The sequence below is a fragment of the Suncus etruscus genome, chromosome 6 (genome assembly GCF_024139225.1).
Source record: "Suncus etruscus isolate mSunEtr1 chromosome 6, mSunEtr1.pri.cur, whole genome shotgun sequence".
NCBI lineage: Eukaryota > Metazoa > Chordata > Mammalia > Eulipotyphla > Soricidae > Suncus > Suncus etruscus.
The window spans coordinates 29,771,744-29,843,222 of NC_064853.1; the positions used below are offsets into that span (position 1 = coordinate 29,771,744).

The 71,479-nt window shown below is 46.7% G+C and overlaps 1 protein-coding gene and 1 non-coding gene across 2 annotated transcripts; one reads left to right on the forward strand and one right to left on the reverse strand.

Moving 5' to 3' along the window:
- The first annotated feature begins 21,317 nt into the window (after window positions 1-21,317).
- Window positions 21,318-25,997, forward strand: TRABD2B (TraB domain containing 2B). The gene is made up of 6 exons (XM_049775485.1): window positions 21,318-21,348; window positions 21,449-21,651; window positions 21,765-21,926; window positions 23,814-24,374; window positions 25,754-25,822; window positions 25,935-25,997. The coding sequence occupies exons 1-6, from the start codon at window positions 21,318-21,320 to the stop codon at window positions 25,995-25,997; spliced, it is 1,089 nt and encodes a 362-aa protein (XP_049631442.1).
- Window positions 25,998-67,947: 41,950 nt separating this feature from the next.
- Window positions 67,948-68,054, reverse strand: LOC126013136 (U6 spliceosomal RNA). Its single transcript, XR_007497466.1, has one exon. It is a non-coding gene; the product is annotated as a U6 spliceosomal RNA (small nuclear RNA).
- Between the last annotated feature and the right edge of the window lie 3,425 nt (window positions 68,055-71,479).

A 71,479-nucleotide genomic window follows, 5' to 3' on the forward strand; every position in this document is an offset into this window, starting at 1 on the left:
GAGTGTGAGTGTTTTTCTCAACAGAGATTTTCTTTTTTCTTTACTTTTATTTCTTCCAAAACTTTTGGGTGTAATGATACAACTGATCCCTTTTGATTTTGTATTTTATTCTGTTTATTTAACTTTATTTAATTATTTTTAAGCAAACAACCTCCCCATCATCTATTAATGTCCTGGGACAAGCAGGGAGGAGGGGTTTTTGAAGAATGCTAGAGGATGGCTGGGGAGCTCAATAAATCTGTAGCTCTTCATCCCCACTTGGAGGAGGACAGAACCAGGCCCTTGCCAAGCCCTGTGAACTTGAGAGCCTGCAACTCCCAGAAAATAAACATGCTTTAGTGTGAGAGGAGCCAAAGAAAGACTAAAGCTCAGAGGGACTGGAGAGATTCTGAATCTTTGGGCAGAGTATTGATTCATTTGGAAGAGATTATGAGCTTCTAGAGTATAATCTTTTCTGGAGAAATAAAAAGCTGCTCATGACATGCCTGACTTTCTGATCCTCAATTTGCCACCACCCTCTGCTAACCTCCTTCCTTCCTTCCCAGGAACTAGAAGCCAGATCTTTGCATTGAGTCCAAGTCAACCATCCTGTCGCCTGACTACAGTTTCAAGCTTGCAGCAAGTGTTTGTCTATGCACCTCCATACTCACTGATCCAGGAACCAAATAGATCCTTTAAATCTGTGCTCGCTCAGACAGCCTATGCTTCATAGGTGGCAGGTGTCCTCTTTGGCTAAATTCATATAAACTGTCATCACAGGATTCCAGGAAGGATGATCACTCAGGCATGAGTCATCATAGCCAGAAAGCCACTGGGTATGGCCTTTGATAAATTAGTGCATAGTGGAGAAATTGAACATTTTGATCCAGGACATGGAAACTCTCTGATCCAATCAACTTAGAAACAAGTGCTTGTCTGTTTATGAATCAGCAGATGGTGTTCTTCTCATCTCCCAACTGCTGGGCGTGGGGAACCCAGAGGAGCTGTGCCAGTAGGGAAATAAAGAGTAGGACAGAATGAACATCAGTTTACAAGGAATTAGTCACTGATGGGGAGAAGAATAAAGGGCAAATATAGAAAGCAAAGTTAACTCTTGATGTCATAAAGAATGATTACCACAATGTCTCTTAATTCTATCAACATTTTTTTCTTAGAATTGAAGTTCACCTTTATCATGGTTTCATCAAATAAATTCCATTATGCCCACTTTAAAATGAAGATATAAAAACAAATAGTAATAAGATAATTTGCTTCATTCCCTTGTTTTAAAAATATCTTTTAAAAGTCAGGAAGAAAGGCCGGAGTGATAGCACAATGACAGGGCGTTTGCCTTGCACACGGCTGACCCAGGATGGACCTGGGTTCAATCACTGACATCCCATATGGCACCCCGGGCCAGGAACTATTTCTGAGCACATAGCCAGAAGTAACCCCTGAGCATCACTTGGTATGGCCCAAAAACCAAAAAAAATAAAATAAAGTCAGGGGAACAGTACAACAAGTAGGGTTATTACCTTAAACATGGCAGACCCAGGTTTAATTTTTTGTATCATATATGGTCCCCTGAACCCTTACAAAGGTGATACCTGAGCACTGCCAGGTGTGCCTCCCAGTGTAACTTTTACTTTTTTGGTTTTTGGGTCACACCTGGCAGCACTCAGGGGCTACTCTTGGCTCTCTGCTCAGAAATGGCCCCTGTCAGGCTTGGGGGACCATATGAGATAACAGGATTCGAACCACCATCCTTCTGCATGCAAGGCAAATGCTCTACCACTGTGCTATCTCTCCGGGCCCTTGTAACTTTTTAAAATAATAATCAGTTTATTAAAAAACAAGAAGGATGTTAAACAGATTCTCAAATTAGAGTTTGAGTAACTAAATAAGCTTCCTTTCAAACCTTCAGAGGAATGAAAATCTTTTGCTTTATAAAGCAAAACCAAGGGTGGGGCTGGTGAGGTGGCCCTAGAGGTAGGGTGTCTGCCTTGCTATCACTAGCCAAGGAAGGACCGAGGTTAGATCCCCGCCCCCTGGCGTCCCATATGGTCCCCCCAAGCCAGGGGCAATTTCTGAGCGCTTAGCCAGGAGTAACCCCTGAGCATCAAATGGGTCTGGTCCAAGAAAAAAAAAAAAAAAAAAAGCAAAACCAAGGGTAACTTTTTTCCTAAAAAAAAAAAAACAAAAAACAACAACAAAAAAAAAAAAACATTTCCTCTAAGTTTGCTTTAGAAATCCCAATCTCTGGGATCTGAGCTTAGTCTTTTCTCATTTTGTAGACTCTAAGTGGTCTTACAATTTTAGTTTCCATCTCTATTCACTAAAGAGCCACATTTGCATGCTATACTGACCTTTGGTCTAGTGTACTCATGGCACTTAAAATGTGGCAGTTACTTTTCCTAGGTATGCAAGAAAAAGAAGAAAAAGAAGGAAGGAAGCAAGGAAGGAAGGAAGGAGGAAGGAAGGAAGGAATGTGGAAGGAAGGAAGAAAAGAAGGAAAGAAGGAAGGAGAAAAAGGAAGGAAAGAAAGAGAAAGAAGAAAACAAGAAATGAAAGCAAGAAGAAAGCAAGAAATGAAAGCAAGAAGAAAGAAAGAAAGAAAGAAAGAAAGAAAGAAAGAAAGAAAGAAAGAAAGAAAGAAAGAAAGAAAGAAAGAAAGAAAGAAAAGAAAGAGAGAAAGAGAGAGAAAGAAGGAAGGAAGGAAGGAAGAAAGAAAGAAAAAGGAAGAAAGAAGAAAGAAGAAAGGAAAGAAAGAGAAGAAAGAAAGAAGAAAGAAAGAAAGAAAGAAAGAAAGAAAGAAAGAAAGAAAGAAAGAAAGAAAGAAAGAAAGAAAGAAAGAAAGAAAGAAAGAAAGAAAGAAAAAAAAAGCAGGGAGGAAGGGAAGGAGTTAAAGAGGGAGGGAAGGGGGGCAGGAGAGATAGCATGGAGGTAAGGCATTTGCCTTGCATGCAGAAGGACAGTGGTTCGAATCCTGGCATCCCATATGATCCCCCAAGCCTGCCAGGGGCGATTTCTGAGCATAGAGCCAGGAGTGGCCCCTGAGTGCTGCTGGTGAGACCCCAAAACCAAAAAAAAAAAAAAAGAGGGAGGGAAGGTAGGGGAGGGAAGAAGGGAGGGAAAGAAATAGGGAAGAAGGAAGTAGGACATTCTGGAGACCATGTCATGTTACTAATGTAGTCCTAGTTTACAATACAGTTTGTCCATAAAAGGCACTCTAAATACAATTATACCAAAGCAGCAGCAACACAGAAATATTTAAATCATATAACACTAATGAATTCTTTCAAACTTTTCAAGAGGAACTACTACGAATCCTGGCAAGACTCTTTCATGAAATTGAACAAACGGAAACACTTCCAAATAGCCCTCATGAAGCCAACATCACCTTGATACCTAATGCTATGAAAAAAGAAAATTACAGACCAATATCGCTGATGAATGCAGATGCAAAGATCCTCAACAAAATTCTGGCAAATAGGATTCAATGCCTCATTAAGAAGATTATCCACTACAATCAAGTAGGTTTTATCCCAGGAATGCAAGATGGTTTAACATCCGTAAATCTATCAACATAATACAAAACATCAACAACAAGAAAAGTAAAAATCACATGATCATATCAATAGATGCAGAGAAAGCATTTGATAAGGTCCAACACCCATTCTTGATCAAAACTCTCAGCAAGATGGGAATGGAAGGAATCTTTCTCAATATAGTTAAAGCCATCTACCACAAGCCAGTGGCAAATATTATCCTCAATGGAGAAAAACTAAAAGCCTTGCCTCTAAATTCTGGCACAAGACAAGGCTGTCCTCTCTCACCACTCCTATTCAACATAGCACTGGAAGTACTTGCTATAGCAATTAGGCAAGAAAAAGATATCAAGGGAATCCAGATAGGAAAGGAAGAAGTCAAGCTCTCACTGTTTGCAGATGACATGATACTCTACTTAGAAAACCCTAAAGATTCTACCAAAAAGCTTCTAGAAACAATAGACTCATATAGCAAAGTGGCAGGCTACAAAATTAACACACAAAAATCAATGACCTTTCTATACACCAATAGTAATAAGGAAGAAATGGACATTAAGAAAACAACCCCATTCACAATAGTGCCACACAAACTCAAATATCTTGGAATCAACTTGACTAAAAATGTGAAGGACCTATACAAAGAAAATTATAAAACTCTGCTCCAAGAAATAAGAGAGGACACGCGGAAATGGAAACATATACCCTGCTCATGGATTGGCAGGATTAACATAATCAAAATGGCAATACTCCCCAAGGCATTATACAGATTTAATGCCATCCCTCTAAAGATACCCATGACATTCTTCAAAGAAGTGGATCAGGCACTCTTGAAATTCGTTTGGAACAATAAACACCCTAGAATAGCTAAAGCAATCATTGGGAAAAAGAATATGGGAGGAATTACTTTCCCCAACTTTAAACTTTACTACAAAGCAATAGTTATCAAAACAGCATGATATTGGAATAAGGACAGGCCCTCAGATCAGTGGAATAGGCTTGAATACTCAGAAAATGTTCCCCAGACATATAATCACCTAATTTTTGATAAAGGAACAAGAAATCCTAAATGGAGCAAAGAAAGCCTCTTCAACAAGCGGTGTTGGCACAACTGGCTAGCCACTAGCAAAAAATTGAACTTAGACCCCCAGCTAACATCATGTACAAAGGTAAAATCCAAATGGATTAAGGACCTCGATATCAGACCCAAAACCATAAGATATATAGAACAACACATAGGCAAAACACTCCAGGACATTGAGACTACAGGCATATTCAAGGAAGAAACTGCACTCTTCAAGCAAGTGAAAGCAGAGATTAACAGATGGGAATATATTAAACTGAGAAGCTTCTGCACCTCAAAGGAAATAGCGCCCAGGATACAAGAGCCACCCAAGGAGTGGGAGAAACTATTCACCCAATACCCATCAGATAAGAGGCTAATCTCCAAAATATACAAGGCACTAATAGAAATTTACAAGAAAAAAACATCTAATCCCATCAAAAAATGGGAAGAAGAAATGGACAGACACTTTGACAAAGAAGCAATACAAATGGCCAAAAGACACATGAAAAAATGCTCCACATCACTAATCATCAGGGAGATGCAAAACAAAACAACTATGAGGTACCACCTCACACCACAGAGAATGGCACACATCACAAAGAATGAGAATAAACAGTATTGGCAGGGATGTGGAGAGAAAGGAACTCTTATCCACTGCTGGTGGAAATGCCTTTATGGAAAGCAATATGGAGATTCCTCCAAAAACTGGAAATCGAGCTCCCATACGATCCAGCTATGCCACTCCTAGGAATATACCCTAGGAACACAAAAATACAATACAAAAACCCCTTCCTTACACCTATATTCATTGCAGCACTATTTACCATAGTAAGACTCTGGAAACAACCAAGATGCCCTTCAACAGATGAATGGCTAAAGAAACTGTGGTACATATACACAATGGAATATTATGCAGCTGTCAGGAGAGAAGTCATGAAATTTTCCTATACATGGATGTACATGGAATCTATTATGCTGATTGAAATAAGTCAGAGAGAGAAAAATGCAGAATGGTCTCACTCATCTATGGGTTTTAAGAAAAATGAAAGACATTCTTGCAATAATAATTTTCAGATACAAAAGAGAAAAGAGCTGGAAGTTCCAGTTCACCTCAGGAAGCTCACCACAAAGAGTGATGAGTTTAGTTAGAGAAATGACTAGATTTTGAACTGTCCTAATAATGAGAATGTATGAGGGAAATGGAGAGCCTGTCTAGAGTACAGGCGGGAGTCGTGTGGGGAGGAGGGAGATTTGGGACATTGGTGATGGGAACATTGCACTGGTGATGGGTGGAGTTCTTTACATGACTGAAACCCAAACACAATCATGTATGTAATCAAGGTGTTTAAATAAAATATAAAAAAAAAACAAGAAATGAGGAAAAAATAAAGTGTAAAAAAAAAGAAGTGAGAAAAAAAAAGAAGTGAGTAAAAACAAATGTATAAACCAGTGTAACAATGGCATAGGACATAGAAGAGGAGTTAAATAAATAGGAAGCCCTCCCTATTCACAGACAAGCTGACTTAATAAAGAAAAATTCATCTTCTCTGTAATCAATATAAATATTTAGCACATGACCAGTAAAATTTCAGTTTGTTTTTTAAGAACTCAATACACAAACTCTATAATGTAAACTCTATAATATATACAAATTCATTTAACCTCAAAACTTTAAACCTTATAAAAATAAAAACAAAAGAGAGAACTCACCTTTTCAGATATTGATAAGCACTAAGTACACTGAAGTATTGATACAAGAAATAAATGACTGATATGCCAGCGACCAGTCACGGGGCACATTCATTGTCATATTCTTTCACACTTACACACTGGCTATGCTGTCCATGCAGTTTGTCCTTCTAGAGCATGTCTTTACCCTGCTCTACTCTTGCTCCAAAGGTGGCCTCTCTGCATTAAACATACTTCCTCATCCTGCAATTTGCAGATGACTTTCGACGTTGATAACTGGAGAACAGCTATAGAGAAAAGAACACAGCGAGAAGACAGTTTTGCCCTAGGTTTTTCTCAGTCAGGCTGTAGGTAAGTCCAGACTGCACCTTCTTCCAAAGACCAGAACTTGAGTTGACAGTTTTCTTGGATTTGACATTTCACTCTTTCTTTGTACCTTCATATCTGGATGCAAAGATTGAGACTGAGGGTCAGAGCTTCTCTACTGTTGTGACCTTCTTGCCTTTCCTATTCTTCTTGGGTTTCTTAATCTGGTTGTCCTTCTTTAAGTTCTCCTCAGGTATGCCATTTAGGCTTGCATTTCATTTTCTCATAGAATATGAGATGTATAGAAAAAATACCTAGATGGATGACAGATAATAGATGATAGACAATAGATAAAATGATAGAAGTACTTAATATGCAATGAAAGCTACACACAATCAGATAAATATAGACAGAAGGTTATGTAAGTTATGTTGAGCAAAAAGTAACTCATTTCATGAAAAATACAAAATTGGACTCCTACTAAAACCAATATTCAAAGATGGCATTAGGACCACTGAAATGGCAAATGTGAAAGAGAAAAATATGAGGTTATTAGCATAATAATGAGGCTAGCTCTAGGATAAAAATTATATAATGTTAAAAGAATTTGTGGAATAGTATCTTTATAATATAGACCAAGAAAGAATTTATCATATAAAACATTAAAAAAATCAGAAAACAATAAGGAAAAAGGAAAAATTCTATTCCTTTATGGGGGAAACAATATCTGTTTAATGAAGGGTACTATCTATAAAGAAATTAATAAATAAGCAACAGGATGGCAGATATTTATAATGTCTCAAGTACACAAAGGATCCCCATTTAGTTAATAGAAGAAATTCCTAAAAAAAAAAAAACTACATAAAAAAGAGAAAACATGGGCCTAGAGCGGTAGGGCATTTGCTTGAAGCAGCTGACCTAGGACGGACCGAAGTGTCACCCGGCGTCCCATATGGTCCACCAAGCCAGGAGTAATTTCTGAGCGCATAGCCAAGAATAACCCCTGCGCATCACCGGGTGTGCCCCTGACGAGAGAGAGAGAGAGAGAGAGAGAGAGAGAGAGAGAGAGAGAGAGAGAGAGAGAGAGAGAGAACAGAAGAGAAACATGAGAAAATAAAAAAAAACATGATACGCATAGGCAATATTTAGATAAGGCTATCTTTCAGACACAAAAAGGATAGAATAGAGCCCAAAATCATGAGTAATCACAATGAGATATCACCTTACATATTTTATACCAAGAACTAGTTGAAAGCTGCGGGATGGCAGGGATGCAGGATATTCTATACTCCTTCAGATTATGAAGAGGTGGGGCTGTCTTCAAAGAACATTCCTCAGTGTTCAGCCAAATGATGTATATGCACATTTCAGACTTTAACTATATGTTGAAATGCATCCCAGATTCAGAGAAGAAAATGTACAAGAACGTTCCTTACAGCACTTTTGTGGGGCCAGGTTGTTGAAAGCTACCTGGAAGATCATCATTCAAGTAGATGGCAAAATCAATGGGTTATTGCATTCAAGCAGCATTCAGAAAAATTAAAATGTATCATAAGAGCAAAAAGTAAAAACAGTAGAATTTATCTAAATAAAAATGCCAACAGAAACAGAGATTTGTAAGACATACAGAAACGAAAACCACACATAAAAATTTGTAATTATTGGGGCCAGAGTGATGGTATAAGCAGTAGGGCATTTGCCTTGCATGCGCTAACCTAGGATGGACCGTGGTTCGATCTCCCAGCGTCCCATATGGTCCCCCAAGCAAGGAACAATTTCTGAGCACATAGCCAGGAGTAACCCCTGAGCATCACTGGGTGTGGCCCAAAAAGAAGAAAAATGTGATTATTGTCTATGGTATGGGAAGGAGAAAAATAAGTAAATATTATAAAGAGAAGGTAGATCAGAAAGGAATATATATAAATATATTAAAATATTGTAAAATCACAACATGCCAAAATTTGTGAGATTCGGCTAAAACAAAAATAGGGAGTATTAAGTACATACACAGAATGGGAGATTAAAATTAATGACTTAAACTTTAGCAATAAGAACAAGAAAGTAGAAAAGTGAGAGAATTGTGAAAATAAGAACAGAAAAAAGCCACTATGGAGAAAATCATTAAGACTTAAAGTTGATTCTTGGAGAAGATCAATAAAATTGACAAAACTTTAGACTTATCAGGGAAAACTAGAAAAATCTTCTTGTTTGCACTCAGCCTACTCCTGGTAGGCTGGGCGTATCATATGAAATGCTGAGGATCAGACTTAGATAGACCAGGTGCAAGGCAAATGCCCTACCTGCTGTGTTATGACTTGGGCCCCTTTGTTTTGTTTTTGTTTTAGGCCAGACCTGGTAGTGCCCAGGGTTTTGTACTCAGGAACCACTGTTGGCAGTGCTCAGGGACCATATGTGGTGCTGAGAATCAAACCTAAGTTGGCTGCATACAAGGCAAGTGTTCTGTCCACTTGTATTACTCCAGCCCCGTGAACAGAAAAAACTTAAAAAGACTAAAATTACTATAACAGGAATGAGCCAGGGGATGCCATTATAGACCCACATAAACATCTTAATTGATTCAGAAAAATACTAAGTTGTGGAAAAATAAGAATAGTATACAAAGTTCAACTGTATTTGATGTTCTTGAAAGTATGATAAATTTGAAAAATTGATATGCTTGATTGAAATTTATTAAAGCATCAAGATGATAAAATTCTTTTTTGAATATGCAATTACACACACACTCAAAATATGGTTCAAAAATAAAACCTAAAAAGAGATAATCACGTTTATGAATTTGAAGCTAATATTGTTAACATGTAAATTCTGCCCAATTGATCTAAAGGTTTGTTGCAATCTCAGAAGTCTTTGTACAGATATGCCAGATGATTATAGAATATGTATGAAAAGGCAAATAACTTAAATATTTCAAACAAATTTAAAAGAAAGAACAAGTTTGGAAGGTTGTCTCTGACTAGTTTCGTAACTAATTCTAAATGTATAATGATAAAGCTAGGTGTGCTATCATTAAAATTACAAATAGTTTATTTTGTTTGTTTTGTTTTGTGACCACACCTGGTTGCACTCAGGGGTGACTGGTTCTTCGCTCAGAAATCACTCATGGCAGGCTCAGAGGACTATATGGGATGACAGGGATCCAACCTGGCAAACGCCGACCCACTGTGCTATCACTCTGGTCCCTGAAAATACAGATAAGTTTTATCAATGGAACTGGATGGACAGTCTGGAAACAGGTTCACAATAATTGTTTATATAAGTGCTAAGGCAGTTCAATAGAGAAAAGATAAACTTTTCAATTAAGGATGCTAAGACAAAAGGTTTCTGGAAACCTGAAGAAGATGGGGAGGAGGACCCAGAAGGAGGGAGGAGAAATGGAAAGAGAAAGTGGAAGAGGATACTTCAAGGCAGTAGGTATCCTGCAAACTAAACTCAACTGTGGAGAATACTGCTCTAGGTGATCCATCCCACAATCTGGGGCTTTCCCCATCTTCCTTTCCCTTCCTTTGTTTTTCCCTAAAAAAGTCTCCTACTGAAAACAAAAACAAAAAAAAAAAGTAAAATAAAAACAGCTATGAATAGATCACTACAAATTTAAGTGATCTTAATAGAGCACCACAAACTTAAGTGAATAGATTACCACAAACCTTTTGAGGGAGCCATATCTGATGGTCCTCAGGGGTTACTCCTCACTCTGCACTCAGAAACCATTTCTGGCAGGTTCAGGGCACCATATGATGCCAAAGATTGAAATCAGGATAGCTGCGTGCAAGATAAGCACCCTACCTGTTCTGCTATCTATTGCTCGAGCCCCAATCACCACAAACTTAAGTCTTAAAACTGTAAAACTTCAGGAAGAGACCTAGAGAAAAACTTTAGTGATCTTGATTAGATCAAGGTTTCTTAACTAAGATACAAAGATAGAGTATGAATGATTATACAAAAATGATCAATTATATTTATTCAGAATTAAAACTTTTTCTTCAAAAGACACTGTTGAAAACGCAGATGCAAGCAATGAACTGAGAGAAAATATTTTCAAAACTGGTGTTTGGCAAAGGACTTATAAGTAGAATATTTAAAGAACTATTACCATTTAACTATAAAAAAGCAAACTGATCCAGTCCAAATGAGAAAAAAGGGAAAAATAAATAGGAATATTCTAAAACAAACAAAAAACAAAAAGCAAACAAACAAACAAAAAACAAAACAAAAAAACAACCCCAAACCCTAAATGGTGGCAATTAAGTACAGAAAATATGTCCAACATTAGAGACAAGCAAGTTAAAATTCTGGTGAGATACCACTTCAACCTCAAGGGTGGATATAATAACCACAACACAAGGCCAAGTGTTGGCGAACAGAAGGAATCATGGGAACTGTTATGGCTCTCATCTTGTGAAATGCCTGACTAGCAGGAAGTACTCTAGCATATTCTTGATGAGTGGTGGCAGCTAGTAATAGCTGCTTTTTATGAGCGGAGCTAGACACAGTTAATGAACGACTAGCATGCTCTCTTACTTCACACAGCTTCTGTCTGATCATTCCCGTCTCCAATACTCCTCATTCACTTTCAGAGGGACTCTTGTTTTTCTAGTTCTGAGCTAATGTTTTACACCATCTTTACAGAGTTTGATTGCTCTAGCTGTAGGATTTCTGCAACATTTGAGGAATCAAGGATGTAATTTGTAAGGAATTGGTTGTTATCGAATGGGTTAGACTGAGTGAAAGGTGCTGATATTAGAGGAAAAGAAGATATGGGGCCATCAAATAATGCACAGGTGAAGAAAATATGCAGAGGCCAAAAATCCTTCTAAGTTAGGAGCTTGTGCAACTTTAGGATCTGACTGGATTCCAAGACCTTTGTGTAGAGGTCAACATGGCATTGTGGAAGAACACCAGTTAGAGGCAGAGAAATCTTGGAAAAAAATCTCTCAACTTCCAAACACCAGGCACATAGATAGTGGATTAATGATAGAAAAATCACTAAATGGAAATCTGTAGAAGGACGGTACAATTTCCAGACACAAGGACTTATGGGGGAGAAAAAGGTTAGGCCACACCTGGTCGTGATTAAGGTCTATTCCCAGCTCAGTTTTTGGGGATTGCTTCCATTGGTGCTAAGAGAACCATGAGGTGATGAGGATCAAATGAGGGCCAGACCAAATACCTTCATCCCTGTAGTATCTCTTTGGCTCTAGACCCAAGGATTTTTTAAAAGAACGATCCAGAGAGTGAAAAGAAGCCAAATATTTAATAAAGGGAATCAAAGAAAGAACAGAAATATCCCTGGAGAGCTTTCATGAAGGAACTGGAGATTGTATTCCTAAGGTCCTAATGGTTGGAACCAGAAACTTGTAGGTAGTCAGAGAAAGGATCAGTTTAAAGACATGTTCAGGTTTGCCTAAAGTGGAGTCAGCTATCTCCAAAAGTAGAGAAATTCCTATCACTAAATTTCATAGGCAGGATTCAGATAAGATGGGTTGGAAGAGGTTTCAAACATAAAATGTGAAAAGTAGGGGCCGGAGAGATAGCATGGAGGTAAGACGTTTGCCTTTCATGCAGAGGGACTGTGGTTTGAATCCCGATATCCCATATAGACCCCTGTGCCTGCCAGAGGTGATTTCTGAGCATAGAGCCAGGAGTAACCCCTGAGCACTGCCGGGTATGACCCATAAACAAACAAACAAAAAACAAAACCAAAAAAATGCGAAAAGTAGAGCATCTGCTTAAATTCTGAACAGAGGAAAATTGGTGTGGATGTGACTGGTCATTTACACGGAGATAAACTGGTGGTTCAGATCAGAAAGTCAGTAGAAAAGAGCCGAATGGAAACCAAATTCCCTGGATTGACTTAACAAACAGAAGCTCACTATATAAGGAAGAATGCTGGGCATGAGAGACAGTCCTCAGATCTCCTGCTAGCCTTGTGAAATTAGAGACACAGGCCTTGTGGGGGGTATAGGGCCTGAAAACTGGAGTGCTGGCTAGGTTTCTCTACTTACCTCCACAGCATCAGTGTAGAGAAGCACAATTGTCCCATGATTTTTAAAATCCTCATGTGCTAGTCCCACTATATTTATGCTCTGCATTAAACATTGAGAATAAAAGAACTACACCAACTGGTTGTTTGCATTTCCTCTCTGTTCCCAGCTCATTATATCTGAGCTTCTATTTTCAACCAACCACTAACACAGCTTTTGTCACATTCCCTCTGGTCAAGTCTGTTGGTCACATCTCTGCTTTACTATATTGAATATCTTGTTTCCTATCTGGCTGCTTCTGCTTCTGTCTCATTTGATGAATGCTACTCTCTCAAACTTGAGATGGTTTAGTCTCCTGGACTTACCCTAAGCCTCCTTCACATTTCTCTGCTCTCTCTCTCTCTCTCTTTGTCTGTCTCTATCTCTGTCTCTGTCTCTGTCTCTCTCTCTCTGTCTCTGTCTCTCTCTCTGTCTCTCTCTCTCTCTCTCTCTCTCTTTTTCAGATATGTCCTTGGCTTTAAATATTCTCTATGGAATAGAGTCTAAATGAACCTATTCAGCCCTGACTGCTCCCCAAGCTCATTTGTAAGGGATTTCCTTAACGCCTCCCTATGGACCCTAGTAGGCAGCTCGTACTGAACATGACAAAATATGAGAGAGTATGTGTGTGTGTGTGTGTGTGTGTGTGTGTAGGGTTTAAGGCGCATGCCAGATTCCTGAACTACAAGAGCCCCTGCAGCCCCTGAGCACCACTGGGATGACTTAGGTAATCCCTGGCACTGTAGTGCCCAAGTACTGCCACATCCTTGGGTACCAGTATTGAGTTGCCCAGCCAGTTGAAACAGAATCACTGGGTGGGAACTTCTGTGGCCCCTGCAAACTGCTTTGTAGACTCTCCAAAAGGAAAAACCTCCAGGTCATCCTTCATCCTGCTCTGTCCTGAGCCCTATTATATCTGCCATAAAAGCACCCCCTACTGGATCTAACTCTGTGGGAGAAAAACGTGCGCCCCTCCCTTCAGTTCTGTCAGACTGGTTCTCATTTCCCAACCACATACCCTGTCACATTCATTATCTCCATCTACAGGTTCATTTTTTATTATAATTTTCTTCATGAAGTAATACACATGTGGCAGGGATCCTACCTATCTTGTTCACCAATTCCTTAGCACCCAGCATTGTTTAGAGACTACAGAGATGTACATGCAGCATCACGAGTGAATCAATGGGTCTTCTCACCCACTTTACCAAAGTTACAACCAAGCCCATCAGCACCATGGGGCAGGAACTTGCAAAGCATGAGCATAGGACAGGCTCTGGACTCGTCACCTTGGAACATCAGCCCAGGCTCCACCATTGACGTGGGGCCACTGTTTGGACCTCAATATCCTTATCTATAAAGTGAGGAGAAGAATAGTTCCTCACTCATCACTTTACAGTGAACTCATTTCACTGAAGAGATGGCGTGGTGCCCGGCACATAGCAAATACTCAGGAGAAGTTAGGAACGACCACATCCTTGAAGCAGCAAGTCCTCTGTTAGATTCCTCTCGGTATTCTGAAGTAGGGTAATTTTTGGTGGTGGAATTCTGCCCTGTGCGTAGTAGAACAAAGGATAGCATCCTGGTTTCTACCCTTTAGATTCCAGGGACACTTTCCTTAACCTGAAAACCAAAAGTGCCCTGAAGTAAAATCAAAATTGTAAGGACTGGAGAAATGAAAACCATTGGCTCGAAGGTATATATCTACCTTGACCTCCACAGACAGATATGAAATTAGAAGCTCACAGAGTTTAAAATCACTTGCCCAAGATCCGGTTGTGCTGACATGGCCCCATGGGTTGGAGAGTAGGAGCAAGGACTCCAAAGCTTGCCTCCCAGCCCCACAGCACACAGTCCTCTCCGCACTCCCTGTGCCCCAGGCTCGAGCCCCCCTCTCTGGCTCTGGTCGGCTCGCACACTCACAGATCCGTGCTAATTACACAGCAATGTAAAACCTTATATGTGGTTTGTTATTCTATACCCAGGAACATGGTCCACAGCCTTCATTACATAAAGCAGCTGTGTGTATACTTGGGGCCCAAGTGCTATTTAGTGGTCAGCTCATTGGGATATTTTGTTTCAAGCATTCCGTTTCTTTTCTGCCTTTCCATACCTCCACTGAATCCTAAAGAGAACATAGCCACACGCAGGTCGGACTAAAGTGGAAGGCAAAGGTCTCCTAAATGACAAGTGTCCCACACTTCTAACTAGAATGCGAGAGGCAGCTCCGAATGTGCCGCATGTGGTGTGAAAATGTGCCATTCTGATTTTGTTTGTGCATGTGTGTTCACAGATCATATCTAGTTGATCTGTGATCTGTCCTACCTTTCCAAGTATGTCTTAAAGCAAAAAAGTTTGTAGAAAGAACCAGTCTTTTTTGTTTGTTTGTTTTTTAGGTCATACCTGGTGGCACTCAGGGGTTATTCCTGGCTATGCACTCAGAAATTGCTCCTGGCAGGCATGGAGGACCATATGGGATGCCGGGATTCAAACCACTGTCTGTCCTGGGTCGGCTGCATGCAAGGCAAATTGTCCTACCACTGTGCTATCTCTCTGGCTCCAGGAACCAGACAGTCTTTCTAATGATCAGCTGTGTAGCTTGACTATATAATGTCAAGCTAAGACTCAGTGAGACTCCCCGAGAGACTCAGTGTCCCCATCTTTAAAATGGAGAGTGTGTTACCTGTCTTGCAGTGTTTTCTGTGATCCTTTGAGGAAGAGCACAGAATTACTCTACCACTGATCCGCTCCTTTTCCTCTTTCACTTGCTTTCACCCCAGCTCACTCTCAATATCCCTCCTCTTTTCTAGCCAGAAGGGCCCTTGCCCACCACCCCTTGCCTTCCATTTACCCAGATGCAGCAAAGGCACTTTCCCTCTATTTTAATCCTGCTCTTTCTTTGTGGCCCACTGCAGTCCCAGGCTTCTGGGATGCTGTCCTTGACAAGAAAATGCTCCCCAACTCCTCTTAGGCTTTTGTAATGCCAAAGATCCCCATTACATTGAAAATGTCCTCGGAATTTTTATTTTCTGTCTTAATCAAAAGTTGCAAGCAGCCTGAGATCAGACTAATCCTTCGTGCTGACCGAGAGCAGTCCACGTGGGATGCCCAAATGTCCATGTGAAGTCATACATCACACAGGTCCATCACTGCAGCTACTCACACTGAACTGGAGAGAAGCTGCTGAAGCAGATTGTTAGCTGCTCTCTACCTACACTCCTAATTGACCCAAAGCAAGCCAAGTTCTCTGAATGACTTTCCAAGGCCACTCATGGTCTTCCTCCCCGTGGCCCTTCCTGCTTTTATTCCTGTGTCCCAGCTCTCCCCAACATCAATAGTGTTCCTCCCAATATGCTAAACACTCTCACTCACATGCTCGTGCCCCCACTGTTCCCTACTCTAAAATGACCCAAAGCAAGCCAAGTTCTCTGAATGACTTTCCAAGGCCACTCATGGTCTTCCTCCCCGTGGCCCTTCCTGCTTTTATTCCTGTGTCCCAGCTCTCCCCAACATCAATAGTGTTCCTCCCAATATGCTAAACACTCTCACTCACATGCTCGTGCCCCCACTGTTCCCTACTCTAAAATGACCTTTCTTTCTTCCTCCTTTCCCTGGACAAATCCCTCTCATTCTCAAAGGTCAGCACGATTATTAGCTTCAAGGAAAGACTTAAACTGGCTCTTCTCCCAAATCTGGCTTTTTCTCTCTTTGAGCACATGTCTCACTCTCACCCTTTTTACCTCTTTGCTTTGCAAAAACTGACTTTTCTTTTCTAAAAGCATGTCTCACCCTCACTCTTCACCCCTTTGCTTTGCAAAACATCCTACTTGTCATATCACAGTGTCTCTCACTGGACTGCAACTTTCTGAGACAGCCCCCACCCCTGCACTGGCTGCCACTTGGGTGTCCCATCTTTGCTAGTAGCTTTCTCCTTTCTTAGCTCCTGCACTTGGTGAGAAGCCCCTTCTCAGCCATCAGCTACTCTTTCCAGAATTGCTCTCTTCTGATTACCTGTGTGTCTCTCTCTTTTCTGGTTTTTATCATGGTTCAACTGTGGGAAACACTGCTGAAATCTGCGAATCTACATGGCTCCAGAATCACCTTCCCTTCTCCCTATCCCCAAGGCTTTCTTCAGTCATCCAGGACTAATTCCCAGCCACAGAAGGGGAAATCAGGTGAAGAGCACAGAGTCCTGGGCAGTGCAAGCTAGGCACATTGCATGGTGATTGGATCTGGAAGTCATGTCAGGTCAGTTCAGCTGAAATCACCAGAGTGGTCAAGGGTCCAACCAGGCTCTGGCCAGAAGCAAGAGCAGTCGTGGGTCACAGGGGAGTTCTTCCTTGGGGGTCAGCAAAGCAGGAGGTCTCCTATTCGCTGTTCCTGAGAGATGTCCTAGGCAGTGCTGAGGCGCCTGGATCTGCTCAAGTGGCCAACATTGTTGGTTTAGTTCCGCTACATGGCTTCTGTTCCTGCCCCGTCATTACAGACTACAGCTTCCCCGTACCCATCTGATTGAACAACTCAATTAAAAGGCAATAAAAGGAAAGTGGGCCGGCTGTGCCCGAGGACCAGAGGCAAGTTTCTGAGCTTCCACTGCTTTCCATCCTGCCCAAAGGCCTAGGCAGGAGGTGTGTGTATATGTGGGGCTGTGTGGGTGGAGGTTGGTACCTGGATCCCAGTGTCTGAAACAGAACATCCTTCACAATGAAGAAACTATGGTTAGAAAAGCCTTGGGAGATCTTTAAATGTGCTTGGTGGGAGGTCAGTAAAGTGGGACAGAACCCCAGAAATAAGGCTGCCCATCCTGACTTCTAGGCACGCAGGGGTGGAGGCAGTGAAGAAAATGGGAAGAGCTTGTCTTCACTCTATCTTGGGGTTCCAAACATTCTCTCTCTCCCTCTCTCTCTCTCCTCTCTCTCCTTTTCCCCTCTCTCTCACAGTTTGATAAACATTAAATTCCCATTCCATGAAGATGACTCATTTAAGCTGTACAGTGAAAGACTCTTCAGTGATTGTCCCAGTTGACCAATCCATCAATTTCAGCGTACTTACATCCCTTCCAGAAATCCAGTGTCAAAGAGTCATGGTCCCCAACAGCCCAGTCCCTCCTAATTCTGAGTAAGTCAGTGATACTCAACTTGGTTTCAACTAGAGGCCTCTAGAAGGGCATGGAAACTCTTATGCTAGGGACCAAACTCAGGTTCTTTTTTTTTTTTTTTTTTTTTTACTTTTGGGTCATACCCGGCAGCGCTCAGGGATGTGACCTAGCTCTATGCTCAGAAATCACTCCTGGCAGGCTTGGGGAACCCTATGGGGTGCTGGGATTTGAACCACCATCCTTCTGCATGCAATGCAAACACCCTACCTCCATGCTCCAGCCCCCAAACTCAGGTTCTTATACATGCAAGGCATGAAGCTCTGATCCCCTAGTGATAACCTCCAGTTCCAGAATAATAAACTTGAAACTGACCCCTATTGAACCAGTACCCTATTATTTTTTATGACTAAATAGTATTCCAACACGTGACAATATCATTTTGTATTTGTATTCATACATTTGTTAATGGATACTGGGCAATTTCCTCCTTTTAGATATTTTTTTCTTTTTTCTTTTTTTTGCATGGGGGCTCCTACACAGTGTTTAGGGGCCATAAGGACCATTCCTACTGATACTCAGCGAACTAGGCCAGGTAAATCAATGTGAAGATGTGAAAATGTGATGCCATTCATGCCCTGTGACTCCAGCGACCACCACAGCCACACCTTGAGAGCCATGTAGTGCTGAGAATCAAACCAGGTCAGGCAGGTGCAAAGCATGAGTCCTGGACTTGTGTGCTTTCTTCTTAATCCATTTAACTTCCTTGGAAGGCTGCTATGCTCACCACTAAACCACTAAGACACCTTTTAGCTCCCTTAGATAATGCTACTGTCAATATTTGTGCATAAGATTTTGTATAGACATATGTTTTCATTCTCCTGGGCAGGTACCTCGAAGTGGAAAACCTGTCTATTCTTGCGGCTCATTAACAACCTCAGTGACAAAAGCATTATTGCACACCCGGATTCAGAAAAAGAATGCAGGCAGGGAGCAGAGTGGAGAGAGATAAGAGAAGGTTGCTGTTCCAGCTCTGTCACACACGCATAGAACAGGGTCAGGAAGCAGATAGGCAGTTGGGACTAATGACCATCAAAATCTTTCCTGGTTTAGAAAAAATGCACAGGTCAGTTTAAAAACTACATGCACTATAGGAAGAAAAGGCAAATAAAAAGAAAAGGTTTTATGCTAAAAAGGGGGGGGGGAGACTGGAGGAATAGTATAGTAGATAGGAGGTTTGTCTTGCACTTGGGTTCCTGGGTTTGATCTCCGTCATCCCATAGGGTTCCCTAAAGCACTGCCAGGAGTGATTCCTGAGTGTAGAGCCAGGAGTAACTCACAAGTGCTGTTGAGGTTGGCCCCCCCAAAACAAAACAAAACAAAATAATTACACACACCTTTTCATATGTACCATCCCTTTATTGCTTAGATCCGTTTTTTTAATTTGCTCAGTGTTTCTCTTAGCTACCCTCTGCCTGCAGCTTCCAGTTCTCCACCACACACGAAGTTCTTCCTTTCTCACTCTTCTCCTCCCTCTTTCCCACTCTTTCTCCTCACTCAGGGAACCTCAGATCTTCAGCGGTTAAAAGTCCTTGAAAGGAGGGTTCTTATCACAGCTACACTCTCGGAGATCTGGGCATGAAACACACTTGGCACTCTTATCTGTCGCCAGTTCAGGCACTCTGGAATGCTGTATCTCTGTCCCTAGATGTACAGGAGGAGACAGAGCTTGCTCTGAGAAATCACCACCATTCACTGATTTTGTCCCATAGAGATGGCAATTTCTTTTTTTTTTTTTTTTTGGTTTTTGGGTCACACCTGGCAGTGCTCAGGGGTTATTCCTGGCTCCAGGCTCAGAAATTGCTCCTGGCAGGCACAGGGGACCATATGGGGCGCCGGGATTCAAACCGATGACCTCCTGCATGAAAGGCAAACGCCTTACCTCCATGCTATCTCTCCGGCCCAGAGATGGCAATTTCATGTGGCTCAGCCTGCCAGCCTCTGGGGTTCCAACTGTCTGTCCATTCATCCCAAAGGTTCAGATCTATGGCTTCCAGCCAGAGGGTCTTCCTCACCCCAATGAAAAGAAATGGGACACCCCCCCAGCTGGTCACTGTGGTGCTTGAGGACAGGAGCTTAATATGGGCAAGGAGTCAGGAAACCTCTCCACTTGCTGCCCAGCTCTTGGATCCTGGGTGTCCCTGCTCCAGTCCAGGCCTCCCAAATGGCCTGACCCTACTCCGATCACTCTTTACCCTGTTTCAATGAAAGCAGGAATGGAGGCTCTTAGTAAGACCCTCCAGCCAAGAGGGAGGGACAGAGCTCCTGCTCTAGCTAAGTCTAAGGGCTTATGGTCCCCCATAGGCACCTCGGTTTCTGCCTGGAGACTCTGCAGCCTCTTCACTCAGGTCCTGCAGTTTGCTCTCCTAGTCTGCTTCTGGCCCTCTCCCGCAGCCGTCTCTGGCTACCTACCTTCTCTGGTTTCCCTTTACCCTAACATTTACTGTCCATTTCAGTCCCCACTTTGCACATCTTCCCTCTCTTCCTTTCTAGGTTCCTGATGATTTCTACCTTCCTCACGTCACACCTCGGGCTGTTTTAAAGGACCAAGAGAAGTGAACTCCCATGAATAGAGAACCAAGTGACTCAGTTTCCCCCTTGTGTTGGAAATGGTTCCAAAGCTTGTCCTTTGCCCTTACTCTAGGCTTAGTTGGATTCTCAATAAAGGGGGAATAGGAAATCTTCCTGTGCCAAGGGGTCGGGATATAAATTCTCACTCTTCCAAAGTTACTTAAGAGGAAACGCTTTGAAGCTCTAAAGGACTGCTTCCATGGGAGATTCGAGCAGTCTCGAGGAAGAATAATGTCGATCGGTTCTGCCGTCTTTCATTCCATCGAGTTCATTTGCTGAACTCTCCTTTAAACTTAAGCCTGCCAGTCTCAGGAGACTGGCTAGCTAGAAACGTCAAGTGCCAGCATCCCAGGATTGCCTTTCCTGGTGCAATTTCGGAGCTTCTGTCGTTCTGTCCGTCCGCTCACTCCCGTGAACAAGCTCCGGGACCTGCCCATGGGGTCCCTGTTCCCCCGCTGGCCAGCCAGTCTGCAGTGACAGCCAGCAAGCATCCCTGGGGGGGACCTTCCGCGGGGACCGCTAGAGCGCAGTCCGTCCGTCCGTCCGTGCTCCGGGGCCTCGGCACGGGCGCCCTCTGGCGGTCGCGCGTGGGGGGACGCGGGCGCGGGCGGAGGCGGGCCGGGAGCGGCGGAGGAGGCGCGGGCAAGGGGGAAGGCAAAAAGTCGCGCTGGGAAGTTTGCACAAAGTTGGGCAGCGGCTGCCGCGGGGCTCTGCCTTCCTCCGCGCGTGGAGGAGCGCGCGCAGCCTGCCATGCCCATCGGACCCCCGCCTGGCCGCGCCCGGGCGTTGCAGATCGCCCCGATTCCCCGCGGCCCGGCCCCCCGCCCCCGAGCCGGGTCCTCCCCTCCCCCCGCCCCGGCGGCCCCAGCCCCCCGCCCGGCCCGGCTCCGCGCCGCTCTCTCTCCCGCCCGCCCTCCTCTCCCTCTCTCTCTCTCCCTCCTTCCCTCCCGAGCAGCAGCGGCAGCATGGCGGAGCCCGGGCAGCGGCCGCGCGGCCGCCCGCCGCCCCTCTGAACCCCGCTCCGGGGCAGCCGGGCACCCCCAGCCCGCGCCCTGCCCCGCGCCCGCCGCACTTGTCCCCCTTGCGCGCCCTCCAGCCCCTGGAGCCCCGCGCGCAACGCCCGGATCCCCGGCAGAACCGCTCCGGGGTCCCTCCGGGCGCGCGCGCTCCGAGCCCTCCGCACTGCGCCCCAAGACCCCCGACGCGCCCCGCACTCAGCCTCCCGGGGCTCGGCTAAGCCCCGGTGAAGGGGCGCCCCCTCTCCCGACAGTCGGAGCCCCGCCCCCGAGGGGACCCCAAGTCCGGCAGGGACAGCCAGCCACGCCCCAAAGGGCTCCCGGCATCCCGCGGCTGGAGCCCCGCGCTCCGCAAGAGCCTCCGTGCCCAGCTGGGGGGTGTCCCCGCCCGCCCAGAGGGGGTCCCCCCGCTCCCCGAGCGCGCACCCCGCGGGGCCCCCCAGCAGGATGCACGCCGCCCTGGCCGCCGCCGCCGGGCCGCTGCTCGCCGCCCTCCTGGCCATCGCCCGCGCTCGCCCGCAGCCGCCCGACGGAGGACAGTGCCGGCCGCCCCGATCGGTGAGCGAGCGCCTGCCCGAGAGAGACACTCTCTCTCTCCTCCCGGACCGGCCCCGGCCCACCTTGGCCCGACCCGCTCCGCCTCTGTCCGAGCCCCCCAGTGGGGCGCTCCTCGCCTGGCCGCACCCGCCGGACCTTGCGCCCTGCGGGACGGGACGGGACGGGACGGGGCAGGAAGGTCGCTCTCCGCGCCCCCCTGGACTCGCATCTTGCCCGCTCCGCTCTGGCATGGGTTCCCCACGCCTCGCACTCTTGCTCCCCACTTCGCTGCCCAGCGATTCTTTCCCGCAGTAGCCCCTTCCTTCTTCTCGTCTCTCTGTCCCCCAAGGCCAGCCCCCTCGCTCCATCCTAAGATCGACTTGCTTCCAACCCGCTTCTCCCTAACTTATCCAGCCCAGGTAACCCCGCACCGCTCTCCCAGGCGCCCCCATTTCCACCCACATGTAGGAGAGGAGAGGAAGGAAGTGCCAGCATGCTGGCCTGATCTTTACTGGAGGGTTTTAGTAATTACAGGTTCTCCTAATTTTTCCTTCCAAACCCAAGGAATCCCTTGATTATTTTTTTTTTTTGCATCGCCCCCCCACCCCCCACTCCACTTCTATGGTTGGAAAATACAATTGAGTTGGAAGCAGGCATCCCAGATGGGGGTTGGACCCTCCCTTCCCTCCTGCCCTGTTCCAGGCAGTTAGGTGACCTTGGGCAAGGTGCGCCTGCAGGCCTGCCCAGTGTACAGCGGTGCTGGCCAGCCCCAGAGAGCTAGTCTGGCTTGCAGGAGGCTGGGGTTCACAGAGGGTGGTTAGTAAGTTGAGGCACCATCCCCTCCAACCACTAGAACATCATACTCATATCAGACGGGAAAATCATGTCAGTTGACCTAAAGCTTAGGTTACAGGTGGGCAGGAGGAGGCTTGGGGACTTTTCTGGATAGAAATTGGCTGTCAGTGAGAGTTATGGAAGTCCTTTTCCCATGCAACCCTAAACTGGGTAAACTGACTCTAGAAAAAGAAGCCCCTCTGCTTCTCTACTCTCCTCTTTCCCCATCTGTAACACACACACACACACACACACACACACACACACACACACACACAGAAAGAAGCTCCTCTGCCTCTCTACTCTCCTCTTTCCCCATCTGTAACACACACACACACACACACACACACACACACACACACCCTAGTCTGGAGTTTAGTCACAGAAGATGACAGAAAATTAGGGTTAGAGACCAAGCACATCTTTTTCAAGGAGGATTCTGGAAAACACCCAAAATATGTGCATTTGGGGGACTAATTCTGTGGAATCTTCCCCTCCCAAACCAGGGCCTTGAGACTTCCCTTTAGCCTGCAGGTTTTAAAGCACTTTCTCATCTGTAATTTTGCCTAATAGTAGAGAGTCGCTGGTCCCTACCAATCTGCCCTCCCTTATGAAAACTGCCCTCAGTGAACAGAAGTGGGTATTTGAGTTGGTGCTGTGGGACTCCTGTTTCTCACAGGGAGTTTGAACATATATGGATTCCTTACTTTTTACCTGAGGAAGATCTGGTACCCTCCCCTACTCTACCTGAAGTCCCACCAAGGAAGGGTCAGCCACGCATGAATATTGGCAAACTTATCCTCAGGAGCTGTCCTGCCTGGCTCCATGGTTCCTGAGCACCACATTTCGCTCCTGCCAACAATATTTTTTCACAGTTTCCCCCTTTCATCCAATTTTGTTGAGTCTCAAGTCTGTAAAACAAGGACCTCAGGATCCTATAACTAAGGCATGTCAGGGTTTGAGTGCAGGTCTTGGGGCTTCCCCAGCCCTTACTTTTTGCCTACTCTGCTAACCCTGGCTGATTCTGTCTGGGCCTCATCTGTCCCTTGTACCTTCTCCCCCCATTCCCCACAGCAGAGGGACCTCAACTCGTTCCTGTGGACGATCCGACGTGACCCCCCAGCCTACCTGTTTGGCACCATCCACGTGCCCTACACCCGCGTCTGGGACTTCATCCCCGACAACTCCAAGGCAGCCTTCCAGGCCAGTGCCCGTGTCTACTTTGAGCTGGACCTCACTGACCCTTACACCATCTCAGCACTGGCCAGCTGCCAGCTGCTACCCCACGGTGAGAACCTGCAGGACGTGCTGCCCCGGGAGCTCTACTGGCGGCTGAAGCGCCACCTGGACTACGTGAAGCTGATGATGCCCTCATGGATGACACCGGCCCAGCGTGGCAAGGGGCTTTATGCCGACTACTTATTCAACGCTATTGCGGGCAACTGGGAACGCAAGAGGCCCGTATGGGTGATGCTCATGGTCAACTCACTCACCGAGACTGACGTGCGTTCCCGAGGGGTGCCCGTGCTGGACCTCTACCTGGCCCAGCAGGCCGAGAAGATGAGGAAAAGCACCGGCGCTGTGGAGCGAGTAGAGGAACAGTGCCATCCACTCAATGGACTCAACTTCTCACAGGTAGGCCTGTCCCCTTGCGCCTCTCTCTCTACCTTTCTCTGTTAGACTGCCTCTTCAGGGCAGCTAGTGCCTGCATCTGGCTCCCAAGGAAGAGAGTCTTGGGGCCCCTGAAAGGAGGGGGACAGTACAGCTGCTTTTATGGTGGTACCAGGACACTGTGTGTGAGATAGGGGCAAAGAGTTAGGGGGATTGTTTCCTGTGGAGGAGATACACCCCCACCTGCTGTGCTTGCCTGAGCAGAAAGAATTTGCCTGGGAGCATCCAGGGATGCAAAAGAGAAAGAAGGAGTTGCAAATTTGCCGACTGGCTCTCCCAAGGAGCTGTGACTCTGAGCAGGAGGCCACTTTTAAGCTGCCCGGCCCAAGGTTGCACCCCACAGTCCTGTGTGCCTGGAGGAAGCACAGAGAGCGGGGGTAGTGTGGTCTGGGACCAGGGGGCACGTGACGTGTGTCCTGCACCCAGCTTGCTGTTTGAGCACAGCTGGTTTTCTTAGGCCTCTGCAAAGTCCTAGGCAACTGAGGCCGGGAGAAAGTCAGCAAGGACAGCCAGGGGGGTTAATAATTTCAAAGAAATGTGTTCGCTTAAAGGTTGACAGTTGTGATTTCTGAACCTCAGCACTGGGGGCAGGGAGAAGGGAGGCGCTTAGGGGGTTTAAAGTCTCTGGCTGCCAGAGGCCCAATCCAGCCAAATGTCATTAAAAGCCCGTCTCCATGGGCAGAGGTCACTCGCAACTCACTGGCCCCAAACTCCACTCTGAGGCTCTGGGAACAATGAGTTCACATCTGTGCCTGGAGACCAGGCTGTCAGTTCTGGAATGGGGGGGGGACTCTGAGTCAGGGCTGGGGGCTCCTGCAAGGAGGCCCCAGGATGGGACTTGGCCCGGTGCCCCCCAAGGGAGGCGTGATTTTACACACACACACCCCTCATGATGTACTTCTCCATTAAAGAGGCAGCAACAGGAATTGACAGGGCTGGAAACTCTACCTCGGGGACCAGACCTGTTTGCGGCTGGGGCTAGGGATGTTGCAAGCAAGCGCTTCACCAGGGAAACCGCGGCAGAAACTGATCCCTCTCCTGAGATCTCTGGCCTTTGTTTTTCCAGGGGAAATGCAATCTTGTCCCTGGGGAGGTAAGAAGCCAGATTGATTTGCCAGCCAAAAGAAAGGCTGGTTTGTCGGTCCTCCTGCTGGCTCTCCTGTAATTGCGGAGCCCTTACCCAGAGGGCCCTGGTGGCAGGAATACTGGGGCGGTTAGTCACGCCCCGCGGGGTTCTGACTACGCCTGACTCCTTCTCCACGGGAGGAAAATCCTGTGCATTCTCTGGCTCAGCGCTCGCTCCTCTGAACTAGCCGGCCCCGAAGAGCCTTTTCTCTTGCCAGCCTCTGAAGCTCATATTATCGGTGTTTGCGCCCTGTGGCTCGCTGCCACCCAGCTCATGTTGGAGGCAGGTCTGTGGGAGTCCTCTCTGTTCAGAGGCTGGGTCTGGCCCCGATAGCTTTTTTGCTTAGGGGAGGTGGGGTTCTGCCATCACTCTCAACACCCTCTTTGTACCGACCACAGAGGAATCTGACGAGGCACTACGGCAGCATGCAGGCCCTCTGGTTAAACAGCCCCTGCCTTTAATCTGTTGCTCTTAAAACAACAAAACTATCTTTCTGCGAGGTCTGGAAACACTGCTGTTGAGGCGGATGACGGCTTTGGTAGGCTGCAAACATTTGCTAGGAAGTGTGTGGAATCGACTATGTTTTAGGAAAAGTCTCTGAGAGCTGTGCCTTGGCCAACCTGGAGCCCGCTGACAGTCTCCAAAGCCCATGTTTGAAGATCAAACAAACGCAAATCTCTGGTTTCAGAAAGGCGCCTGCCTGGTCCCCGGCCTGGGCTCACCCTGAACCCTGTCCTGGGCCCAGCTCCCCTAGAGGGCAGCAGGAAGTAAGTCCAGGACCAGAGGAAACAGGGCTCGGCTTGGTCCCCTAATCTGCACAGCCTTCACCACCTGCCAGTGCCGCCAAGCCCGCCAATTTGTCCTCTTATCGTGCTGGAGCGAGGTGATGAAATCTCTCCTCCTTTCCAGGGGCTTGCTTTGAAGGGTGGGATTGCGAAGCCTGGGTGGAGGAGTGGTTGGGGATCCCCACCCCAAATTCAGAAATGCAACAGCCTTCTCGATGAAACTGTATGCAGGCGTGCACAGTTTGATATGAACATCTGTGATGCATTATTGTACCGAAATATCTGTTAAGTGCATCAGATTTTTATTTTTTCTTTCCTCTCAGCATTACTGTTATTGCAAAATATTTTGGGGCGGGGGTGGGGGGGTTCAGGAGAGCCACGAGAGAGGAAGGCGGGAAAAAGAAGCTTTAAAAGAGGGCCTTTTTGTTCAGACCTGGGATTTTCGTTTTTCATTTTAGTATTTCTCAGATTTCTGTATTTTTTTTCTCCTGGGCAGAAACACCACATTTTTTCTTGTTAAGTGGAGAAAGAAAGCTTACATTTGGGGACGCCAGGGACTGAGGGGAGCTGCTGAACAAGCTTCTCCCACCGTCCTTAGCTTATAAGTTGGGTTCCTGAGCCTGGGCTCTGAAGTCAAGCTGAGATGTGGCCACCAGTTCCGGCACCACCTCGAATGTATTAGGTGACCTTGGGCAAGTCCCTGCCCCTTTTGGGGCCGCGTTTTGCTTGTCTATGAGATGAGAGACTAGCATGAGGTCATCTTTCGAGCCCTTTCCAGCCCTGACATTCCCCGGATGTATCTAATCAATTCCACGCGCCAGGCCCCCTGCAGAAGGCTTCAGGCACTTTTCTATTTTGTTGGCTTCTTGCAACCTGGGGTTCCTAGGTGGCACTCAGGAAGGTTGGAGGACTTAGGTACATGACTAAGGAAGGACAATCTGATGTTTCATATGGTGCCTCTTTCTGCCCCCCCACCCAAAAAAAAAAAACCTCTTTGGCTATACTGTATCACAGTATATCACATTTCTGGTCCTTCCTGCAGACCTTTCTTCTTTTGCTGTCTCTTGGGGGTTGGAGAGCTTAATTTTTTTTGGTTTTGGTTTTTGGGTCACACCTGGCAGCGCTCAGGGGCCACTACTGGCTCTATGCTCAGAAATCGCCGCTGGAAAGCACAGGGGACCATATGGGATGCCGGGATTCGAACCACCGACCTTTTGCATGAAAGGCAAATGCCTTACCTCTGGCCCCAGCTTAATGTTTTAATTTGGGGGGGAGATTATACTTGGAGAGGAATGCACACCTTGCTCCAGAGAAGTTGAGGGAGCTAAAGAGTGCCCTGGTATGATGCATTCAGGAGGCTTATCACAGTAGCAGAGAGATGGTCATTGCTCCTTGTTCCAAGTGTCAACTCCCTTTGTCAGTGGGGTGGTGGTAGCCACCAGCTTTTCATAACTGAGCTGCCTCTATGGAGGACATGACAAGACATTGCTTGTGGGAGGCTGTGAAAAAGGAGGCTCTGGATAGAGAAAGGGTCTGGACTTGCTCCAAGAGGAAAAGAGGAGGCCTGGGAACTGCAGCCTTGCTCCAAGGGCACCCTTCCCAGCAGCCACGTCCACTAAGCAAAGCTGGACTCATAGGGGAGGTAGAGGCCCCTGCCCATAGCAGCCTGAGGGTGCCTAAGTCTTGAGTCCAGATCTTGTGACAACCTTGGGTGGCACCTACAGATTTCAATCAGCAGGGACCGGTACTGACCGCCACTAGCCGGCTGGGCTGCTTAGGAGTCCTACTGCTCCCACCAGGCAGCCTTGGTCCTCTTGCACCAGGGACAGGAAGGATCTTAGAAGAAAGATATTTGAGTTCTGTGGTTCTCCCAGATCTAATGTGAAAAGGAACCTCTTGTCTACTCTCTCTGAAATTGTTTTAGTAATTACACTACCATTCCACCACAGTCCAGTGTGTGTTACACTCAGACACATGGACAGAGCTGCCTAGATGCTTGTTGACTGCTACAGCCCTCTCTCCCTGGCATAATGCACCCACCTAGTCATCTTCTGATGAGCTCACTCTGGACAGGGCACTGTCCAGAACCTCTTATGCATCCTAGAGTGGATAAGGCCGAGCATCTCCACAGAGGCTTAAAGGGTTTAGGGGCTGGAGATATAGCATAATGGTAAGGCATTTGCCTTGCATGCGGCTCACCTGGGATGGACCCAGTTCGATTCCTGGCATCCCATATAGTCCCCCGAGTTTGCCAGGAGCAAAATTTCTGAGCACAGTGCCAGGAGTAACCCCTGAGTATCGCCGAGTGTGGCCCCCAAACCAATAAATAAATAAACAAACTGCAAAAAGAAAAAATAGGGGGGCTAGGTGTTCGGCTGTGATCTAATGACAAAGCTGAGCAGATCAGGATTCCAGCTCAGGTATACCCAGAGCTGTGCCCAGGCCCCTCAGATAGTTGGGAGATGAACTGATTTCTGTTTTTAGTAGTCAGATAGCATTGTCGACTGACTCGTGTCATCATTTCTTGCTGAAGAAAAAAAAAAACCCTAAATAGGAAACCCTAAATTGGAAAATGCTGACATGGATTTTTCTCCGTGGCCTATAAATTGGATCTCAAGGTGAGGCTAAAATAGCATCTCATAAAGACTTTCTGTACACCGGAGGCCTTCTTGGGCTCTGTCCCCTGCGTTTTACAGGGCCACTATACAGTGAGCTCCCTAATGCAGGCTTAGCAGGTTCTGTGGGATAAAATAGGGTCTCCTTGGTTAGTAGCTACACAGGAGTATCTGTGAACTCAGTATCCTATCTGTATTCCAAGGGGCTAGCATGATAGCTACAGGTTCTCCATAGTATTTGGGAAGGAATGAGTAAATGAGTATGTTCAGCAACCATGACATATAACCATCCTGCTTTCCTTCCTCCCCTGGATAGATGATGGATGGATGGATGGATGAATGGATGGGTGGATGGATGGAGATGGAGAGCCAGAATTTCCTACACTCACATCTTCCAGCAAGGGCACAGTGCATGCACACCACACCACCAACTGGGTTGTTCAGAGGCAAAGCAAACTCTCACCCTGACTCCATGGCGAGCTTTCTATTACTGAGCTGGTGCTTTCCCCACTCCTGGCCATGGCTGTCTCCTCTGGTCCTCAAGATGGCCCCATTCTCCCTTCCATGCAGCCCTCTTCTTGGAGTCACGGGCCCACCCACCTGAGCCCGAGTGATCCGTGCAGGGAGGGGCTGGCAGGCTTGCCTCTGGCGGTTTCGGCTGCTGCCTACTTGTCCGGGAGCCTGTTGGTTCGGGCGGGTGATCCTGCTGCTTCGCTGCCAGTGCACAGAGCAGAGAGAATCTGCCTGTCAAAGCACAGTCCGCTGGAGCCCTGCCCAGCCGCTGCTTCCTCTCATGGCACTCCTCTTCCTCACTCTTTCCACACATCCACCCAGGCACTTTGCAGGCTAGGAGCAAGCAGTGCTGTGCTAGCAGCAGAGCCCAACAGGGTCCTTGTTTGCCTCTATCTGACTGGGGAATGGACAAAAAAGAAGGAAACCAGGGCAGATGCTCACTGGGCTCCTGCCTCTCCAAATTTTGCACAGACCGTTCTTCCTACCTTTTCTTCTGCCACCTCTTTTATTTGGGAACCTGCCTCTCACCTTTCTTCTTCCAGAATGGTTCTTCCTGACACCCTGCCCTCTACTTCCTACCCCCAGCCCCCCATAAGGCAGTTCCAGCAGCCTTCAGTCCTGTCAAGTGACCTCTGTCAGGTGACATTGGCCTCTGTAAAGGTCCAGGTATCAAGATGAAGATGTCAGACACTTTAACCAGGGCAGCTAGGCACCCCCAGACTCTCCCTCCATGCCAAGCCCGCTTCTCCTCAGAAGTCCCCCATCCCCAACCAACAGTGAAGGATCTTCCACTAGCATTGGCTCAAGAACTCAGGCTGGTCTAGACCATGTGAGGGGCTACCAATGCGTTTCCTCTGCCTTCCCCACTTTCTGCTCTGGTGCCACTCCCCACACCCCAGGTGTATATCACCCTCCAGGAGCCCTGAGGCTGGAGCTATTTAGCAAACATCAGTCTCATGACCTGGCAGCTCCCAAGACACCCTCTCTTCACTAGGCATGTGGATGTTTGGATTCTTGCTCTGCGGAGAGTTGTTTGCAAAGATGCCTGTGGGCAGTGCCCACTGCATGGCTTGTCGTCCCTGTTTAACTCAGACTTAACATGAAGCAAGGTCCCAGCTAGAGGATGGAGGTGAGACATGCACAGAAGTGCCTGGATGTTTTACACAGTGATAGTGAAAGATTGAAGCCAGAAAGCTAGAGGGGACCAGGAAGTCCTGAAAATTTCTTTCTCCCAATCAGAAGCTTGCCTCATGAAAGCTTTCAGACTTCTATATCTCTGCATCATACGCTCTGCTCTTCCAGAGGGTCTAAGAATGGTGAAATTTTGGAACGTTAGGCTCAGAGGCATTTTTAGACTCGAAGAATCTTCAGGTCGTGAAATCCTAGCCTTTCAGCTTTGAAGAAGTTTAAGCTCACAGACACAGACTTCTCAAATGTGAGAGTTGGAAGGGACCAATTCACAAGAATTCCAAGAAGCATCATCTGCAAACACATTGATCTCTTTCCCGTAGGCCCCCCCACTTCCCTAGCCAATCCCAGGACAGGGGGAGAAGAGCTGGCCGAGGGAGAAGCAATTTGTGATGGGATAAAAATGGGAGTGTGCCTTGGTTAATAGTTCCCATTTGGATATCTCTCAAAGCCAGGACGAGGTCGCCTGGTAATGCAGTGTTCTGAGGGAGGAAACTGAAGAATTCAACGAGCGCCTGCCAGCCGGGCTGCCGACGTTCTTTTCCCCTTGAGTTTGCTTCTAAATATTATCCACTTCACTCCCTTTTATCTCCCATCACTGGCTCTCTGTCCGCCCACTTAATCCACAGACAGCCGGTGGCCCAGCCTTCAGCTCTGCTCCGTGGCTGCCAAGCTGTCTCGCCGAGCTGCTCCTCCAGGATCCGCAGGCTTTTAAATCTGCGCAGTATATCCGCTGGAACACAAAGCTTGGAAATGCTCTTGCTTGTGCTGAGCCCCCTCCCACTCCAGGAATTTCCTCCTTTCCAACTTCTGAATCTTGTGAGATGTCTAGGATACAGCTCAAAGTTAGGCCTCCTCTAGGAAGTCTTCTCAGTTGCTCCTAAATAAACCTAAGATGTTCATAGAGACTTGGTCCTGAATCGTCTTCTTTCCTTTGATGGCCCAGCCACATCTATTCATTCCCTCTGTGGAATGACCTTGATGGCATTTTTGTGATAGTCTTCTAGCATCCATTTATTCTTTTTTTCTTATTTTGGTTTTTGGGTCACACCCGGCAGCACTCAGGGGTTACTCCTGGTTCCAAGCTCAGAAATCACTCCTGGCAGGCTTGGGGGACGTTATGGGATGCCGGGATTCAAAGCAATGACCTTCTGCATGCAAGGTAAACACTTGACCTCCATGCTATCTCTCCGGCCCTTCATCCATCTAATTTTACTTTCATAGTTGTTACGGGACTGTCCTTTCTTTTGTAAGAGACCTGGATTCAAAACTTAGTTCCCATTATGCTAATGTATGGTTTCAAAATTAAACAAATGGGTCCAAGTTCTGAAGTTGAGGTCCTGTGGTAAGCTCTGAGTTTGGGGTCCGGGCAAGATCTGGATGCCACAAGGGTTCACATGCTGGCCAGATCCAAGCTGCACACTACCATCTGCTGTGACTGTCCATCTGGAGCATCCCTAACTCTCTTTCTGCTGTCCGTCTATCTGTCCTAGAACATTTTTATCCTTTTCTCTTCCTCATAGACTTCTTGCAAACAAGGGCCTCCTTTTTTTCCTGCTCTCCTCTACCCAGACCGCTTGGTCTCATGAGGCATTCACCCTTCTCCCACACAGAAGCTTTAAAATTTCATTTTAAAATGTTCCATTTTTCTCCTGACTTGCTACTTGGGTTTTGGGCTCCTGATCGCTGCTAGTCTAATCCCCCATCTCTCCCTCCCACATCGCTGTCCTTGCTCATGCTTTCCTCCTTGCTTTCTATCAGACACTATTCGGAAGCTCTGCGGGCTCCTGAGAGTGGTCCAAAGCCATCTGTAATGCCTGGGCCCTTCTAGCCATGCTCCGTGGGCGTCAGAGTCACCAGGTGGTCTGTGCTGTGCTGTGGCAGATCCTGACGGGCTTTTCTTGTTTGTCTCTATCTGACCTGAGGAATGAACAAAACAGGAGGAATGCACAAAAAGCTTTTGAGTGCAGGTGCTGCCACGGGGTGGTCTTCCAGCACGGTGTGTGGATGTCCTGGCGGCTTGGCTGCCATAACTAAACACAGCAGTAGACTTAGTGGCTTAACCAACAGCACTCACTCAGTTGCTTTCTCAGAGTTCTCAGGAAACCTAGATGGGTGCCAGCATGAGGGGCATGCTGGCTTGTGGACAGTGCTTCTCACTATTCTCTTGCTTGTCAGAGAAGACAGGGGAGAAGTGAGAGCACAGCAGGGAAGGAAGGGAGAGAGAAGAGGAAGGAAGATCGGAGGGAGAGAGAGAGAGAGGGCAGTGAAGGAGGGAGGGAGGAAAACAGGGCAGGGAGAGAGTAAGGGAGGAGGAAGGGCTCTGGCATCTCTTCCAAGAGGCCACATCTGCCTTTACTCTTCCAGACTGAGTTGCCTCCCATTTCCATCTCCATCTGCCCTGCTTTGGGGGAACCTGCCTTTACCAGAAGCCATGGGATAGTCTTTTCAGGACATAATGCTAGTAGTCTTGTTCCCGGGCCACCCGAAAGGCCCTGTGACCCTTGTCAGGAGCCCAGAAGTCATCAGACAGATGAGAGCAGACACCATGGCAAGTATGGTCTGGGGATTCATGTAGGTTCCATCTCTAGGGTAGCACCAAGGGCCAGAGGCTCTGCTACTCACTACGGACTGGGGGCTCTGCTCCCCTCAATTCGGACTGGAGTGTCCTTAGAGGATCCTGTGGATTTTGAGGTTAGCCCTGATCCAGTCTTTGCCTGGAGTGATGAACTTAATATCATATACTCCTGGGTTCTCTCTTGCCTTCATCTGGGTCAGGAAGGGCAGGAGAGGCAGTAAATGTCCTCATTTGTTCCAATGTATGAGCCTATGTTCTTTGCCTTAAAGTTCCCTTCCTGATGGCACCCTCATTCAGGGATTATCCTGTATGGATTCAACCTTTGGAACCAAAAAATCTGTCTTTATTTACCAAGCTGGTACATACTCAGCTCTGGAGTCCCTGCTGACCTCACACACACACACACACACACACACACACACACACACACACACACACACACACACACACACACACACACACACACACACAAACACACACACACAAACACACACACATGTATGGACCTCCAGTACAGCAACCTTGCTACCTTCAGTGTCCAGAGTTCTTGCCCTTTGTGAAAGTAACTTTCCACTAGTTACACAATCTTTCTGTGCTTTTCTCTTCATCTGTTGACTTCTGCTGGTTGTTGTAAGATTAACTGATTTGTGTGAAGTCACTCGAAGGCTCTCAGTAAGAACACACTAAGAGTCACTATGTATTAGTCATTACTATGTAGTCACTATGTATTTCCCCCACCCCCCCACCGTGCTCAGACACCCAAAGGCTCCTCCTAACACTCTGCCACCTAGGCCAGTGGTTTAATTTCAGAGCCAAAATTCATGCTGTTATTCTTTTCTTTTTTCTTTCTTTTCTTCCCCCCCCCCCCCTTTGGTCATACCTGGCAGCGCTCAAGGGTTACTCCTGGCTCTGTGCTCAAAAATTGCTCCTGGCAGGCACGGTGATCACATGGGATGCGGGATTCGAACTACCATCTGTCCTGAATCAGTTGCATGCAAGGCAAATGCCTTACCAATGTGCTATCTCTCCGGCCCCTCATGCTATTATTCTAACCTGTAGCATCAGGGATTACTCAGGACCTCATTGATACTCAGTGGTACTAGAAACATCTAGGGCTGCACCCCTTGATGTTCAAGAAACCAAGTAGTGCTGAGGGCCAGCTAGTGCCAGCAGCATATACTACATGCTCCTTAGCCCCTATACTATCTCTTTGGAGCCCACTACTGTATTTTAAAATCAGTGACATGATACAGGCATTCAAGAAGTCATTCTCAATCTGTACCTTTTACCTATCCTTCAAAAGTGCCAAACATTGGTCTGGTGCTGGAGAGAAAAGGCAAGCAAAAATCAAGCTCTGGGCCTCTGTGCTTGCTTTTAGGGTAGAAAGCAAAGGGCAAGGTGGGGGAGATCTGGTGAGTTTGGGGAGCACAGACAGTCTTGGGAAGATGAGAGAGGCAAAATTAATTCAGGAAAATTCTGTGGGATTCAGGGCTTCGGAGATAGGAGGGGGTCGGCGAGAGGGAAATTGTGTGTCTGGAATTATTTGGTCCAACTTGGAGCCTGTGTGCCCAGACTGTGACAAGGGATGAATGAATCCTTCTGCTTGGTGTCAACCCACCTCTTCTTTCATGCCCTTCAGGCCCTGTCCCAGATAGAGCACAGACCTAGCCTGTGTGCTTCTAGTGCCCTTCCCTTTGCTGGGGTCACATAACCACATGTCCAGAATGGACAAATCTCTAGATCTGTAAGACACATATCCACAAACACATATGTCCTAAGAGAGTCTAGAGAGGACCACTCAGTGGGATGCCAACCCCACTGATCCCTACTTCCTGCTCCATGGCTGACTTGACCTTCCAAACAGGTGGCCAGATCTGCTCTTAAAAAACCAGTGCCAAGATTAAAGGCAGGGCTTCATACCTCCTTTTCTATTTGGGACTTCTCTACTTCCTACCTTAAGTTCTAGTTTCCCAGCAAGTTCTCTCTTCTGGGATGCACTCATAAAGTAAGCATGGGACTCAATAAAAGACCCCCCTCCTGTTTTGTTTTGTTTCCCAGTTTGGCAGCCACACCCAGCAGTACTCAGGGGTTAATTCTGGCTCTACACTCAGAAATATCTCCTGGCAGGCTTGGGATGCCAGGGATTCAACTTGGATTGGCTGCATGCAAGGAAAATGCCCCATCTCTGTCCCATTGCTGTGGCCTTCTTGAAAGCCCCTTTAAGGGAGGATTGGATGGGGTTGAAGAAGTCTGGCTTTTCTCCTAAATGTAGCTCACTAGGTTTCCCCACCTTAGCTGCCCAGCTTTAGTTCAAGAAGAGACAGAAGTCTAATTGGCAATGATGACTATTTGTATCCAGAGAGGTTTTGTTTCCACAGCTTTTCCTTCTCACATGACTCTAGCAGGACAACTAGAGGGGGACAAGGCCAGTTTCCTGCCCCCTATGATGTCACTGTGATTTTTGAACTCACAAAGAGGTGACATTTTGCCTGTGATTATACAAGAGGCCTGGTGTTCTGGACTCTCACTGGCCAGCCTGCATTTCCAGGTGGGGTCTATGACTTATTGGGGGCTTATTGGCTTATGGGACTGTTTTGAGCCCCAAGACACTCAAGAGAAACACCTTGAAGAGCTGTGATGGATCATGGGCTGGGTAAATGAGGACTGGAGGGAGGTATTCCAAACCAGTCATGATTGGTTATTGAACAGATTTTGACCTTGACCTAGGTCTATCTTAACTTCAGTGGGATGGTCTGTGGGAGACAGGCTTGTGGGGTTTTGATGGAAATCTTGCAGGTTGAATGAGGCTGGGGTCCCTTCCATTTCTGTGAAAAGGGCCCAGCTGAGCAGGAGACTCTGTTGAGAAAACAGAAATTGTGAGAGGTGCATATTCTTTCTCCCCTCCATGCATGGAGTTTTCTTCTTTCCTTTTCCTTTCTGGCCATCAGGAGCCACAGGCTGCAGTGCCTGTGCTATGCTAGGCCTTGGCTTCATCCCAGTAAATTCCAAGCAATCCTGAAAGGTGAGAGATTTTCACCCCTCCCTGCCCCCTATCTTTAGGAAGCTGAGGTGAATGTGCATAGTGAGGGAGCAGGGATTTCTAGTTAGAACTCTTACTCCCTAGACAGACAGAATGTGCTAGACCTGGAATTCTGGTTCCTTCATTGGCTGCCTCTGGTTCCACATCTGAGAAGAACGCTACTTTTTTCTCACAAGATACTGACGATAACTAGTGCCATTTGGATACCTATTGGCTCATTTCCACACTATGCCTTGAGAAGTAACCTAGCTCTTGTTCTTGACCCTTCAAGTCTCTCACTGTGGGGTTGACCTCGAGAGCAGGAAGGAGCATTATTTTCTGACTGTCTGGGGTATAATACCTGCACACGCTCTAGCCCGATTCCCCGGTGATCCCCAAGGTGTGAACACATCCAAAAGAAAGTTTGGAATATTTCAAGACTCTGTTCATAGTTAGATTTGTGACCGAGGTAGGTTCTTCTCTCAGGCTTCTTCTCTTTATGCAGAGAATGGGGAATTCTGAGGAGCCTTGAAAGAGAAACCCAGGAGGGACTTCCTGAGCCCAGCAGTGCCCTCTGCTCTTACCAGAACTAGGGTGAACTTTTTCCACCTCTTTCCAAAGAACCCTGTGAATACCAAACTCATATTCACTTTTGTTTATTACAGGTTTTGGGTCACACTTGGCTGTGGGGATGAGCTGTAGGGTGAGCTGTATTGTGAGTTGTGGATAGAGCTGCAAGGTGAACTTTAGGGTGAAGCTGTGAGTGAATTGTAGGGTGAGATTTAAGGTGAGCTGTAGGGTGAATTTAGGGTGAGCTGTGGTCAACTGTAGGATGAGCTATAGCTGTAGTATGAGCTTTGTAATGTGAGCCGTAGGATGACTTGTAGGGTATGCTGTAGAGTGAGATGTAGAGTGAGCTATAGGGTAAACTGTAGGGTAAGCTGTAGGGTCAGCTACAGGTTGAGCTGTAGTAAGAGCTATAGGGTGAGCTGAGCATAAGCAAAGCTGTGCTGGCTGTAGTTACTATTGCTGGACTGTGTACTGACACATCACAGAGATAGTCCAATCCCCAAAGTTCTCATCTTGGGAATTTTTCTAAGAATAATTCAAGGAAATTTTGTTTCTTTTCATATCCCTAGGGGATGGTGGGTGCTAACTGAACTTACTGTGACAATCTTTTGACAATTTCTGTAGGTTATTATTCTAGGTTACACTTAGTGCTCTTTATTCCATAAAACTGGGGAAAATTTAAAATATCCCATAAAACTGGAAAAACAAAGACAGAGAAAAATAAGTGGCAGCTGTGACTTTATAACTGTCAGCAAGTCTGAGATGCGTCTGTAGAGTGGGCCCAAGAATGACTAATGCCACAGTCAGGATACTTTTAGCCTCTGCTTGAGGATTCCCTGTTTAAGTAGCCACAGTTGCAGGATGGTACATTCTCTTCAGCCTTTCTGCCACCTTGAACCACTGCTCTGAGCTTTTTGCCTATGTTGGCAGGGGCTCGGCCAGGGCTCAACATCTCTGGAGACCCTGGCAATGCCAGCAGAGAGGGTGAGCTGAGTCCTGCTGCCAGGAATATCTTTGCTGGTGGAGATGCCCTGTTTGTATGTGTTTCACAGATCTGCTTGACTTGACTTTAGTATCACACTTTTGTGTGGGAGTATGGAAGGATCTAGAGGCATTTCCCGGGCTCAAGGGGATCCCTATGAATGGGAGTTAGGAATGATGATGCTACTGGGTAAAGCCAGAGAACAGTCTTACTCATGTATTGAATGTTCACAGCAGGGCTGGGAAGCCAGGGAATTAGCCAGAGAGGCTCATGGGCCACCGGCTGGATGCATAGTAGGCTATATTCAGCAGTTTGGGCTAAGCCTGGGGCCACAGGGGGCCATGATTCCCACTGTTCTGCCATTCACTCATTATCTGTCACACTAACTTGTCCCTTGGCTTGAGGAAGCATCTGAATGCCCATCATCACAACCACATTATGGGCTCAGCTGGTTGCTGGAGCAGGAGGGTCTCAGCTGCTGAAACATGATTCAACATTAGATTGTTGGTGAGGTCTCAGTGAGGTCTGACGTTGTAGAGTGAAGCTGTTTGGTAGCTTGTAATGTGATAGGTTGGGTGAGGACCCCAAGGCCCTGTTTCTGACATAGCTGCTTTAGGAAGATGAGTTTCTGCAGCCTTGTGATCTCTGTAATGGCTGATCGGGGGGGGGGGGGGGGCCCCTGTTCATACTGGGGCTAAGGGGCATGTGGTTACTGAATGCTGCCCAGGTAGAAGTGGATTGGGGTTCCAGCAGCTTGCAAGCAACCCCCCTCCCCTCGCTAAGCCCTTGAGGGGTGAGTGAGAGAGAGCTTGTGAACCCTTGCTGGTAGCCTTCCCACAGCAGAGATGCTTTGCTACAGTGTGGACTAGACTCCAGATTCTCTGGAAAAGGCGCCTCGGGTCTTTGGTGTTTGTACATCTGATTCCTCCACAGATTCTCCTCTCAGGAATCTGGGGTTCCAGGAGGGCTCACTGCAAATAAATACTCAGATAGCTGTAGAGTTACCAGTGCATCCTGACCACATTCTCTGAGCATCTGGATGGGAAGCAGAAAGTCAATCTCCAGTTGCAGCCCACAGGGCACTTTATGTCCAGTTGTTGGGTTCTGGGATCAGGCCTCTCAACATCCCCTGCATGTCCCACTGCGGCCATCTAGCCCCTCTACCCAGCCCTGCTCACTCCCATGCGGCCTCTCCTCACCTCATCCCTAGTGGTTTTCCTCTGGGACTACCGCCCGCCCCTTCACCCCCTTACACACTTCTGTGTTTTTTCCAGGCCACGGATCAGAGCTTCTGTTTGCTGGTCATTCCATGATCCTCACACAATATAAATGAAAGCTGCTAAAACCAATAAATTCAAACCATGTGTGGGCATCAGGGAAGGAAGAGCAGGACGTCAGAGGGCCGCAGTGTGCAGTGGTGTTGGCGCTGATGGCATTGATTGGTGGCTGAGGAAAGTAGATACGATGCCCAGTAAACAGCCTGGGGTGGCTCGTGCACCAGGACTCACGGGCACTTGTGGCCGTCTTAGAGGCACCCGTCTCCCGTAAACGCCGTGAGCCTCTGTGGGCCTGGCCTCAGTTCTGCATTTTCATCTTAGGGGAGCCAGACAGCTCCTCCAGTGGGGAGACCGCAGGCCGTCTGGGCCTCGAGGCTGGGCTGCTTCCTGGCTGGTTTTGGCGTCTAGTTCAGTGCTTTGGCTTCACAGAGGGCTACCATTTCATCTCTCTTTGGCCTCAAAGCAAATGGGTGGGGTGGCCATACTTGCCTCAGGCCTGACCAGGAACATGATGCCCAGAGACGTCAGTGGACTTGCATGAGTTCACAGTGCCTGTCCTGGCAGAGCTGGGCCATCTCTTTCCTCTTTTCCTTCAACACCTACAGCTCCTGTTCACCTCAAGAACAGCACTGTTTACCTCAAGTACTGACTGCCACTTCTGTTTTTTTTTCACTTCAAGTCCACTGTGGTCACTCAGCACTTCCCTCAGCTCCTCTCCCCCCCCCCCTTTTTTTTAGGCCATTCTGTGCCTGGGAAGAGTTCCTGGGAAGGAACCTTACAGTCATGGATTGGGGTTGTCAACTGTGTGGCTTTCTACTAGCTCCTTCTTTGGGTCCCTCATTTTTACATGTGTGGATTGGCTGAGCCTTCTGAGGATGCTTTGAGGAGAAAGGTGCTCACATAGGCAGGTATGCCCTAAGTTCCACTGACCATGGATTCTCTGCACTTCATTTTCCTTCAAGTCTGGATTCTTCAGTGGTCTACAAACTGGCAAGTAAAAAACAAATCAATCCTTAAATGTACAGAAAGCGAAATAGGCCATGTGTGCACCCATAAAGTAGCACCTCTAAAGCCAGAGACATTGGAATCTCCTCTGTGAACTGTCTCAGTCTCTGCTTCCTGGCTTTAGTATTGGGCAGTAGTGAGGAAGGATGCCACCAGAGGAAAGCCAAGGGGAAGAATTTATTTCTTCTAACTGTATGTGCATCTACAATCACCTCAGAATTTTGTAAAGAGGGAAAATTCATTTCCTAACACACTCATTCTCTCCATTGCTGTTGGCTCTTCTGAGACAGGAGTGACACTCTAGGCCCGTGACTTGTATCAAGAAACACAGATAAAGAATTTCCTGGGCCCGGAGAGATAGCACAGTGGCGTTTGCCTTGCAAGCAGCCGATCCAGGACCAAAGGTGGTTGGTTTGAATCCCAGTGTCCCATATGGTCCCCCGTGCCTGCCAGGAGCTATTTCTGAGCAGACAGCCAGGAGTAACCCCTGAGCACTGCCGGGCGTGACCCAAAAAAAAAAAAACAACAAAAACAAAACAAAACAAAAAAAAAAGAATTTCCTGCCTTGTTCCTAGCAGGTCTTTGTTCAGAGGTGGTCTTTCCATGACTATGTCCTTCAGAATTGCAATCACTCTTGCTTTACCTATTTGTCTCGTTTTTTTGCATCCACTGTACCCACCATCAGACACCATTCCAGGTATTTGCTTCTTTCCTTCCTTGTCTGTTTCTTACCCATATAATGCCAACTTCAGGAGAGCAGAGATTTGGCTGTTATTTATGTGCTTATTAGCACCTGGCATGTCCCTGTTGTCAACTAGTGCATTGGATAATCAGCAAGAAGTAAGGGAGATGCAGTGTATCAATGCAGAGGAGGTGCAAAGAGAACCCCTGCAGAGGAGGGGCAGTGTTTCTCTTGAATGCTGGATTATTCTGTAAAACTTGCAGGCCTCTCTCCTCTTGCTGAAGCAAAAGAACATCTCCTGATGGTTTTTTGAGCTACTCCTCTGTCCACTAGAGCAAGCTGAGAAGAAGCAGAGAAGGCTCCTGTCCACAGGAGACTCAAAAGTGGCAGGAGAGATGGGATAAGAATGCAGAGAAACAGCAGGAGAAAAGAAACCAGAAAGATCCAGGCCAGAGTACTGGGAGTCTGATGGGGAAGAGGGGGACTCTTACACAAGAGAGTGTAGATCTTTGGCTTTAAAGGTCTGACCCTGCTCAGCTCTCCAGCTTTTTCTCCCTACACCACAGCTCATTAGACTGGCTCCTACACTTGGTTCTACTGAGATCTCTGCCTGGGCTGCCCTTTTTCCTTCCTTTTGGCTCGAGATTGGTTTCCTTTTTTAAATTCAGCCTCTTTCTGCAGAAAGGCACCCACTCTTAGGCTTGGTCTTCCCTAAATATCTGTGCCATTTACCATTTGTGTTACCATTTGGTCCCTTGGAAGAGTTTTGTGTTGCACAAAACTAGGGCTGGAGCTAGGGCTGGAGCTCCTGCTCAGACAATTCCCAGGCTCAGACACACAGGGAGCTGGTCATAAGTGGCACTTGTGGCAGGATGAATGACGGGGTGGTGGAAAAATATGATTCAGCCTCAAAGAAGGTAGGAGTTGTCATTTTGGTCATTGACTCAAAGTCTTCTCCTTTTCTACTACTGGAAATTTAGTCAGGGGAGGGCTGAAGTCTGCCACCAAACTGCTTCAAAGTCCTTTTGCAAATGGGTGGCCTGACCATGTTTAACAGACTTTAGGAATTCTTTCCTGTGTCCTGCCGCAATCTTGCTCTGCACAGTCTCATGGAAAGACATGAAAATGCCTTTACAGATTTACTGTGGCGCATTTATTTCACTAATAAATGTGGTTTGGGTTTTTTGTGGGTTGTGGTGTATGTTTGTGTGTGCACGCGTGCGTGCGTGCCACATCCATTGGCGCTAAAGGATTATTCCTGAATCTGTGCTCAGAGATCACTCCTGGAAGGCTTGGAGTACAATATGGGATACTGGGGATTGAACCCAGGTTGACTGTGTACAAGGCAAATGCCCTACCCTCTAATTCTCTCTCTCTCTCTCTCTCTCTCTCTCTCTCTCTCTCTCTCTCTCTCTCTCTCTCTCTCTCTCTCTCTCTCAAGAGTGGCAGGGCATTTGCCTTGCCTGTGGCCAACATAGGAGAGAATCCGGTTCAATTCCTGGCATCTCATATGGTCCCTAAGCCTGCCAGGAGCGATTTCTGAGTGCAGAGACAGGAGTAACCCCTGAGCACAGCCAGTTGTGAACCTCCCTCCTCCAAATACTCTCTCCAGCCTCTTACAAATATGTTTATAAAACCATTTTTATTGTAAAATGTTTTTGATGTACAGGATTTAGGTTATGATAATACAAAGAATCACCTAATCACCTATACCTAGTTCCCTGGTATTGATATCTCAAATTAATATGATAATTATTGAATGAACAAGCTGACATTGATGGCTACTATTAATTGAAGTCTACTTTACTCGATTTCCTCAGATTCTCCCCCTTTCTGTTTCTGATCTCCTCTAGAGTCTCAGATTCTGTCTTCATCTCTTCTCTTCCATTTCCTGCAGTGGGGAGAGTTTTTTGAACTTTCCTTCTTTGGGTGACTTAGACAGGAAGTGTGCATGTCAGATGCTTGATCTGACCTGGGCTTTGTTTGATGTTTTCTTATGATAGACTAAAACTGTGTATGGGGAGCAGGACCATAGCTAATGGGCCATTTGCATCCCAGCCTATGGAGGGCACTGCCTGGCCCAGGATTTAAGCTGGTGGCTATTACCCTACATTGTCTGGCTGAGGTAGAACTTGTCAGATTTCTTCCTTGTAAAACTCTTTTCCTCATCTTCCCAGCTCTTTACTTTAAAAACTGAGCTGCTCACACCTGAGAAGTGGGGAATTTCCCTCAGTCTCTATCCATATGGTTTTTTTGTTTTTATTTATTTGGTCTGATTTGTGTGCCACACCCTGCAGTGCAGGGATTACTCCTGACTTGCACTTAGGGATTACTCCTGAGGGGGTTTAGAGGACCATATAGGGTGCTGGGAATCGAATCTGGCTCAACCTCATGCTGGGCAAGCATCCTATTTACTATACTATCTTGCACTCTCCACCCACATTTTAAGCACTTACTGTGTGCTAGATATGAGTATAGATGCTGACAGAGCAATAGAGAACAAAACACAAAATGTGCTTTTCCTGGGCAGAACTTTGATTTGGCAGAGGGTTTGACAATGGATAAATAAATAAGGCATAGAAAGAAAAAGAGAGGCTAGAGAGGGGTCAGGGCCCTGGGTGAAGATGAGAGACAAGCTATTTCATCCTTTATTTTGGGTTTTTGGGAGAGGGTGGATTTGCCGCAAAATCCAGAAGGATGAGGAGGGGGCAGCATGAAGAAGCACCTCTGGGCAGAAGGTATAGTACGTGTAAAAGTCCTATGGCCCATACAAGGAATAGAATAGATGGTGTTTGGCATCCAGGCGCCTGGACCAGTGGCAGGTCACAGAGCTGAGAAGAGGCAGTGCCATCTTGCTGGGCCAACACATCACAGGGAGGCTCCAGCATTGGAAGCAGTGGGTTTGAGTGAGGCCTTTGCTTGGCTTTTATATATAGAAGATGGCTTTGGCTATAGCTAGTGTTATGCTATATTGGCTCTCCTGGGGATAAGAACAGAGGAAGAGAAAAAACTGTGAGGAAGCTGCTTGAATATTCTGAGTGAGGAATGCTGGGGGCTTGGACCTTCAGGGATTGAGTAGAGGTGGGCTTGGCTGGGCCCCAGTGTTTGAGCAGGCAACACGCAACTTGCTTGTGCAGAGATCGCGAAGCTCTTGCGTGTCTGTGCCTTTCAGTCCATGATGACAGTTCAGGGATGGTGCAGGAAGACAAGTTTAGGAAGTGAAAGCTCCAGTTTTGTGGGTTAATTAGCGACATTTCCCAGAACCCAGTTTTGCAACACTGTTGTGAAGTTGTGCTGCTTCTCTGGGAGACAGCACAAGCCATGTTTGATTCTAAAATCCTGACTGAGCTGCCTGTTCGAATCGAATGTGAAATATGTTGGCCACAGATGCCCACTGTGGCTGATGGGGACTTGAGGGACACATCACAGGATCTGGCCATCCACTGCTCCTGCTGAGCACGTTTCCGCCATTCAATGGCCCAGACCAGAAGAATTCATGCTATTCTGTGGAGCTAGCACTGGGGAAGCATACTGTGCCCCAGGGTGTGATCTATCCACAGTGAAGTCGGATAGAGAGTATTTATGGAATACCACTACAGCGGTGCTGTCTCAGACATGGGCCATGATCCCTGTCTGGGTAGGTGAAGAGTTCTATGCATGGTAAGGGGACACCTAAGAGTGTGATTAGCATATCTAGCACCAGTGTGCCACCATACCTGTACATATGGAGAAGTTTATATCCCAGAGCCCATGGGGGATGAGGGAAGAGTTCCTGGAGGAGGCAGAAAGAGAACTATAATTTGTTGGACATTGAAGGGAGAGGGCCTGCAGTCAGAACTTCTATTATGGAATTAGTGAGAGAACAGGTTGGAGAGGGGAGTTCCTGGCCTCTTCACCAGCATGGGGGGTGATTCTGTGCTCAGGAACTACTGGATGAGAGTGTTGGCTGGAAGCTGAGGTGAATGTCAATGGCCTGGAGACTTCCCAGGCTTGGAATAGGAGGGGGTTGGTGTCTCCTGTGGGCCTTAGGGAACCACTGCCGGATGCAGCCAGATACTCAGAAGACTGGAAAGAACCAGATCCTGAAGACTTTTGCATTTCTAGCCAGTATTTAATTTATTGTAATAATAATGATACTGCTAATAATAACAATAATTTTTATAACTACTTAATTAGCGTTATTTTTGCCGGAAAGGCACAGGGAGTTGCATGCTCGGCCCCGTCTGTGTGTGATTAGAGGATATTGACAGAGACAACCGGGGGCTTTTCTCGTCTTGAGGTTTTGTCGGTTTTGTTCCTCCTTGGTCCCTGCTGATAGTCCATCTCCCCGCTGGCTCTGTGATCTGTTTGTGTTTCATGAGATACCACAAAAGCACAATGTCTGACAAGGTAAATATGCCAAATCCCTATTATACCATTTAATCACTTAGGGAGGCTTCACTCGGAGATGGGGGTAGGGGGGCGGTGGGAATGGAAAGAAAATTCCAGATTGCTTTGATTAACTGCATTTTTCTTTCTGGGTGAATGGGAAGACTGGTGGAAATCTCTGTTTTTGTGGCTGTTTCCAGGAAAGAGTGAGAAAAGTGATGCAGGAGATTTTGGCATATTGGTCTGCAGTGGGGATGAAGCACCTCCTGTGGCAGGTGGGTGCCACCAGGGCACACAGGCTTCGTGGAGTGTCCAGGTAGGCAGTGAGTGCGGTGTTCAGTGTGTGCAGGGGTGCAGGGTCTGGGTGCACCCCCTGACATGAGGAAAACACCATAAATTCTCATTGATTGGATGAGCTTTTAATAGCCATTGATGAATGATTTCAGGGAGTAGGATGGGTGAGCCATCACTTCCTTTGGTTCACATCCTGGTAAGCTTTGGGAAGAATGCCTCCTTCATGAAAGACTGTCCCTGGGGGAGGCAACTCCCTGTGTTTACTCATGAATTGGGGGCTTCTCTTGACTCCATTGATTAGGGTGCTGATGCTCTCTCCACTGAAAAGTGGGCACCAGCGTTTGCTCCTTACCCCTCAGGTCAGCTTCTGCATGGTCCTTTGGAAGGATTGAGAAATATTGGGGAGTGCATGTGTAAGAGACCCTCGGAAAGACCATGTATGGCCATAGCACAAATCAAAACTCCCTTCTCCACAGCCTGATTTGATTTCTTTGATCCTGGTGGGCTCATTTCATTTCATTTCATAGGCTGATATGGTGTATCAGAGTAGCTTATCGATTGCAAGTAGTCCCTCCCTGCCATCCCTTCCCTCAACCTCCAGTGATATAGAACATGGCCACGGAGTTTACTCTGGGTTAATGCTGAGTAAATTGTTTTTCCCTGCTCCTCCACTTGCATCTTGTCACATGATTTGCTTTGGCCACTGAGAGTTTCATGGATATGAAGTGATCTAAGCCTCCATGTACTTGCTGAGTGAAGCTCCTTCGCCCACACCTTTGCCACATGAGAAGACATTCTTCTCACCCCCTCCCACACCACTCCTCACCCCAGCTGCTGCCCTGACCTCAAATGCTCAGTTGACCTGGCTCAACCTGGAGCAATAAGCAGTTTGAATCCAGCCTCATGTATCCCACATCAGCCAATCCCCAGCTGACCCACGTGGAAATAAATTATTATGTCTGTGACCACAAAGTCATAATGGTGGCTGATAATATGGCCAGGAGCTGAATGGTACAGATGTGAAGGCTTCTGAGGTATAGGCTCTTGATCACATGTTGGGAGGGAAAAAAAATAGAGGGAATGGCAGTAAATGAGACTGGCTATAGTATAGCTTTCAGCTCTGTCTCAGGTCTTAAATCGTGATGTTAGGAATCGAGTCATTTTTCTTTAAGCAGTAAAGGCATTAAGAGTTGACTTAGGATTGGAATCATAGTGCGCAATTTAGGGCACTTGGCTTGAATGTGGTACACTCTGGTTTGAATCCCTGAACCACATATGTTCCCCTGAGCACTATCAGCTCACTCTGAAGACACTACAGCTGATCCCACCCACTCCTAAAAAAGAGTTGACCCTAAAGGGATAAGGTATAAACCTAATTGAAGGGTTCATAGAGACTTGAGAGAAGTCAGAGGCCTCTTGAAAAGCTGTTCTGTGAGCCCCTCAGTGTATCCCAGAGCCTACCTGTATCCCAGAATACCAGCTTCTTAATAGAATGAATAAACATATTCAACGTAATTGTCTAGGGTTTGATAAGGAGGACTTAGGCCAGGAATTTCACTTGTTTTTACTCGCATTGTTCTCTAGAAATAGGATAAATATTTATTTCATAATCTAAAGTGGAAATAAACATCTTTAGGTATAAGTTTGTTTATTAGTTAAAATAATACTATGAAATAAAAATTCTGTAGTTATTTAAATTTAACACAACCAGAAAACTGAGCAGTGAATAAAAATGCTCATAATAGAACAATTGAGGACTGCTAGTGTGAAATGCAGCTACTTGTCCGAAACCTGCCATCTCTGGTGGTTGCTGAGCTGACTCAGAAACAAGGCACGGCTCTGTGCTCCATCCACTTGCCCACTTTTTTGTTTGGCTTTTATCACTGATAAAGCTGCAAAGCCTGTTGCATGCACACAGCTTGCTGATAAGAAATGACAAACAGTTTAATAGCTTTGTAATGGAGAGATGAACATTCTTCCAGGGAGTGCCGTACTGGCAAGGTGGTTGCATTTTACATTTGGGGTCCCAGTGGTATCAGAAGGCAACCCCATCAAGCTATCTGTTTCATGGTGTTTAAGTGCACACGAGTTGATATCTTCCTTGAAGGAATTATAAATTCAGGAGTTCCAGTAGGAGGCTCCTCATTTCCAGGATATTCATGTTAAACATTTTCACAACTTAAATGCTGACTTCCTATATGGAAAGTGACATTTTTGTTGACATCAGCAGAAATCAAAACTTCTTGCAGCCATGGAAACTTTTCTGTAGCTTCCTCTTGTACGTGACCATTCCAAAGAACCAGCTTCTTTGTGAACATGTTCGTCTTACTTCTAGTCTAAAAAGATATGTGCAGATTCCCCACAGAGAACTAAGCAGTTCATGGAGAAGATCATTCCATGCATGGCTACGCCAGCTCAGCCACCAGCGCTCATCCAGTGAAGGCTACACTAGGCAGGGAGCTCAACTCTTATACAAATGGCTTTGTCTCTTCCCTCATTTGACAAGTAGGGGAAAGAACCTTTCACTCAAGAGTTACCACTCTTTCTTCCTTAAGCAAAGGATGTAGGGCCGGAGAGACAGCACAGTGGCATTTGCCTTGCAAGCAGAAGACCCAGGACCTAAGGTAGTTGGTTGGAATCCCGGCATCCCATATGGTCCCCCGTGCCTACCAAGAGCTATTTCTGTGCAGATAGCCAGAAGTAACCCCTGAGCACTGCCGGATGTGGCCCAAAAACCAAAAAAGAAAAAAGGAAAAGAAAAGGATGTAGGTGTTAAGGAGACTTGTTCCTTCAGAATTGTGAACAGCCTAGAGGTCAGGCATGACTCTGGTCAGTGTCACTTTACTTCTGCATCAATTCAGTGGAATAATCACTGATGTTTTTTTTTTTTTTTAATTTTTGGGCCATACCTGATGGTGCTCAGGGGTTACTCCTGACTCTGTGCTCAGAAATTGCTCCTGGCAGGCTCAGGGACCTATATGGGATGCTGGAATTTGAAGCAAAATCAGTCCTGACCTCTTGCAAAACAAATGCCCTACTGCTGTGCTACATCTTTGGCCCCAGTGATCTATGGGTTTTAAGAAAAATAAAAGACTTTGTTATAATGCCCAAAGATGAGAGCCTGGAAGGATTGGCTCATGATATGAAGCTCACCACTAAGAGTGATGAATACAGTTAGGAAAATAACTACACTAACAACTACCATGACAATATTAATGAGTGAGAGAAGTATAATGCCTGTTTCAAATACAGGCAGGGGGCTGGGGAGGAAGGAGATGGGGGCATTGGTGGGAATGTTGCAATGATGAAGGGGGGTGTTCTTTGTATGACTGAAACCCAACTACAATAATATTTGTAATCACGGTGTTTAAATAAAGGTGTTATATAAAAACTACTTGCATTAAAAAAACAAAAGAGGTTTGCAATCTACAGTTTGAGTAACTGGAGGAACCCCATATTTCCTAAGCAATCCCTAAGATACAAGGCTTTCTATCTCCTTACCAACACTGAACAGTTTTTTCCCCTCATTTTTGATATTCCAAGAGCAACCAAGTAAAATGCAACTTGTCCTCATCAATTCATGGGATTTCTTTGGCTTTTCTTGGTTGTGATCAAGAAAAATTCAGTGGCTTGGTGCTGGAGTGGTAGCACAGCAGTAGGGTGTTTGCCTTACACACAGCTGATCCAAGATGGACCCAGGTTCAATCCCCAGCATCCCATCTGGTCCCTCGAAACTGCCAGAAGTGATTTCTGAGCACAGAGCCAGGAGTAACCCCTGAGTACTGCTGAGTATGGCCCCAAACCCAAAACAACAACAAAACAAAACAAAAATCCAGTGGCTTTTCTTTAAGATTGCTGTGCCGTGAATACAAATGAGAGCACACCGAGAAAGCATCACAAATTCATTTCAGAAAATTTCAGAATGTCCTGTAACCAAGGGTCAAGGCCACGAGTAACAGTGCCATCAAATATCAGGTCTTGTTTTTGGAAGTCCTAATGAAGTTCCTACTGTTTTTGTTGTTGTTATTTGTTTATTATTATTAGTTTTGGCAGTTTTCAGAGCTCACTCATGGCTCTGCATTCTGGGATCACTCCTGATAATTGTGGGGCCATATGTAGTACTAGGTACTATACTTAGGTTGGAGATGTGTAAGGCAAATATTCTATCATGTATTTCAAAGAATCCACCCATTTCAGCTGAGATCTCTGGGGTCTTATTGAAATGGGAGTATGGGTATACTGCCCCCTATTTACTGCCAGAGCCCCAGCAACCACATCCACATCTTACAACCCACAACTGCCATGTAAGCAACAGCTTAGCTTCACAGCTTCACCACTAATCTTGGGAGAAATAAAAAACAAACCAAATTGCTGAAACTCATCAACTCAGTTCTACAGATCCCATACTTTCTGGAGTACACTGCTATATGCACAGTTGTTTGACATCTTCAAATTTCATAATGCTAACACCCCTATAGGAGCACAGAAAATTAGACAGGAAAGTAATATAGTAGCCCACTAAGCTCAATAAACAAAAACAATAACATAGAAGGCTCAGTAGCAACATACAGCTTAGTAAATCCTCAGACAATGATTTTAATGATCCTGTGGTGAGATATAACAAGTTTCACAATTTTTTATTTACTTAAGTATTTTTTTCAATAATTCCATTAGCTATTTTGTTGGAACAAACAATATAAATTATTTGTGTCTGCTAAGGGGTAAGTTTGAGGATGCATAGAAAACTAGAGACAATGGTGGAGGAAATGTCACACTGGTGGTAGAATTGGTGTTAGAACGTTGAATGCTGAGAGCAACTATTTTATGAACAACTTTGTATATCCTGGTGTTTAAATAGTTTTTCTTTTTTGCTGACACCCCAATTTTAAACTTACAATCAAAGAATGATAAAACAGAACACATATACAATTACTTTGTCCCCCAAGGTCCCATATTGCAGTACATTATAAATTTTTGTAGAGGTCCACAAAGCAATCTAAAGCCATAAAATTTATGTAACTCCTTAAACTTGAAGACATAGTAGTTTTTTACATTTTCATGCACTTGCATATTAGTTCAAGTCAACCTCAAAAGTTTAAGTGTTGTTTTTTTTAAAAGATTTAGAGTCAAAGGAGCACAGTAAAAACGATGTTAGAGTGGCAATTATCATTTGCATAGGCCCACCAAAGTATGGGGGACATGGAAAGGAAAAACCTTGGCCTAAATACAAGAAGACCCTATCCCTGAAGTTTCCTGACATAAGACCAATTCTAGGCTCCAGGCAAACTAGTTTGTCCAATCCAGGTCATTGTCTGTAGTGCCAATACAGTTTTATTTTTCACACAGTCTCTGTTGATGGTATCATGTTTCTGTATTGAAGATCCTGGAATCTGTATATCCTACATTGAGGTCAGGATGGTGCGGGGCATCATCTAATTTCAACTCACAATTAAAGGGCAATGCAGAAAGCCCTGTCCAATATTGTTTAAATAAAGTTTTAAAAAAGAATCTTATCTGGGTTGTTTTTTTCTGGTCTCTTCTAAACCTGAAGCACCTGTCCTTGACTTTCTTTTACGCTGTCTGTACTTCTCTCCTGACTATTGTTTTTGCTTAAAAAATGTTACAACAATTTGTTCTTTGCTTTTGTCTGCATTGGGGGGGGGGGGTTCCATTTTACATGACACACATCCATCACACAAAAAAGATTTTGATTTCCAGAATGCTGCAGCCCAATACGAGCAAACAGTGCCTGTGGGGTGGTGGAATCAAGAATATCTTAACTCATGATGTCAGCAGGCAAGTTGTTTCCAATGATCAATTCCATAGTGTTTGTTGTTCTCTGGAAATGGATTTTTTTGCTAGGTCAGCAGGGATCATGTACTGCTTTGGCTGCTTTTAGGAACACAAGTGTACAGCCAGGGAGACCTCCAGGTTTTAGCCCAAACAGCCCCATCTGGGAAGGTTCCCAAGGCCCATTTCACATTAGTGAGGTACTTATGGCAGCAGTCTCCTAAAACATTTGTGATGAGACCCATTTGAAGGCTCCCCTGGAATGACCAGGCTCTGGAGTTGTGATGAGTCCATGGTGAACACAGGTGGTGAGTGGGCTGAGTGCTGACCAGGTCTGACAGTTCCCATCAAACCACCGGATCAGCCACCCAGTAATAATCTTGTTCATAATCAGGTCTTCTCTGAGCTCCTGCTCTGTGCTGAGAATGTCCTGGCTGCTGAGATGACAACTTCAAAGCCAAAGGATCTTTCTGCCTCTTATACTGGTGAGGACAGAAGCAGGTAGCAAACAGTAAATGTAAAAGATGAGTTAGATAGAAAGGAGGAAAGCATGTGTGCATGAACATGGGAATAGGGTAAGAGAGAGAGAGATTCTGAAGCATGTATGCACCCAGAAACCATCAGAGTGGCATAGGACCCTAATTGTGTCCAACTCCCATGCTCAGGACTCCACATGCTAGGTGGTTGAAGGATTTCAAGTGATGACCATGTCCTGAATGATTCCCCAAGAAATGTGGATCTTCTGGCTGTGTCTTTGGATGTTGGTGGGAGGAGCAGGAAGCCAGGGAAGTGGTTTTCTCAATCTAGAATGAGAAATAAGTAGAAGGCTGATCCTATAGCATAATGGGAGCTATCAGGCCCGGCCAGCACTCAGCTCACCCACCACCTGTGCCCTCCATGGACTCATCACAGCCCCATAGAAGTCCAGGAGAGCCTCCAAACAGGTCTCAACCCAAATGTTTCAGGTGGCTGCTGCCTTTAGCACCTCACTAATGTAAAATTGGCCTTGGGAACCTTCCCAAATGGGGCTCTTTGTTCTGGAGCTGAGAGATAGTACAGTGGATAGACAGGGCACTTGCCTTGCATGCCACTGACCCTAGTTTGATCCTTGGCATCTCATATGGTGCCCTGTCCACCACCAGGCATAATTTACTGGATGTAGCCCAACTAGCCACCCAACAGGAAAAAATAATAACCAATGTCCTCTGCCAAGCCTACCTTGGGCTCCCAGGGATGAGCCTGAGGGATTTGGATCTGAAATCTGCTTTGAGCATGGTATCAGCATCCTACCAGCCACACTAAGCAACTGTCATGCACCTGAGGCTCACTGGATTTGCATTCTTCCATCCCCATTCCTCCAGTTCTGGGGAACCTATAGCCTCAAGTTGTACTGAGGGATTGATTTTCATAGGAGAAGAAAAGTTAGTCCTGACCTTCCCCCACATTTTGCAGGTACGTCATCTATGCTTGCAGAAAAGAATTTCCAAAGGAGACAAATTGAAATAAATAATATTACTGGGGGAGGGAAATAAATCAAGCGGGAACACTGGCTTCTACAGAGGGCAGAGATCCAAGGGCACTCCATAAACTAAAAAAATAAAAGAATTACAATTCCAAAGTTGAGATGCGGGTGAACTCAGAAGGGGAATGCATGCTACTTACCTTTGCAAAGTTGGTTTTATAGGTGTTTTTTTTTTTTCCCTCAAATTGCTCTCTTTCCAGGCTTTCTGTGCAGAAAGGATATCCTCAACTAGAAAAGTTTTGACTTTTTGGTGGTGCTCTTTTAAGTTCTTATCACAGCTTTTTGTTCTTGAAGCTTCTCCATTCCTGAGGGGGTTCATCCTTCTCTGGCTGGCACCCCTGCAGGTCAGGTTAAGAGCCTTATCAGGCCTCAGTATCTGCATCTGAAAAGGCGGTCTGGCTTTTATGTCTTTGGGAAACGTTAGGAATGGTGACTGGCAGCTTCTCTTGTACTTCTAAGAAAGTGCCTGGAGCTCCTATCTCCTGCCTGCTGTTGGGGGGTGGGGAGAGAGACAGAGACAGAAAGAGAAGGAGACAGAGACAAAAGACAGAGAGGAGAGAGAGAGACAGAGAGAGACAGAGAGAGAGAGAGACAGAAACAGGAGAGAGAGAGACAGAGAGACAGAAACAGGGGAGAGAGAGAGAGAGAGAGAGAGAGAGAGAGAGAGAGAGAGAGAGAGAGAGAGAGAGAGAGAGAGAGAGAAGAAGAGAGGAGAGATAATTGTACACCAAGGCATGCTCTCTATTTCTGATGAATGACTTTGGATCAAGCATTGTTTGATTCTTTGATCAAGCCATTAACTTTGCTTCCTTCAGCTAGTTTGTGTCCTTTTATGGGTGCTTTCAAGGACCCAGTCCTTTTGCATGGGCTTGGGGACTAGGGAGATTGGAGACTCTTGTGGAGGAGAAAGTGAAACCACAATTTTCTGGGGGTGGGGTGTGTTAGGACTATACCCAGAGATATTTCTTACTCTGTACTCAGGAAGTACTCCTTGTAGTCCTTGGGGCACCTGGGACAGCCACATGTAAGACAGGTGCCCTACTGCTGCTGTACTATCTCTGTATTCCCCAAACCACGATTATTGATACAGGAGTAACTCAGTTAAAGAAGTGTTCTTGGGCTATCAAAGTGAAAGATTTACTAGAGAAGTACAAATAGAAAAGAAATATTTCTGAGGAAATGCAGATCTGGATCCTGATCATGAAAGAAGGAGGGTGTTGTTTTGCATCAAATATGAATATGTTAATTTGAATGCTTCTTATCTCTGGGAAGCTGTTGAGGTCAGTGTTTGTCTCAGGCTATCTCTCTAGCCTCCGTACACCACTTACTGTGAGACTTCTCAGCCAGCATCAGGTACTCAGCATACCCACTCTTCTCATGCGTGCATGGTCATCCTCTGTATTTTTTTTTGACTTTACAACCTATATTGTAAGTTTGGCTATACTTAGGTTACATTGGTTTGGAACAAGATCTTCTACTAAAAATGAAATCTGTCAACAATAAAATCATTGCCCATAGGACTGGGAAGACATCTCTGTTGTTGAAGTTGACACTGTGGGGTTGGGCTGCAACAGGGAACTGATGGGGTAGGGCCTCTCCCAAGGACCATCAAGCTCTCCCATCCCATCCTTGAGCGCCTCCTTTTATCATACTCACTGAAAGCTGATATGTCTCCTAAAGTGCCTGAAACAACTTGAACAGCTGCTTGTCATGGGTGACGCTTGTTCTGGTGTTCTGTGAAAGCAGAGCAGTCAGGAGCTAGTTGTCAGGCCCTGAGCAGGGACACATTCACAGGACTCTGCCTGCATGTGCAGAGTGAGGGGTTGGGGACATGATTCCCATGACCTGTTGTGCTTCCAGATGTCATAGCATGGTCCTGCCAGCTTCTTGCTGACTCTGCCTGGGATACAGCCTGACCTGGGCTGACACTCCGAAGGATTTAACGGCTTCTTGTAAACTGCATTGAGGGGTCGTTCTAGTGCCAAGTCGCACTTTCCGTGGCTGCTCCTAGTGCTGCTTAGACTGTTTATTTGGGTTCTCTTTATAAACACTGAGGGATTTCTGCCCACAGAATCATCTTCTTCAGGCCTAGGGATAATGAGGAGGAGAGGGAGAGAATTCTTCCTTCCTTGCTGTGGTCTTCAAAAAGTTCATTTTGGGGCCTCCCCGAAATACTCTCCTAACTCCTGGGTAGTGAGAAGTGGGAGGAACTCAGGCTGACACACCCCAATTCCACATAAGCCCAAAGGCAGGGAGTGTCTATTTCCCAGGGGTCAAAGTGGACAGGTAAGTCTCTTTTCCATGAGGCTCCATGTGTGAGCCCTGCTGACATGGAGCCCCGCAACCCTGCTAGTTTCTTTGCAGATTCTAGGCAGCCCAGCAGTAGCCTCATGACACGAGACAGGCCAGAACTGTCAATTGACACAGCTCCTGATCCCATTGGAGACATTTCCATCCCCACGACCTCCATCCTTCTTGGAGTTTGCTCAAAACTCCTGCCTCCAGGTGGAGACTTTGTTAGAGATTGGGGATTGGCTAAAGTATAAGACCTGTTGTAACTTGGGTTTGGGTCATGCCACATCACCTCTTACTTCTGTAACCCTTGACTGCAAACACCTCCACCCACAAAGGCACAGTGTGTTCTTTCCCCTCCTGGGAAAAACAAAGTCCCAGAGACTTTGGGTTGAAACTTTTAAGCCTCTTAACAAAGCAGAGGCTGCTGATCGAGAGCCCCATGTAGACCTTCAAACCCCAACTCACTGCCAAACCATGCAGATTTGTGCTTTGATGATCAGCCTCTCACCATGTGTGAGGTCAGGAATAGCCCAAGTCCTAAGGCAGATCAATAGCAAACAAATGGGAGCTGGAGAGATAGTATAGCAGGTAAGAAGGTTGCCTTGCACATAGCTAACCTGGCTTCAATCTCTGGCACCACATATAGTTCCTTGAGACCCATCAGATATTATCCTTGAGCACAGAGCCCTGAGCACCACTGGATGTGACCTCTCCCCCCCCCCCCAATATTAAACACTTAAACACATTGTCTATTCTGTGAAAGTCAGACTGCTCAGGTAATGTCACTGCATCCAGATCCATGACTCAGATTCTTTTCTCTATTCCTGAGAGAAAGTGAGGGAGGCACTTAGGACCTAGATGTTCTCTGTTAAGTAGGGAAAATATTTCAAAACTGGGCGCTCAACAGGGCTGGATGTGATAAGATCTTTACTTAGTAAGATCAGACACTCTAATTTTCAGTATTTCAGAATTCTTTTCATTATTCTTTTAATTTATTTTTGAGGGTTCTCCCAAGTAGTGCTCAGGGTGCCTCAGAGCCACTCTCAGCAATACTAGGCTGACCAGCCAGGCTGGATATTTTATATTAGGGACCAGGATGGCATTCAGGATCTTCAGGGCTACATCTAGTAGTGGTGCTGGGGGACCACACAGTGCCAGAGATCAGATTTGGGTTTTTGTACACAGAAGGCACGTGCCCCTAACACCCGAGCCATGTCCCCAGCTCTATTTCTGAATGTTTAGTAGAGGTGGGGTTCCTCCCTCCACAAGAGTCTGGATGCAGCTGTGCACCTTCTGCCCATTTCTTAAGGAGGTCTAAGGTCTGGCAAGTGCTAAGCTTGCTCCCCGGAAGCCCTGTGATCCTGCGACCCCCTGCACTGAGTCAGGTAGTGATTGTGTGTGTAATGTTCCCGGAACACTCCCTTTTCATCTCTCTTAATTTCCAAATTGGCTCGTTAAATCTATACATTCCAGCGTCGCAGTCCAACATTCCAGGGAACCTTTCCATGGACAATCAGAGCAGGGTTCTTTTCAGCAGGGTTTGTTTAAGCAGAGAGAATGTGAAAAAAAAAATCTCCAGAACAAATTCTCTTCGTCTTGGGAAGGGACCTCCATGGCGAAGACCCAGCCATGCAGCTGCTCCTGCAGTTCCATTGAGTACATGTATGTCCAGCAAACATTGGCCCTGCTTGTGTCCTCCTAGACCACTGCTTAACATGAGCAAGTGAGCATGCAAGTAGTCAGACACATGTGCCCCATTCTGAGATGCATGTTCTGTGCTGCTACAGGTCACAGAGTTGGCTGTGTAAATGATGCCAGAGAATGGTTGTGGGGGTGGTGTCTGTCTTACTGTTATATGGATACATTATGTACCACACTTGGGGGGGTAGCTGGAATGAACAAATACCCCCAAACTGGAAGCAAATAAATAATCCAAATGTTCAGAAACCATTTATCAGCTCAATTTATCTCCACGACTACATGCAAGTTTCTGCTCCACTCACCTTTTCCATTCTTCTGACCTTCAGAATCCATCCATCCTTCAGGATGCTGTGAAGTGAGCCCCACACCTATTCTTTTTCTCCATGGTGGAGGAGAGGGGAGATGCTGATGCCTTTATTTGCCCCTAGGAGGCAGCTCTAGTGGGGGCAGGGAGATCTAGAGGGATGAGTTTCCTCTCAGAAGATATGCCAACCGCTTCTGAGCAGGGCTGCTTCCTGACCTTCACACTGTCAGACCCCTGTCTGTTCATCTGTTTGTCTGCCTAGAACCCTGCTTGTCCTGTTAGAGTGAGAGCATCAGATAGCCTGTGCATCTGTTCAAGTTTTTACATTCACTGTCTACAAATGGACACAGCTAGGATGGAGCCCATGGCAGATCAATGATTGATATTGATAGAGTGAATCGCTAGATAAGTGAAATCACAAACATTCACTTCCAGCTCCAGGGTATACATGTAGTCAGACTAAATGTCTTTCATAGTTGGGTGGCAGGTGCCCTGCACAATGCCCTGAGAGGTGTATTGCTGGCTGTGAGCCCTCAGGCCAGGTCAGACTGTGTCTTTCTGTGTGAACAGGATATGGAGGGAAGTAGAAAGCAAATGACTGAGGAATGGGCTTCCAGTGCTCATTCACCTCTTAGTCCTGTGCCTGTACCCCTGCTATAAAACGGGAGGAAAGAGCATCTATCTTAAAGGTTTACAATGAGACTGAAGAGGATCTGAAGCATAGCACATACTAAATGGTATGAGTTCCTTTATTTTGTTTTCGTCTTATTTCTGGCCCACACCTGCAGATGCTCAGGGGTTACTCCTGGCTATGTGCTCAGAAATTGCTCCTGGCTTGGGGGGGGGGGACATATGGGACACTGGAGGATCAAACTGCGGTCCATCCTAGGCTAGCACTTGCAAGGCAGACACCTAACCTCTAGCACCACCTTTTTGGCCTCTGGTATGAGTTCTTGTCATGCTTTTGTTGTTTTGGGCAGAGGAGTGTGTTCGGGCTCTATGGGTCAAAGGATGTTTGAGTTAGAGGACAGCTCCTTTTCTAGGCTGGTGATGGAATCTTGAGATGGATCTGCAATTGGAGTGTTTCTTCCAACTGTGATCAGTTGGAGCTGAGTTTCTAAAACTGTGACTCTATAGGCTGTGGTGCTTGTCTAACGGGTAAATGGCAGAGGTGGGAAATTCTGGCCTGTGACTTCCTCCTGGTTTGGGTTCAGAACAGCAAATTCTTTTTCTTCCCAGCACATGCTCAAACACATGTGCACACACCCTCACATACACACATATATTCTTATTAGGTGGTGCAGTGTTTAATAGAAAGAGCTCAAGAAACTGACATGATCAGGTAAGGCAGACCAGACCCTAATAAGTGGGCCAGAGTTTAGGGGGTTATCTAAGTACCTTGGAATGAAATCGAGACAAAAGAATAGTAGATAAGTTGCTCAGAGTTCCTCAGGCATTACTGAAATCATTTCTGTGACAGCCAGACCTCAAGCCTGGTGGTCGATGCAACCCTTTTCTCTCAGGAGAGAGCCAGTGGAGACAGGCAACCTGAGCTGGAGAAAGTGGGAGAGTGGCCCGCACACCAGAGAGGCTCATGAGCTCTGGAGGCCTCAAGAAGTAAAGGAACTGGAAGGTTGTTGGACTGAACGTCCAGAACTTTAGGTCCTAGATGTGGAGAGAAGGAAGAGAAGGTTAAGCGTGAACACTGCAAGGTGAGATCCAGAAAATAATCATGAATGCGTGTCAATGGAAGAGAAAAAAAAAACCTGGGAGTTAGCACAGGAGACACAGGTGGACAGGGAATACCTGGGAGCCCCGCAGGGTGCTAAGCCAGTGTTTGGATATTTGAGCAGACTGAGGAGAGCATGGGGGGTTGGATGGGTGGGAAGCTACTGCTCTGCTCTTTCCTCTGGGCTGTAGTCAGCTTACAGAGAAGAGAGGCCAGGCTGGGGCAGGCATAGAGGGAGCCAGCGCCGGGCTGGGGTAGAGGAAGAGACCGCTAGAGGCCATTGGAGCCGGTTCTGAATTTAATCACAGTAATCAATAGCTGCTGAGGATAGAGGCTTGGGTGGAGCAGAAGGAATGTGGAGGAAAGGAGAGATGGACTCACTATTGGGAAAGAAAAGCCTCAGGGCCCAGTGGCTGATGAGATACTACAAGACATATGTTCTGAGGTAGAGGCTGCTTGGGAAAGGCATAGTTGCCCATCGAGGTGGGTCCCAGTGCTCTCTCAGAGGACTCAGTGAGTACTGAGGGGCATCTGGGAAATAGTCAGGGGCTGGTGTGTGGTCAGTGCTGGAGAGGACGTCGGAAGCTTTGTGGCAGAGTGGCAGCCATTGGCACAGAGAGGATGGAGCTGAGAGCGGAAGAGAGGAGAGCCCCAGAAAAACTGCTGCAGCCACAGCAGGGATGAGCAAATGACACCTCAGGAGGTGGGACCAGAGCCATGGAGGCAGTCAAGAGTGACAGCTTTGTGCTGTATGAGCCTCATTGAGCTATAGCAGGCCCAGGCAGCCCCCTCTGCTGAAATCCACTCCCTGCCACACATATTCACATATTCACACGTGCACACACATGCCATATTTACATGCATGACTCTTATCATATGTCAACCTTAGCATCATCTCTGAAAAGCCCTCTTCCGCAGCTCACTTCCTCAGGGCCACTTCCTTATTAGATTTCTTCAACCTCTTGATTCCCTAGCACCATCAGGTGACACTTGGCAGTCATGTGCAGTACCAGGAGTCTTTCTAGTGCTGTGCAGATCTGAAGCATCTGTCATCAGCTGGTTGAGGAGTGTCCATGAGAAGGGAGGAGGCTGCATAGGTCTGGAGTGAGCGGGCAGGGTTGGCCCCTGAGGCTGCTTGCACCTGCATAGAAACATTGGGGAAAAAGGTCCCCCAAGGGTCCTACGACTGACTGCACTCATTTGCCTCTAAGTTGCCTATCACTTGTTATCCACTTGGATCCCACTTTGATCAGCTGTGACCCTCATCTGCCTTTCCTTGAGGCTTGCTAAAGTGTTTACACCTCCTCCGAGACTGTGTCTGCCCTCTAACTGGCATGTGGTAGCCTCTGAGTAGGCCCCTTTAAATAGATGCAAGCCCTGAGGCTGACCCACCCCAGCCAGCTCCCTGGGCCTTTAATAAGGGAAAACTTTGAAGTCATTTGAACACTCATGAGGAAGGTTTACTCCATGGAGTGCTGAAGTAAGATGCAGGAGCCCTGGCTGGGGGCTTAATCCCTGCTCAGTCAGCACCCTGGGTAGGTAAAGGAAGCAAAAATCCAGTCTCAGTCTGTCCTGAAGCCAAGTCTGGAGTTTAGCATGGGCAGCATTTTATTTCATTAATTTGTAGTGCTGCCCTGGGGCACTCAATCCTACACTGATTGGTTTTATTTAAGAAAAGCGGGAGGCTCGAAGAGGAAAGTGAGGAGCTGAAGGTCACAGAACTGGTGGATGGCCTGTTTCCTGCATGTTACTAAGGTAAGACCTTCCTGAGTACAGAACGGAATGCACCCCAGCTCCCCTGAGAGGAGGTGTCCTGCTGTCCTGTGCTTCTCAGAGTAAGGGACTGTGTGACCTGAATACATAGTGCTTAGGGCCAGACTCTGCCTTGGATGTCTGGAACCATCTGACATGATGTCATAGAAAGCTTCCAAAGCTCCAAGGAAGGAATTAGGCATTTGCACGTATGTATGTGTTCAATTTCCGGCTGTCCTAATTTCTCAAAAGAGTCGCCGGTTCTTCCCCGGAGTGGGTCCAGCTTCACTGCTTCATCTGCACAGACAGAAGGCCTGCGTGCCACCTCCTCTTGTCCCACTTTTCTGTCTGCCTGGGCTTTCCTCTGTGGCATTTTCCAATCACGCATGGTCGTGAGCTAAGAAAATCAAACTAGTCAACATCCACCCAACCCTGAAGAGGTTGCTGAGTTGCATGTGGGTTGAGTTGGAAGCTGGGAGAATAGGGTGTAGGGGGAACTTGTTTGTCACATCAAGACAAGGGGTGATCTGGCCTGTGCCTTGGGAGCTCCTAGTCGTAAAAAAAAAAAAAAAAAAAAAAAAAGAGAGAGAGACCCAGAGAAGTCCTGACCTGTTCTGGGGATTTACCCAGGCAAGAGGCAAATCCTGTGGGAGGATAGGTGTGTGATGTGGCATCAAGGAAGGCTCAGATCAGGTAACCCATGGTGTTCTGCACTGTGCATCTTAGTGCATCATCACCCTGCTTGACCATGTGGCCTACAGTGGGTCGCATATGCTGCTTTTAAGAGCTGTGGTTCAGGCATTGGGGGTCAGGGCAGAGAGTTGAAAAGAATTTGATACAAGGAGAAGAGGGAAAGAAAGGGTTCATGGCTGGAAGCAGAGGCTGAAGTAGCCTGGCATGCTGACTCCCCACAGAGGCACAGGGGTGTCTACCCCCTGCCCTAACTTACAGGACCCAGGACTATCCATGGAGCCTGAAGTTCAGGACAGGCCACAAAAGCTGTCAGGATGATGAGAGTGAGCTGGGGAGACTTTCCAGAGGAGGAGGAGGAAGATCTGGGGTGGCAGCGAAGAAGAGAGTTTGCACAAGAGGGAGCACAGGATGGAGCCGAGCTGATGCCCACACCCCAGGGCCGGCTGGGAGTCTGTCACAGTGGGGACCTGGGAGGGCATCTTGCTCTGTGTGACACAGGACACATGGTTGGCACCTTCAGTGGAAATGACAGCTGATTGGTTGGAAAGACAGTAAATTTGGGGGTCCTGAGATATCTCGTCGGGCTCAGAGACTCACCCACCGTGGACTTCCTGGACAGATGACTTCTAGGTTGTTGGGAGATGGAATCCTGTGATCAGAGGCAGGGTCTTTTCTGCTCCAGGTCTTATCTGACAACCTGGGAAACATCGACATAGATGGAGGAATCCTTGGCTTTCTGTGCTGGCAGGACTTGACTGCTTCATGCTTAATGAGTGAGTGCTGCTGTCAGTGGTCTGTATTGCTGTGCAGACAACTGACCTTTGGACAGACGTGAGGCTGGCCTATGATGACATCCCGCCAGTTCTCTGCAGCCAGGCCCCGTGTCTTCCTTGGATGGGCCTCCATCCAGCCCTGGGCTTGGGGACAGCAGTAGCCGACTGGCCCCACCCTGCATCTGGAGAGACTTCCTCCACCCCAGCCCACGAGTCCAGCAGCAGGAATGTGGGCAGGCCCACCTGGCACCACACTGGCCCTGGAGGACCATGTCCACCCTCCTCTGGGCCAGGGGCCTGGCTCCGGCACTCTGAGCTCACCGAGGTTTATTTATTTATCATTTGTTTGGGGTGAAATGAGAGAGAATCAAGTCCAGTGGGCTGTTTTAGCAGCAGTTGGTGGAAGAAAGGCATGTCTGTTTCTCCAGAAAGAATCCTGTGCATTGTGGCCCTGGCCCCTTGGTTGGCTTTCGGCAGACAATGCCCTCCTTTCTCCTTGTGCCCGACGGCTCGCCCCCGCCTGCCCGCCGCCTGTCTGCTCTCGGTCCAGTGGGCCTGCTGCTGCCCGTTGGACTTGGCTGCTGGGAAGGAAAGGAGGGAGTCGCCTGAGGCCTGGACTGAGCCTTCCAGCTAGGTCTTCTGGGGCCGCCATGCCCTGGTGACCCCCCAGAACTCTGTTTGGTTTCCCGGACCTCATGAGATCATGCCCTGTGTCCATTGAGGAAAGCCCCTGTCCTGAAGCAAGGCTCGAGTTTCAGGTCTCAGGTGGGCTCATTGCCCTTACACCATTGCCAGCACCTTGTCATTATCATTTTGCTTATGGAAAAATGAAGACTCTTCTGTTCTGGGCCTCTCCTGTTTTCACATCCTGATGTTGGGGGCTGTGATGTGGGGTGTGTCACCGCCAGTCTGAATAGAGGCAAAGATTAGTTCATAGAGACTGGGGGTGAGCAGGCCCTGGGGACCAGCGGAGTCTCAAGGCCTTGTCTCAAGGCCCTAGGGACCAGCCGAGCCTCTTTGAACACTCATTCTAGAGTGGGTCTGGCCCATTCAGCTTCACCACGTTGTCCATTGCTCTTCCTCTCAGGTTTCAGGCCTTTCGCTGTCTTCGCTCATTCTTTCACTCCTCTCATCTCTGTTTCAGGGCTTTTGCACTGACATTTCATCTATCTGGAGTTCTCATGATGCTGATGTGGCTGGTCCTTGACAGAGGTAGTGACAGCTTCTTGGTTTAAAAGAGTCCCTGCTGCCCATGGTCCTTCTCACCTTCCTCTTCTTTTAGTTTCATCATCTGTGACTTCTTGAAACTATTCTACTTACTCCTTGTCTTTTGGTTCCCAGGAGGATGTAAGCTCCCTGCCTGACACATTCTAAAAGCTTGGTACATATATTTACTTTTGGAAGAAATGAAGGAAAAAATGAGCAGATGCAATCCAAAATATTGTATTAAATTTCAGCAGCTTTTTCTTAGAGTATTTTATTGTCCTAGTAACTGGGGCCTAGTATCTGGGACCTTGGGGATACAGATTTGCCATGAAGATGTCATGAACAAATAGACATCAGGAACTTAGCTGAGATATGGAAACTGAGACAGATGGATGGGAGAAAGGAGATTGGGGGGATTGGGTAGTGGGAAGAGTGGGTTCAGGCTGGAGTTGGGCGGAACCCAAGAAAGATTTAGAGGTAGAGAAATGGGGAGTGAAAGTAACTTCAAGAAAAGAAAATCTTGGTGTTTCAAGGGAGGAATACATAGATTAAAAAGAGGGAGGGAGTACAACTACTATTGGATTGCTTCTTGGGAGGGTCTCTAAGCCTAGTAAATATTTTGTATTTTCCTTCATAATAAGCCATGTGTGAAAAAAGAAAGTTGAAGTTTTGAGGGTAAGGTCATTAGCTGGACTTCTTCACTGCCTCCTGAAAATATAAACACGGAAGTTTCATCTTCTTGTGTTTCATTTTTTCAGGATGGAGATAACAGAATAGTAGAGGTTTAAAGCTGAAGGTCACATCCTACACCCAAATTCTTTCTTCTCAGTGAAGGGCACTGGAGCATTGGGGTAAAGCATGAATGACCCAGAGAGAAGTATTTCCCACCAGCAGGTGTCCCAGGTACTGTAGATCAAGTGGGTAATGATGGTTGTTGGGGTGACAGATCTGGAATGATGTTTAATGACCCTCTTCAACTTTTACAAGGTCTCTTTGCTTGGGTTCTTTTGCCAATCTCCCTGCTCCTATTTTTGACAGCTCTCCTTAAGACTGATAGTACTTTTGCCCTGTGCTGGGGTCTTTGCCTCCTTCCCCATAGCTTGGACTCTGGGATTGTAGTGCCTGTATCACCAGGGAAGTTTTCCAAATGTTCAGCTTCAGGAGTCCAAAGCCTAAGGCCCCTTTTCACAATCTGCATTACCATCAGTGCCTAAGAGCTTTTTGAGGTTGTTCTCTAACTTCTGGTCTTTTCTCTTGGCTCTGCCCTGTCTCTGCTTTCCAGCACCTGACAGAATCCTGGGCCTAGATTCAGTCTGGCCTGGGGGTTCTGGTCGGTTACATAGAATCATCAACAAGCCTTTCACCTGGCTGTGCCCAGCTGTCCTGAGCTATAAAGGGCAGCAAGAATGAGTCAGCACAGGGTTGCTGGGAGGAAGGAGAGAGAATGTGCTGGAAAGGAGACGACTGCAGCTGTGAGCAGTTCCTGTGTGCGGCCTGTCCGCCCTGCTCAACGTCAGCACCGTGACGCTGGAAAATGCAGCTCCTGCCCTGCTTGTCTTGGCTTTCACTTGCTCCCTGGGCTATATCCCCGGCCCCTCCTTTGCTGTTTACCTAGCTTTTTAACTCAATCCACCCAGGGGTCCTATGGCTTATGGCCCTTATGGTCTGGCTTTCCTGAATTTTCAATTTGCTGTGTCTTTTCCAGGAGGGCCCCTGCTTTCAGCCCCTCTGCTCCTACCCCTGTTCTAGGACTCCACAAAGCTGCTTTGTGTACAAGCTATATGTGCTCCTATTAATCATGTTATTATGCTAATTACCTCCTGCCCACTGTCACTTGTTGGGCTTTGGTGTCTGCCAGCACTGATGGCCCTTGGGTGAGGCCTCTGGCTTTCCTGAACGTTAATGACCTCTCACTCTGGAGAAGGCAACACATATCTTGCAGTGAGGAATAGTGAATAGACGCTGACCTTGGAGATTGGGAATTGCTGTGCTCAGTAAACGTTCACCCACACTAGGCCAGATGACAAAATAAAGTGGAGGAAGAACTTTTAAGAGGTATGGAAGCCACACCACTCTCTGCCCCATGTGCACCAAGGGGCTTTGGGCAGATCTCTCTCCTCTCCCAAGCTTTCACTTTTTAGTCCTTAACAACGTGCACCCAAGGATTGTGGCCAGGTGGGGTGCTAGTACTACTAAAGTGCATAGAAAAGCATGGCACTTAGATGTGTGGCACCTTTTCTCTGTCTCTTTGCCAGCCCTGGAGGAAACTTCGTCTTCCCAATCCTGAGCAGTGTTCAGGCAGGTGATGACTCTCCAATCTCTGAAGGGAACTAAATCAGCAAAACTCATCATTTCTATGGAAGAGGAGAGAAAGGGGAGGCTACCAACTTTGAGAGGCTAGAGGAAGTCTCATAACCAATTTGCTAGGACTCTCTGAGGCTGGTATGACCTAAAGCACATAGCAGAGACTTGACACTTGACAGAGCTCATAAATATGGCTAGACACAGAAATTTTCAACATGTTATTTGCCCATAGAATCTAGGTATGTATGTATATAAGTGTGCGTGAATGTATGTGTTTGTAGACTATCTTCTGGAAACACAAGACTGGTTTATTGTATCAGTAGGCTAAAGAAGAAAGTCTCACATTGAGCATTTCCATGAGACAAATCTTTGTCAAATTTAGTACTGGTCATGATAAAAAAACAAACAAACAAAAAAAAAACAAAACAAAAAAAAAAACTTTGTTCGCTAAGATTAGAGCAAGACTTTCTTGATCTGAAAAAATGGTCCCTATGAGAAACTACAATATCATACATAACAATGGGGCTAGGGATGTGATTCAGTGATGGAGCACAGGCCTAGTTTACATGAGGCCCTGGATTCAACTCCTCAGAGGTTGACACCCCGAAGTACAATCTAGTGTGGTCCTAAACACCACCACCACCACCACCAAAAACAAAAAACCTTCACAAAAACATAATGTTGAAAATGAAACACTTTTCCACTAAAATTAGGAACAAGATAAATCAATGGCTGAGAAAGACCCTGTTTCTGGAAGACAACTCTTAAAACACAGTAAGAAAAATATACAGTTTTGAAATGAGAAAATGATTTGAACACTTACGAAATTAAGATATCTGGCAAATAGGCACATAAAAATGCTCAAGATATTTACTAATTAGGAAAAGACACACGAAGAGTAATGAGCTACTCACATGGAAGGGTTATAATTCAGTGTCCGTACAGTAATTGGACAACTCTAGCTCCCAGGCAATGCTGCTGAATACGAAACGGGACAGCCACACTTATAAGAAAGTTTGAAGCTCATAAAATGAACTATAGACATGCCACTCCAGGAATGCCTGCTCCCAGACATTTCACTAAGAAAAATCGAAAACCTCTGCTTACACAGAATCTGGATGCAAGTGTGTTTACAATGGTTTTATTGGCAGTTGCCCCAAACTGGAAGCCATTCAAGGCCCCTGAAATAGGATTGATCAGTATGCAGTGGTACATCAATATAGAGACCCACAAGACTGTGGCTATAGTCAGCAGCACAGATGGATCACAGCCGTGCCGTGAGCTAGTCAGAGGTCAGGTTCAAAAGCCCACACACTGGATGATTCATTTTTATGACATTCTGGAAAAGGAACACAGGGAGAGAAAATATTGGTGACTGCCGGGGAGGGAGTAGCTTTACTCCAGGAGATGCGAAGAAATTCTTTGGGGGATGTTGAGACTGTCTTTCATCTCAGTTGGGGTAGTTATGTGTCTGTGCGTTTGTCAGGACCCACAGAATTCTACACGAAGAACCTGCATTTATTGTATGAAGGTTTTTCTTATTAGGGAAAACTGTAAAAGTTCCAGAAGAAGGTGAGTAGGCAGATGGTTTGCAGAGTGCTGATGGAGCTGATGAAATCCTTGTGGTAAAGCCCTAGTTCTTTCCCACCCCTTCCTCATCATTTGATTAAAACAAACATTTTAATGCTATGTTAGATCAATTAAAAGCATAATCTGATAAGGAATTCATAGTAGCATCATAATAAATATATACATACAATATTTTTAAAAGAAACTTTAAAAGTATTCTCATTTGGAAGTCCATTTAATTGCTAACATATGCGAGACTTCAGTCCTCTTGAGGATTAGCATTCTTTCCTTTTTTTCTTTCTTTCTTGTAATCTTTTATTAATATTGAAGTAACATGGTTGACAGTAGTGTTAATGTTTATGCTTTTGGCAGACAAATTTATTGTACTTTCACAATCACCAAAGTGCCAAAGACCCTCCACCATTGTCCTTAGTCACTTCTTTTCCACCCAGCCTATACTTGTTGCTCTAAAGGAGCCCCAGGGCTGCTGCCATGTCCTTAGCCCACCCTGGATGGTGTGAAGGCTGCCTTCTCTTTGGACAAGCCCACAGCTCTTCTTCACTCTCCCTGCATCTGCAGCCCTGAGGTTTGTGCCTGGACACATGTCTCCTCTCAGGGGCCCTCCGGCCCACCCACTGGTAGGGCTGAATCACCTCCGTGACCACAAGGCCTGCTGCCATCGGTTCCTCCCATCCTGGCCTCCCAGGCTTTTTTACTTCAGAAACTCCCACCTGCCTTGCATTTGCTGCCCTAGTTAGACTTAGCTCCATTTTGGTGCCTTCATTTCAGGGGATTGTTCCCCATTCTCAGAACCCAGCATTCATTTCTCTCTCTCTCTCTCTCTCTCTCTCTCTCTCTCTCTCTCTCTCTCTCTCTCTCTCTCTCTCTCTCTCACTCTTAAATATGGAACGCTTCACGAATTTGCGTATCATCCTTGCGCAGGGGCCATGCTACTCTTCTCTATGTCGTTCCAATTTTAGTATATGTGCTGCCGAAGCAAGGACCATTTTTCTCTCTTTTCACAAGGAGGTTCCCATTGAGAATAACTCTTGAGATGCTCCCAGGTAGAGCAACAAATTTCTCCTGCCTATGTTCTGGAATCTATCTATGATCACATTTCTTAGTGGTGGTTTGGGTGGGTCAGCTATTGCAAGGGATTCAGAACTTTGGGGGCTTTGAGTTGAGACTGGTCTGTTCCAGCAGCCCAATCTCACAGCTGAGTACAAGCTGTGCTGGAGCCTGGGAACTCACCATTGCTTCTCTGGCTCCTAAGGCATCTCCACTGTAGCCTCTAGACTTCCACAAGGGGTTCAGTCAGCAGCCCTTGCTTGACAACCCTCCCAGTTCCTCCTCTCTCTGCCAGGTAAGAGCAGCACCCAGGTCAGGTCTTCACCCAATGCTGCTGCTCCACTTCACTTTCTCCAGCATGGCCTAGCTCTTGTGGATTTCTTCATCTCTAATTTCATCTCGACTACTTCTCACCGGTTGCTTTTTCTTCCATTTGTCTTACGTTGTCCTCCTCTGGTCCTTGATCATTATTCATTCAGCCCATATTACTTTTCCACACTCACTTTTCAGTGCCCGCCATCCTCAGAGCACTGTCGGATTTGCTGTCTTTTCCTATACTTCTCTGGCTCTCCCTTGTCTGTCTTAAATCATAGCATTCCTTTCTCAGCCAGGAATTTCATGTCCTACAGTCTTTCCCTCCAAGGGCTCATGCCTTCCTGCACTGGCAGTGCCATCTTTCTTTTTCAAGGTAGTTTTCTCCTTTTCCAAGTCTCAGTGATGGCAGCCATCCCTGGTTGCTGCTGCTGACAGTGTGCATATGTTCAGGTGCAAAAATGATGAGCTGAGTGGTGAAATTGCACTCGACTTCCTGCCAGGACTGGAAGAGATTCTGTGTGTAAGGCAGCAAGCAGGGAATCTTGGCTGCAAACGTGTCACTACCTCTGAGATATGGTGCTGTGGATCTGAAGTTTTTTTCTATTATAGTACGTGCGTGCGTGGGTGTTGTGTGTGTGTGTGTGTGTGTGTGTGTGTGTGTGTGTGTGTGTGTGTGTGACAGAGAGAGAGAGAGAGAGAGAGAGAGAGAGAGAGAAAGAGAGATCCTTGATGCATTTTATTTCTAATTGAACAAGAGAGATGGTTGTTTCTCATCTTGCCTGAATCATAGAACACGAATTTTGCATGATGATAGCATGCCTGATAATAATACCTGAAGAGACCTAAGGACTGACCTGGGGGGGGGGGTCTCTTTCACACATCATGAATTATCATGGTCCCTTCTGGGCCTCAGTTTTCCTACCTGGGTTCTACAACCCTTCTAGGGGGAAGATTCTGTGTAATGAAGTCCAAGAACAGAAGGAAGTTTTGAATTGGGAATTGTTTATAGCTTGAGATTATTTGTGCTTTTTTTTCTCATCCCACCTCCTTTCTTCAGGAAGGCTGAAAGTTCATCCTATTGATTTGGCATGACTCAAGGTAGATGCTTAGTAAACATTTTGTAATTTGACATGGATCCTGTTTTGTAATTAACTACTGGGGGAACACTGGAGTCTTTCACCCAAGTTTGAAAATTATTGCCAAATGCAAGGGAAGAGAGCTAACATTTACTCAGGGCCTGTTGTGTGCCGGGAGCTGGTGCAGAGGTGCTCTGTGCACGTTCTCACTGAACCTTTCAAGCCCAGCTCTGGTATAGCCAGCATTACCTTGCTAGTGATGACAGAGAAACCAAGACTCTGCTAGAGGAAGAACATGGAACCATGTCAACTGGGCAAAGCCACTGCTCGCCTGGGGCCTGAGGCTTGTGCTGTACATGTAGACTTTTATAGAAGAAACAAAGACTCAATATTAAAAACAAAACCAAACCCAGCCCTCTGAATTAATTAGAAGCACCAAGGCAGTAAGTGCTGAGGGATAGCCTGTAAGAAGCAGGCACTTTAAGGGAGCCAGCCTTGCAGCCTTGTGGCCCTACAGGCCACTCCACTCATCTGTAAAATGGGTATCACAGTAGGAACACCTCAACTACACCATTAGTTACACTGCTTGGCATGGAGGGCCAGAGTGGTGCTGCCCAGAGTCCCATCCTGTGATCTGTGTTGGAATGATCATCATGATTGCTGCTGTAGTCATCACTATTTTGACCCAAGCCTGGGACTGGGCGGGTTTCTGCTAGATGTTCTGTCCTAGAGGCACACACGGTGGGTGGTGAGGGATGACTTTCTGGGGAGTGTTGGGGAGCTGTCGGCGGAGCCCACCCATTGACTCCCAGAGAGGGGGGACCCTGTGGCGCCTGAGTCCTGCTTGGCCTGGGACAGTCTTTTCCTGGAGTATCGCAGCTGGTTGCTGGAGCAGGACCCTGAAAATGTGTAAACACCCAGCTTTGGAGATTCTGCCACCCCTTCTGGGCCCCTTCACCCACAGCCTGCTCCCAGCCCCAGGCCTGCTCTGTTCTTAAGTGCTTAAGTGCTCCGGACTGACGGGCCGGAACCGCCTGCTTATTCTCCAGCAGAGTGAGAGGCTTTGCTCTCTGGCCAGGCTCTTCCGAAGCATTCTTATTGCTCCAGTCCAGTGGGATGCCAGGGGCGAACCTGGCTCATCCACTCCTGCTGCTCCAGACACGGGGTGAGAACTTTCCACTGACTCCGTTAGTCCCCATGCTAAAAGCCCAGGGTAATAATACCTCAGTTGTCCCAGTCTTGCAGAGGCTGATGGAGGAAGAGGTGAGGGAACTTGCCCAGGATGACACAGATGGTGTGTGGCAGAGAAAGGATGCACTGAGTCCTCCTGACACTTTTCCTGCTTCCTGACAGTCCTGAGAGGCAGTCCTGAGAGTCCGATGTAACAGGGTGCTAGGGACAGAGGTCAAAGTGACAAGAACAGATGAGAGTTCCTATTTTTCAGTCCTTGATGAACCTATGATTGATGAATAAAATGATTCAATTTAATTGTTAATAAAAATCTCGATCATTTTATTTCCTGCAAAGGTATGCACACATGTATCTATGTTTCTGTGCAAACATGTATAATTATCTGTGTACATATGTGTGCCTAGGTTTACAGGTGCTCACAGGCACCAGTCTGCATGGCCACGCATACATGTGTGAATAGTTTTGTACCTGTATGTATCCTACAGGTGAGGATGGGTGTGGCAGGGCTGTGAAGGCTCATGAGACAAGTGTGGCTGGTAGAAGTGCTAAGAACTCACCTACTATCTGAGCATGCTCTTCGGCATCAGGATGAACTGTGCAAGGTGCCGGCCTAACCCACTACTCTGCTGCTGCTGAGCCATGGTGGTGGGCATGGGCAGGCCTGGCAGGCTGCACAGAGGAGGTGTGCAGAGAGCACGCTTTTTTGGGATGAAGACAGACAGACCCAAGTGGGTAAGTGTGGGCGGGGAGTATCATTCATGCGCCTCGACTGCTCTTCT

Coding starts and splice junctions, on each gene's coding strand:
- TRABD2B (XM_049775485.1), top strand. CDS start 21,318: ATGGCGGAGCCCGGGCAGCGGCCGCGCGGCC. Junction 21,652..21,764: donor CGCCCCCGAGGGGACCCCAA/GTCCGGCAGGGA, acceptor CCGCCCGCCCAG/AGGGGGTCCCCCCGCTCCCC. Junction 21,927..23,813: donor AGTGCCGGCCGCCCCGATCG/GTGAGCGAGCGC, acceptor CATTCCCCACAG/CAGAGGGACCTCAACTCGTT.